Here is a 59484-nt window from a genome sequence, read left to right as displayed (position 1 = left end):
ATTGTGCATTTCGCCAGGAGTATGAGGCTCTAAACTGCATTGGAGCCTTGGTCCAAATCGGGACCAAAGAGCTGAATTCTATAATACATAGAAGCAAAATTAGGCTAATTGTCCCATCAAGTCTGCTCTGCCATTGGCTGATTTATTTTCCCTCTCATCTCCATTCCCCTGCTTTCCCCCCATAACCTTTGACGCCCTTACTAACCAAGAACCTGTCAACTTCTACTTTAAACACACCAAATGACTTGACGTCCCCAGCAGCTTGAGGCAATGACTTCCTCAAATTCGTCACCCAGTGGCCAAGCAAATTTCTCACCTCTGTCGTAAAGGGACATCTTTCTATTCTGAGGCTGTACCCTCTGGTTCTAGCCTCTCCCACTATAGGAAACATCCTCTCCACGTCCACTTTTTCTAGGCCTTTCAATGTTTTGTAGGTTTTAATGAGATTCCCGCTCATTCTTATAAACTCCAGTTAGTTCAGGCCTAGAGCCGTCAAATGTTCTTCATACCCTTTCATTCCTGGGATAATTCTTATAAACTTCCTTTGGACACTTTCCAATGCCAGCACATCCTTTCTTAGATATGGGGCCCAAAATTGGGGTCCAGAAACATCAAGGCTGCAGTTGACTGTGTACAGCATTAGGGAGCCCTGGTGAATCTGAAGTCAATGGGTGCCAAGGGGAAAGTCTCCAATGATTTGCATCATTTCTCACGTAAAGGAAGGTAGTTGTGACTGATGGAGATAAATCATCTGAGGCCAAGGGTATCACTGCAGGAGTTCATGGGAAATCTTGTGAGACGCACTTCATTAATGGCTTTCCATTGCAGGATCACTGATAATTGCACAATCTTCAATTCCATTTGTGGTTTCTCTGAAATAGTCCATGCCTGCATGTATCAAGAGCCAGGCAACTTTCAGATGAAGACCGATAACTGGCCCGTAACCTTCAGTTCTCAGGAGAGTCAGACAAGGACCATCCCGAACATAAAGTTGGGTTATAAACTTTTTGACGTTCAGTAGCATAACTATGCTGTCTCCCACCAGTGACCTGAAACTCAATTGCACCAGCTACATAATGCCATTGCTATAAAGCTAGTCCAAGCTGGGTATCTTGTAGTGACACTCTAAAGCCTTCCACCATCTACAAGCAGGTCAGGGACATGATGGAATACCTTCGACTCATCCAGGTTAGTGGAACAACAGTGAAGAATTAGACACAGTTAATGTGACACAGATAATGTGATTGGCATCCCGAACATTCATCCTCCCTGCTGTCAGGGCAAAGAGGCTAAAGCGTGTACCGTTTATGAAATGCATTCCACTTAGTTGCTCAGGCTATTCTGACAGCACCTCCCAAATCCACATCTTTTAACGCCAAGACAATGACTCCAAGACAGTTGGGTGGGGCGTTTGCACTACTGTTCAGAGAGAATATCATAGCAGCAATTAGATGGGCTATCCTAAAGGGTTCGTCCAATGAGGCAATAGAGGGTGATCTCATGTACAAACCCCATTTCCAGAAAAGTTGGGATATTTTCCAAAATGCAATAAAAACAAAAATCTGTGACATGTTAATTCAGGTGAACCTTTATTTAACTGACAAAAGTACAAAGAAAAGATTTTCAATAGTCTTACTGACCAACTTAACTGTATTTTGTAAACATACACAAATTTAGAATTTGATGGCTGCAACACACTCAACAAAAGTTGGGACAGAGTTAAAATAAGATTGAGAAGTGCACAGAATATTCAAGTAACACCGGTTTGGAAGACTCCACATTAAGCAGGCTAATTGGTAGCAGGTGAGGTATCATGACTGGGTATAAAAGTAGCGTCCATCAAAGGCTCAGTCTTTTCAAGCAAGGATGGGTCGTGGCTCACCCTTTTGTGCCAAAATTCATGAGAGAATTGTTAGTCAGTTCAAAAGGAACATTTCTCAATGCAAGATTGCAGAGAATTTAGGTCTTTCAACATCTACAGTACATAATATTGTGAAAAGATTCAGAGAATTCAGAGACATCTCAGTGCGTAAAGGGCAAGGTTGGAAACCACTGTTGAATGCGCGTGATCTTCGAGCCCTCAGGCGGCACTGCCTAAGAAACCGTCATGCTACTGTGACAATTATAGCCACCTGGGCTCAGGAGTATTTCAGAAAACCATTGTCACTCAACACAGTCCGTCGCTGCATCCAGAAATGCAACTTGAAACTGTACTACGCAAGGAGGAAGCCATACATCAACTCTATGAAGAAACGTCGGCGAGTTCTCTGGGCCCGAGCTCATCTCAGATGGACCAAAAGACCGTGGAACCGTGTGCTGTGGTCAGATGAGTCCACGTTTCGGTTAGTTTTCAGAAAAAACGGGCATCGAGTTCTCCGTGCCAAAGATGAAAACGACCATCCAGATTGTTATCAGCAAAAGGTGCAAAAGCCAGCATCTGTGATGGTATGGGGGTACATCAGTGCCCATGGCATGGGTGAGTTGCATGTATGTGAAGGTACCATTGACTCTGAGGCATATATTAGGATTTTAGAGAGACATATGTCGCCATCAAGGCGACGTCTCTTCCCGGGACGTCCATGCTTATTTCAGCAGGACAATGCCAGACCACATTCTGCACAGGCTACAACAGCGTGGCTTTGTAGACACGGTGTGCGTGTGCTTGACTGGCCTGCTGCCAGTCCAGATCTATCTCCTATTGAAAATGTATGGCGCATCATGAAGAGGAGAATCAGACAACGGAGCCACAGACTGTTGAGCAGCTGAAGTCTTATATCAAGCAAGAACGGACAAAATTTCCAATTGCAAATCTACTACAATTAGTATCCTCAGTTCCAAGATGATCAAAAAGTGCTATTAAAAGAAAAGGTGATGTAACACAATGGTAAACATGCCTCTGTCCCAACTTTTGTTGAGTGTGTTGCAGCCATCAAATTCTAAATTCGTGTATGTTTACAAAATACAATTAAGTTGGTCAGTAAAACTATTGAAAATCTTTTCTTTGTACTTTTGTCAGTTAAATAAAGGTTCATGTGAATTAACATATCACAGATTTTTGTTTTTATTGCATTTTGGAAAATATCCCAACTTTTCTGGAAATGGGGTTTGTATAAGAAAATTATGATTGTGCTATACCATGGGTCTACCAATAGCCAGCAGAGAAAGAGAAACAAATTTTGGAAAGAAATAAAACAGGGTAGTTGTATTGGGTGACAGATTAGCTGGTTGAGTGTTGTTGGAACAACAACCTCACACTCAATGTCAACCAGACCAAGGAATTGACTGTGGTCTTGAAGGGGAAGTCGGGAGAGCACACACAAGTCCTCATGAGGGATCAGAAGTGGAAAGTATCTGGAGCTTCAAGTTCCTGGGTGTTGATCATCTCAGAAAATCTAACCTGAGGAGTAGGCTCTTCAGTTACTGAGACAGAGGCTGCAACCTCTCACACTCCATATAAACAGTACTGTGCAAATGTCTTAGGCTTGTATTTATATAGCTAGGGTGCCTAAGACCTTGGCACAGTACTGTAGTAATTCTATGTAATGCACTGTACTGCTGGCAGAAAACAAAAACAGATTTCATGGCATGTAAGTGGTGATAAACCGATTCTGATATGAGTCTCTCTTGTGGACTGAGAGTGGGAAGGCGACAGGGAGAAGGGAATCATGGCAGGGAGAGGGGAGGAATTGGGAAGCACCAGAGAGACATTCTGCAATGATCAATAAACTGACTGTTTAGAATCAAATGACCTTGTATGATGTGTCAGAAGTGGGTGTGTCTGCACCCTCACCACCCCTTACTCCTGGCACCCCTCCCCCTGCCACCTGTCCCACACCACTCCTGCGGCACTCCACCCTCGCCATTCCCAACATCTTTCACTCCCGCCAGATTTACAACTTCCTCTCCACTCCACATTGACAAGTATAGTACTGTGCAAAAGTCTTAGGCACATATAGGCTAGGGTGCCCAAGACTTTTTCACAGTAATGAACATGATACATCAGCTCCTCCTGGCCACAGAAATGACAAGCAACTGACAAGGATATGTTACACAAAACTGATCTGTTCAACACTTCCCATTTCAAGTCCCCACTGTAAAGTGGGAGGACCCTCCACAAAGAGATCTCAGCTGGGGATGGGTGAGCATTTTGGGCACAATGATCACAACTAAGTTTTCAGATAATAAGGATAAGACTAGATCTCAGGAAGAAAGTGCTAAATTGGGAAAAGTTTAGTAAGACAGGAGCTGGGAAGCATACACCGGAACGCTGTTGTTGGGCGAGTCCACGTCTGATATGTGGGAGTCGTTTAAAGGTCATCTGATCAGAACTCAGGATCAACACGTTCTTGTTAGGAAGGCAAGCAAAGAAAACAGATCTGTGGGGGGAAGTGCACAGCCGATATATTGGGTCGAGACATCTTCATCTGGTCTGTGTCTCCACAAAGAAGGAGGGGGATGGCGTGGTTGAGAAATCTTAGATGAGATGTTGCAAATTTAGTAAAAGAGAACAGAAAGGAGATACATGCAAGGTTTGGGAAGCCACATCTGGACAGAGTACTTAATGAATGTATGGGAATCATGGTAGCACAACGGTTAGCCCAACGCTATTACAGCTCAGGGCTTTCTGGAGTTGAATTCCAACGCTATTCTGTAGGGAGACCCCGTGGAATGGCAACACACATCAAAGTTGCTGGTTAACGCAGCAGGCCAGGCAGCATCTCTAGGAAGAGGTACAGTTGACGTTTCCGGCCGAGACCCCTCGTCAGGACCCCATGGAACATGTGGGTTTCCTCTGGGTCCTGCTCTTTCCTCCCACAGTCCAAAGATGTAGCGGGTAGGTTAGTTGGTCATTGTAAATTGTCCTGTGATTGGGTTAGGGTTAATCGGGGTTGTGGGATGGCGTGGCTCGAAGGGTCAGAGGGGCTAACCCTCCACTCTATAAAGACATACATGCAGAGGAAGCAGAGAAGAATGAAAACAAGAATTTGGGGGGGTGGGGGGAAGGCTATAAGGGCCATTTAATGTCCTGTTAGGATTAACACAATTCCATGGCATGCTAAAGGAAAGTGGGTAATGAGGAAGTGTGTAGGACCACTCAAGGACAAAAAGAAAGAGAACTTGCACCTGAAGCCAGAGGAAGGGGCTGAGGTACAAAATGTACTTCACATCAGTATTGTCCATGGAGAAGGACGTGGAGGATAGTGACATCAGGGAGGGGTTTACTCATATTCCAGAGCATGTTGATGTCATGAAGGCGTTGGGTTTCTTGAAGAACATTAATATAGATAGTCACCGTAGACTAAAGGGATCTATGCCAGGTGACTGAAGAAGGCAAGGGAAGAGGTTACTGACAGAGGTCTTTGTACCCTCTTTAGCTATAGGTATGGTCCCTGAGGATCATAGAATCGAAGGTTGGTCCTCTGTTCATGAAAGCCAAAAGAGACAAAGGAGGAATGGGAGCCTCACATTAGAAGTAGCGAAATTATGGGAAGAGGTTCCTTAGAATAGGGTATACTTACACCGAGGAAAGCACAGACGTATTAGGGACAGTTTTCATTGCCTTCTGTAGAAGAAGTCATGTCTTACAAACGGTTGAGTTATTGAGGAGGTGACAATGATTATCAATGAGGGTAGGGCAGTGGATGTCGTATACACAGACTTTAGGAAAGCCGTTGATGTGGTCCATCATGGGAGGCTGATCCAGAAGGTTAAGGCACATGGAGTCCAAGGTAGACTGGATTCAAAACTGACAGCTACAGGAGAGAGAGAGGTGTTAGTCCAGTTAGATATCTGTTATGTATCAGTGGTGTTCCATCAGGATCAGTGATGGACCACTGTTATTTGTGATGTATATACCAATGATTTGGTTCCTTAAGGTTGGTATGGCTGGGCGTGGTAAAGGGGACAAGTGCCTCAAATACTCTTTGACAACTAAGTCCAACTGTTGGCCTTCACATGTAGCTTAGCTACTAAGCCCCGCGGAACCATTTCCACTGATAGCAGAAGGGGAAAAGGCAGGTTACTGGTGCTTTAAAACCAGTCGCTTCGGACAGATGGGGCTCATCAGCTGTGGTCGGCAGCTCATCTAGCAGAAGGAAGACTCTGATCTCAAACCTCCGCTGCCTTGCAGCTCTACCCGCACGTGGGAAAGGCTTTGGGAGTAAACCCCGAGGGAAAAATCTGGAGCTGGTATCCCTAAGGCAGTCGTATGTTGAGTTGAACAGTGACCGGACACTCCCGCAACACGGCTGGCACCAAACTGTATCGGTCTCTGCCGTTCCTTTCGCTTCATCAGCTGCGTGGAGGGGGGAGCCAGCTACATGGGCAGCTGCTCACTCTCCGTATCGAACTGCCCAGGCTAGCGTATATAGATAGGTAAGATACAACATCCGCGGTCGACCCTGACTGACAGAGGCCTCACTCACTCATATTAGATTCGATTACGAAGACACGCAGTCCTCTTTTATTGTCATTTAGTAATGCATGCATTAAGAAATGATACAATGTTTTTCCAGAATGCTATCACAGAAACACATGACAAACCAACTGAAAAACTGACAAAAACCACATAATTATAACATATAGTTACAACAGTGCAAAGCAATACCGTAATTTGATAAGAACAGACCACGGGCATGGTAAAAAGTCTCAAAGTCTCTCGAAAGTCCCATCATCTCACACAGACGGTGAACCTCCAGCAGCGCAAACTTGCCGATGCAGCATCCTGGAAGCACCCGACCACAGTCCAACTCCGAGCCTCCCACCCACCTCTTCGACACTGAGGACCATCTCTGCCGAGCGCTTGGACCCCAGCCCCGGCAACAGGCAATAGGCAAAGCCGAGGATTTGGGGCCTTCCCCTCCAGAGATTCTCGATCGCACAGTAGCAGCAGCAGCGAAGCGGGCATTTCAGAAGTTTCTCCAGATGTTCCTCCATGCTTCTCACATCTGCCTCTGTCAAATCAGGATTGTGCACGGCATCCTACTTCACAGGTATTATATCATTCAGAACGTCCGCACGCGCTGCGTCGCACCGCCATCATCTCCTCCCTCTGATTAGTGAAGCTGATTAGTGAACTTGCAGACGACACAAGGACTATGGGGGGAAAGCCAGAGCAGATTGGTTGGTCATTGTAAATTGTCCCATGATTAGGTTAGGGTTAATCGTGTTTGTCGTGGGTTGCTGAGACAACGAGGCTCGAAGGGCCAGCTCCACACTGTATCACTAAAGAAAATAAACAAAAAATAGATAGGTGTTCAAATTCTTACATTGTGTCGGCCAAAGTTTCAAAAAAATGTCTTCGAAAACAGCAACACACACACAAAATGCTGGAAGAACTCAGCAGGGGTTACTGGGGTGGCATAACTCGAAGAGCCAGCAGGCCTATCCGAGCTGGATCGTTAAAATTAAAAGTAAAAATAGATAAATGTTCTGATTCTTACATTGTGTCAGCCAAAGCTTTGAAAAAAATGTGCCTTTAAAAAAAAATAGCAGATTTTAAAAATAGCGACACACACAAAACGCTTAGAATAAAAGCATCCTTTTCTGGTTGGCTGCCAGTGACTAGTGGTGTCCGCAGGGGTCGGTGTTGGGACCAATTCTTTTTATGCTGTATATCAATGATTTAGATAATGGAATAGATGGCTTTATTGTCAGGTTTGCAGATGAATCAAAAATTGGTGGAGGCGCAGGTCGTGTTGAGGAAACGGGTAAGCTGCAGAAGGATTTAGAGAGATTAGGAGAATGGGCAAGAGAGTGGCAAATGAAATACAATGTTGGAAAATGTATGGTCGTGCTCTTTGGTAGTAGAAATAAATGTGCAGACTATTTTCCAGACGGGGAGAAAATCCAAAAATCTGAAATGCAAGGCAACTTGGGAGTCCTTGTGCAGAACACCCTGAAGGTTAACTTGCAGGTTGAGTCGGTGGTGAGGAAGGCAAATGCCATGTTAGCATTCATTTCAAGAGGTCTAGAATACAAGAGCAGGGACGTGATGCTGAGGCTTTGTAAGGACTTGGTGAGGCCTCATCTTGAGTATTGTGAACAGTTTTGGGCTCCTCATCTAAGAAAAGACGTGCTGGCATTGGAGAGGGTCCAGAGGAGGTTCACAAGGATGATTCTAGGAATGAAAGGTTATCATATGAGGAATGTTTGATAGCTCTCAGTCTGTACTCACTGGAATTTAGAAGCATGAGGGGGATCTCACTGAAACCTTTTGAATGTTGGAAGGCCTGGACAAAGTAGACGTGGAAAGGATGTTTCCCATGGTGGGAAAGTCTAGGACAAGAGGGCAGAGCCTCAGGATAGAGGAGCAGCCATTTAGAGCAGAGATGCAGAGAAATTTCTTTAGCCAGAGGGTGGTGAATTTGTGGAATTTATTACCACAGCTGGCTGTGGAGGCCAGGTTGTTGGGTGTCTTTAAGGCAGAGCTTGATAGTTCTTGATTGGACACGACATCAAAGGTCCAATGAGGAGAAGGCCAGGGAGTAGGGCTGAGGAGGGGAATAAAGGATCAGCCATAAGACATAGGAGCAGAATTATGTCATTTGGCCCATCGAGTCTGCTCCATCATTCAATCATGGCTGATCCTTGACTGAATGGCAAGCAGACTCAATGGGCCAAATGGCCCAATTCTGATGTTTCGGGCCAAGACCCTTCTCAGTCAAGACCTGCTGAGTTTCTCCCAGCATTTTGTGTGCGTTGCTTAAGATTTCCAGTGTCTGCATACTTTCTCGAGTTTAAGATTTTTAAAATAGCTGCCTCTCATTCCATGGATTCTGGAACCGTGCCATGGAACTGAAAGGTACAAATGCAATACTGTTTGGGAAAGGTGGAGGGGAAAGAAAAGAACCTGAAAGGCTGACATCAGTAGTAGATCTATTCATAAGTGATATCACAGCGATGTTCAAAGTTGAAAGTACATTTATTACCAAAGTATAAATTATAGAACCTGGAGTTCACATTGTTTCCAGCAGCAACAAAATAAGAAACCCGAAAGAGACCAGTTTGAAAACCAACACCCAATACGCAGAGGGGAAAGAAAACAAATCATGCAAACAATCCTACAAACATGAGCCGTCAGAACAACACTGAGTCCATAAACTCGAAGCCAGGAGCAGCCCGAGCAGCTGCGTAGCTTTGGTCTCTGCTCATCACAGGGCAGAGCAAATCATCGTGAATCTCGCAGACACGGGGCCACAGAACCCAGAGCAGGGCACTGCCTCGGCACCGAGGAGAGCAGAGTAAAAGTTGTGGAGCAGAATCGGCCCGACCCCCACCTTCAGTCCCCTCACCCTGCCTTGTCAGGGCATCTGGCCCGGCGTTTAAATTGCCCAAACACCAGGTCGTCCCCCACACTCGGACCCAGTCACTGCGACACGCTCTGGGCCTGGCCCCCGCACTCTGGCCCGTACTTAGCCTTTCTAAGTCAGCCGGGCACTTCGATGCACTGGCTCCGAAACAACCCTGACTCCGACTCAAACATGCCTCGACCTCGCTCCGACTCAAACATGCCTGGACCTCGCTCCGTCTCCATCTCGAACCCGCCTCGACCTCGCTCCGACTCGAACAGGCCTCGACCTCACTCTGTCTCCATCTCGAACCTGCCTCGACCTCGCTCCGACTCAAACAGGCCTCGACCTCGCTCCGACTCCATCTCGAACCTGCCTCGACCTCGCTCCGACTCGAACATGCCTCGACCTCGCTCCGTCTCCATCTCGAACCCGCCTCGACCTCGCTCCGACTCGAACAGGCCTCGACCTCGCTCCGTCTCCATCTCGAACCTGCCTCGACCTCGCTCCGACTCAAACAGGCCTCGACCTCGCTCCGACTCCATCTCGAACATGCCTCGACCTCGCTCTGACTCGAACATGCCTCGACCTCGCTCCGACTCGAACATGCCTCAACCTCGCCCCAACTCCGTCTCAAACATGCCTGGACCTCGCTCCGACTCGAACAGGCCTCGACCTCGCTCCGACTCCATCTCGAAGCCCCGACTCCGTCTCAAACATGCCTCGACCTCGCTCCAACTCTGCCTCGCACCCCCCAGGTCAGACTCGCCTTCGCTCACCTCTTCATTATTTCTGGTGATCATTTACCGTGACTTTCCACAGGAAAAAGTGTTATTAATAGCGCATTTAGTTGCATTCCTTGCGTTGAAAACCATGAGCAAGTTGTTGCTCATCCTCTGTTCTGCCATCTTACACCAGAAGTTCAGATGGACAATTTCAATGTACATTTATAAATTGGAAATTATGTTTAACAAATCTGTTAATTTTTGAGATTGTAACTAGCAGAATCGATAGTGGACAAGTGGATGGTATTTATTCGTATTTACAGAGGCCTTCAACAAGGTGCTGTTAAGAGATTATTAAACACAATTAGAACGTACGGGATTTGGGGTAGTAAGGGTGCGTCAATGTGCAGGCAGGGCAAGAATCAGGAAGGAAAAGAACGCGTTGGCCTTTAGGATAGGAGAATTGAGCCCGAGGATAAAGCTACTTTTACTGGATACACAGAGTGGTCTAGAAAGGGATGTTGTGGATAGGTCTGATCGCCCTAACTAGGGAAGGATCTACTGTATTTGTGATAGACAGAGCGCAAAGAAAGATCACCAAATTAATTCCTGGGCTGAGGCGGGGGAGGATTCTTCTGAGGAGAATGAGTTTACAAGATGCGCAGGTAAGCTTATTGAAACTTAATTGCACTACAAGAAAGGGAGTTGGTGTTTTCCCTGGGCAGGGGTGTCTAAAGCCAGCAGCCTTTTCCCTAGCTCTTACTGGAGTTATTACATTGCACCCTTGCTGCTGGCTTGAGGTTATTGCCTCGGTCCTGTTGGTAACTTAGGGAGAAGTTAATGCGAGGCGCCACCAGCTGGTGCAGACCACTCAGATGAGAAAATCTGCAAATGCTGGGGATCCAAAACAACACACACAAAACGCTGGAGGAACTCAGCAGGCCAGGCAACATCTATGGAAAAGAGTGAACAGTTGACATTTCGGGCCAAGACCCTGCATCGGAACACTGATGCAGACCACTTCCTGCTTGTGATTATTAATACCACCCTCCCAAACTTCTGATTCATCCGATTCACTGCAGGTAACTCGGGTTGCCCGCAGCAGCTCCCTCTGCTGGTAACTTGGCGGCTATTACACACTCTGCACACAATCATTGCTTTGCTAAACGGTACGTCCTTTGCAAAAGTCACCCTGAGCTTCCACTGGCCTGCCTCCCAGTCCGCACTTCCTGCCTGCAGCCATCTGCCCTGTTACAATGAGGCGCCATACAAGCTTGAGGAACATCTGAGTGGGCACTTTACAGCTTGAAGAACTTGGTATTAAATTTTCTACTTTAAACAACTCACTTTCCCTTTCTTTCTCTTGGTAATAACTGGTCATTTTTTGAACACAGAACAGTAGAGGCCCTTCGCCCCACAATGTTGTGCTGACTTTTTAAACCTACTCTACAATCGATGTAACCCTTCCCTCCTACATAGCCCACATACTCCATATTTCTTTCTCCATGTGTCTATCTAGGATTCTCTTAAATAGCCCTGATGTACCAGCCTTCATCACCACCACAGATCGTTCATGATGACAGACATCCCACCCTGCAAAAACTCATTTCGGGGAGGTAGCACCATCAATTTGCAGGAGACTCCCGGAACTTCCGGGAGAGGTGGGATGTCTGCAATAGAGTAGCTCCTTAGCAGCTAGCCAGCTAGTTTAAATAACGTTAGCTATGCTAATGAATGAATGACACCTGTTAAACTCACCTCAACATGTCTTTTACAGTCTTAACCCACCATGGGTGATAGAAAAGTCATTGTTGCAAACAGTGCAGCGAGCAACACTGTCATTATTTTTTACTCCTATTAGGCAGGGGTACACTTTAGTGTAGTCTGGGCTGACGTACGTTTTATATTTTCTTTTTTTGGAACACTCTGCCACTCTGACTTTTTTTGGAACTCTCTCGCTCTTGCTCTCGCTCTATCGCGCGCTCTCTCGCTCATGGTCGCTCTCACTCGCGCTCGCCGTCTCGCTCTCTCACGCGCTCTCTCGTGGTCGCTCTCTCTCGCGTGCTCTCTCACGCTCGGTCTCAAAAAAAATCAATTTCCAGGACATTGTATATAATTTGCGGGCATCAGGGAGCCACTATTAATTTACGGGAGACTCCCGGAACTTCCGGGAGAGGTGGTATGTCTGTGATGATATTAAATGGTTCAAGAGGCCGAGTGACCTACTCCTGTTCTTACTTTCCTGTGTTTAGTCTTACCAGTAGCACTTTACACGCAAAGAAAAAAAATCAGATCTTAACTGCCCTTGATCTCCATATTGTATGCATTTTGTTAAGCACCCGAGAAGATTTGGCTTGTTCACAAGGATTGTCTCAAACTTCTGAAAGTGTCCTGGTGGGTTGCAGCTCAGCCTAACGCAGCACCTACTCTTCTCTGGACTGCTGGAACCTGCAGAGAGTGATAAACACTGCCCAGTCTATCACAGGTCTGCAACCTTCTTCCAGCCACTGCACCAGCTTTGCACCAGGAAGGCTAACAATATTACTGAGGATGCCTGCTGGCCTGGCCATTCTCTTTTCAAAGTTCAAAGCATGTATATTATATGCAACCTTTACAGGCGGCCACGAAACAAAGAAACCCAATAGGACCCATTTTAAAAAAAGATGGTCTAATACCCAATGTGCTGGGAAAAAAAAATCATGCAAACAATAAAAGTAAGAAATTACATTCAGAACTGTGAGCCCATAGCAACAAAGCCAGGCATCACTGCAGCGATTCAGGGGCCTATCTATTGCAGGCCACAGCCTCAGTTCAGCGAGAGACAGTAAGGCTCACCAAACAGCGAGCTGAATCAGCCTGTCCCTCGCCTCTAGCCCCGACATCCTGATCTTTTCAATCTGGCCCCGTGCTTAAATCGTCCAAACCTCGAGTTAAATCCTCCATTCCTCACTCTCAGGCCCAGGCTCTGTCGTTTCAATACGCACCCAACCCTGGGCCCTGTCGTTTCAACATGCTCTCAGGCCCGGGCCTTGTCGTTCCAATACACTCTCAAACCGGGGCCCTGTCGTTTCAATATGCTCTCAGGCCCGGGCCTTGTCGTTCCAATACACTCTCAAACCGGGGCCCTGTCGTTTCAATATGCTCTCAGGCCCGGGCCTTGTCGTTCCAATACACTCTCAAACCGGGGCCCTGTCGTTTCAATATGCTCTCAGGCCCGGGCCTTGTCGTTCCAATACGCACCCAACCCTGGGCCCTGTCGTTTCAATATGCTCTCAGGCCCGGGCCCTGTCGTTCCAATACACTCTCAAACCGGGGCCCTGTCGTTTCAATATGCTCTCAGGCCCGGGCCCTGTCGTTTCAATACACTCTCAAACCGGGGCCCTGTCGTTTCAATATGCTCTCAGGCCCGGGCCCTGTCATTTCAATACGCCCTCAGGCCCAGGACCTATCGTTTCAATATGCCCTCAGGCCCAGTTCCTGTTGTTTCAATACGCCCTCAGGCCCGGGCCCCACCACCTCAATTTGGCCCATACCTGACCCTTCCAATTCGAACTGGCGCTTGAACCGATCAAGCCTCAGGCTTTTCCTTGCTCTCAGGCCCAGGCCTGGGCTCCACTGCCTCAGCTCTGGCCCACCTCAGTTCTGCTGCATCAAATCTGTTCCAGCGATGGCCAAACATGGGCTCATTCTTCTACCTTCTAGGAAAGATACAAGAGCTTCAAAACCCTCGTCCAGACTCGGGATCAGCTTTGTCCCCACTGCATGTAAATTTCTGAAACACAGCAATTTCACATTTCTTCCCATGGTGCTGACACATTCTCAAATCTTCAATTCTACCTCTTCCCTTATTGTCACTAATTCAGTTGGAAATACAAGACTTTGACCCATTCCAGGGTGTACTATTTACTCTGTGCCATTCATACCAGCAAGGAATGTCATTACACCCTGATGTTTATGACAATAATCTGAATCCTGACTCAACAAATTCCCTTTGTTCCGCCCACCTCCTCTACCACCTGTACTAAGTTGTTTCTCACTGTTACGAGTATTTTTTAAAGATAAGACCCAACGAGTCAACGTCTCCCAATCACACCCATACGACCAATTAAACTCCTAATCGGGACGTCTTTTGAAAACCGGAGCACCCGGAAGAAACCCACATTGGTTCAATCTGCAAACAGCAGGAATTCTGCAGATGCTGGAAATTCAAGCAACACACATAAAAGTTGCTGGTGAACGCAGCAGGCCAGGCAGCATCTCTAGGAAGAGGTACAGTCGACGTTTCAGGCCAGGATCCTTCGTCAGGACTAACTGAAGGAAGAGTGAGTAAGGGATTTGAAAGTTGGAGGGGGAGGGGGAGATCTGAAATGATAGGAGAAGACAGGAGGGGGAGGGATGGAGCCAAGAGCTGGACAGGTGATTGGCAAAAGGGATACGAGAGGATCATGGGACAGGAGGTCCGGGAAGAAAGACAAAGGGGGGGGGGAACCCAGAGGATGGGCAAGGGGTATATTCAGAGGGACAGAGGGAGAAAAAGGAGAGTGAGAGAAAGAATGTGTGTATATAAATAAATAACGGATGGGGTACGAGGGGGAGGTGGGGCATTAGCGGAAGTTAGAGAAGTCGATGTTCATGCCATCAGGTTGGAGGCTACCCAGACGGAATATAAGGTGTTGTTCCTCCAACCTGAGTGTGGCTTCATAATTGGTTGAATCTGCTCTGCCCTCTTTCCATATTTTGGGAGGGTGACCAAAACTGGTCGCAAATGATTCCATGTGGCCGTGACCCCGCTGCAAATAAGTTCGACATTGCATATGACAATCAGATTTGACTTTTCGTCCATCGCAGCCGCTGCTGGTGATTGGCTGTTACTTGACAACTCAGGGTCTCTCCGCTGCTCCCCCTGCTGGTGGCTTGCCGCTGGTGCAGCCCTTCGCTGGCTGATGACGCGACTCCTGTGGTTAAACTGCCATCGACTCGCGGGTGGCCGTTCTTCACCCCTCCCCGTCTGATGACGTGGCTTCTGCTCCACCGCGCCTCCGCCGGTGGGGAGGACTCGGGTGACCCGGGTTCTGGCAGCTCAGCGCCTCCCCCCTGCCCCCGGTCCCGCCCCCTGCCGGTGCCTCCGCAGAACTGCAGTGACGCATCGGCAAGTGCGGAGGAGTCCGGAAATGAGCGTCAGAATTTCCGGGGGGAGAGTCACCCTGATGAGGATGTGGAGACGGCACTGAGCATGTGTGGGGACTCGTCATAAATCAGTGTAAGTGAAGTGTATGATCAAAGTAAATGGAGGCGTGGGGGCGAGCCTCTGATCCCTGCCCGTGGGTGCGAAAGCTACCTTGCAGGCTCTCAGGCTGGTGCAGGAGGAACTGCACTGGGAAATGGGAAACGGTGGGGGAAAGATAAACAACTTGTGACTGTGTGCACGTTAAAGGTCACAGAAATACGGGAAAACACAGTCTATGGGGAACTGGAGGGAACTAGCGGCAGATTTTGTCGCAACATTGAAGAAGTTGATGGGATGAAGGTGATAAATCCCCATGTATGGACACGCTCACCTGCTGGATCTGAGTCACAGGTCGACGCGACCCAGTCACGCCCATATGACAAATTAACCTACTAACCCCAACGTCCTTTGAATGGGTGAGGAAAAAACAACGAGCACCCGGAAGAAACCCATATGTTAAACCTGCTCTGTACGCTTTCCAACTTTTTTGGCAGGGAGACCAAAACCCGGTCACAAATGATTGCATGTGGCCATGGCCCCGCTGCGATTAAGTGTGACCGTGCATATGACAATCAGATTTGACTTCTACTCCATTGCCCATGCCTGAGTGCTGTTGAGGAGGTGGGAGGGAGGCACCTCTTGACCCGCTGCGGTAGTGCTGGTGAAGGTGCGGTGGACAGTTCCAGGATGTGATAGAGGTGTGACAGACCCAGAGGTGTGACAGACCCAGAGGTGATAGGGGTTTGGCCATGTATTTCCAAGTCAGGGTGGTGTGCAGCTTAGAATAGAACCTGCAGGTGATGGTGTGCCCCATGTTCTCTTGTTGAGAGAAGTGGATTTGGGAAAGTGTTGACAAAGTGGCCGAGGCATTTTCTAATTGGTACATACTGCAGTCACTGTGCGCTGGCGGTAGAGGGAACGACAATTTCGGTCGTGGATGAGGTGCTTTGAAGCGAATAGTGTCATGCTTGTTGAGAGATGTTGCCTCCATAATCAAACAGATAAGAAGAGTGTCCCGTCAAGTGCCTTGACATGTCGCTAGGTGAATCACTCCACGGGACACCTAACCCCTGACCTGCTGGCCCGTGTGAGCTCCTCCTCAATGCTGACTCACAGGGTATTGATGGAGAGACCCAGCAGTGCAAGGCCAGTGAACGTCAAGGGTAGGTGATGAGGTCCTGTCCTGCTGGAGATGGTCATGTCAGGGGGGCGGTGGTTACGTCTTCTCTGGTTGGAGGTAATCATTGCTTCGTTTGCTGAGGGGCTTGGCCATAGTGCCGCCATCAGTAGCACACTGCTGATACGACAATGGAAGAAGGGTCATTGATAAAAAAGGGTCGGGGCACTGCTGCTGTTCCCCGGGGCTGCAATTACGTCCATTCACGTCCCCTCTGGGTGAGGTTTGATTCCAACCATTGGTTGGCCTTTGACTTGGGGCGGCGTAGTGGTTAGCACAACGCTTTACAGTACAGGCGAACGGGGTTCAATTCCCACCCACTGCCTGTAAGGGGTCTGTACGTTCTCCCCGTGACCGCGTGGGTTTCCTCCGGGTGCTCCAGTTTCCTCCCACAGTCCAAAATATATACTGGTTGGTAGGTAAATTAGTTATTGTAAATTGTCCTCGTGATTAGTCTAGGATTAAATTGGAGAATTGCCAGTGGCGTGGCATGAAGGGCAGAAATTAGCCAATTCCGTGCTGTATCTCAATCAATAAATAAATAGACTTCATTTTTGTTAGTGCAGTGTGATGCTACACTCAAGTCAGTGCTATCGCAATGTCAGAGACAGTCACTCTCACCTCACCTCTGCACTCAAGTGCGTTGTAGACAGAGGTTGTGATGAGGTCTGCAACCAGATCTTCCTCCCAAAATCCAAGCTGGGCACCGGCGAGCAAGTACCATTTGACGCCTTCCATTACTTTGAAAGCAAGTTTTGTTCAGAGATGGTTAGCCAGAAGTGGATTAGTCCTGCTTCTAGTGACTGGAACGTGCCTGCGCATCTTCCCATGATCAACCGTAACACAAACAAAATGCTGGAGGAACTCAGCAGGTCAGGCAGCATCTGTGGAAAGGATGTTTCGAGCTGAGGCTCTTCACCAGGACCAGAAAGGAAGCCGCAATAAGGTGGGGGGGGGGTGCCCAGGGGAAGGGGGAAGCCGGGTAGATGGGGGAGGGGGGAAAGTAAGAAGCTGGGAGGTGATAGGTGGAAAACGCAAAAGGCTGAAGAAGGAGGAATCTGATAGGAGAGCATAGTGGACCATTGGAGAAAGGGAAGGAGGGGAGCATCAGGGAAGATGAAAGGCAGGTGAGGAGAAGAGAAAGAGTTAAGGGGGGGCTGGAATAGAAAAAGAGAGAATGGGGAGGGGAAGAAATTACCAGAGAAATTGATATTCATCCCATCAGGTTGGAGGCTACCTGGATGGAATATGAGGTGTTTCTCCTCCACCTTCAGAGTGACCTCATCGTGGTAGTAGAGGAGGCAATGGATGACCTCATCGTGGTAGTAGAGGAGGCAATGGATGACCTGTCGGAATGGGATTGGAGATTGGGATTAAAGTGGATAGCCACTGGGAAATCCTGCTTGTTTGCAGACAGACTCCCAACGTGGGCAGAATCCCTTGTGTTTACAACTTCCCAGGTGGTTGGGTAGTTGCCTGTGTTCTGACTGTGCAGGAATTGCTCGAGTGGAGGCACAGCTCATTGACGTTTGGTACCACAGTCAGCACAGTGACTGGCTTCTTCATGGACTCCAACAAGACTGTGTGCTAAATGGAGGAAGTTTGCGGGTGAGTGAAGTATACACAGGGATGCAGCCATAATTGTGCACAAATTTCAAAATCAGTTGGCAGGCAGATGGAGCAAGATAAATATCATCTTAGCATTATTGCAAAGCGGGGGTGCAGCTTACAGATAGGGAAGTGTTGTTTCAACAGTACAGGATACTGTGAGGCCACACCTGGAATACCTTGCATGATATTAGTCCCCTTATTTAAGATGGGTGGTGGGTGAGATACATCTCTACCACAGGAGGTGTAAGGCACTCCTTCCTTCCACTAGCCTGTAGATCACCCTTGGACAAGGTGTAGCACCTGCGTAGCCCCCCGATCAGGGTAACATGAAGCTATGAGAGCAGGTGCTGGATAGTCGTATCAGCTGCTGGTGTGTATCACAAGTCCTGGTTATGTGACCACTGATGCCAGGCAGACAGTCTCTGCAGTAGACAATAGGTGCAGGAGTAGTCCATTCAGCCCTTCGAGCCAGCACCGCCATTCACTGTGATCATGGCTGATCATCCACAATCAGTATCCAGTTCCTGTCTTATCCCCATAATCTTTGATTCCGCTATCTTTAAGAGCTCTATCCATCTCTTTCTTGAAAGCATCCAGAGACTTGGCTTCCACAGCCTTCTGGGGCAGAGCATTCGATATATCCACCACTCTCTAGGTGAAAAACTGTATTGATAATGGCTGGGGTCACCGGTCTTGTAAACACACTGCCCAGATGAAGGCAAACCAGTTCTATACAAAAAAGACTCTGCCAAGAACAGTCATGGTCATGGAAACTGTGATCGCCCTCGTCACACATAATGATGGTGATGATATTTGATAAAATATGAGCAGACATTGGAGAGAGTCTAGGAGACATTCACCAGATTAATTCCGGAGCTGTCCTCTCACCAGAAATTAGATCAGTGTTCTTTGGAGATCAGGAAAATAAGGGAAGATCTTATTAAAATATTTAAGATCCTGAGGGGAACATGACATAGTAGGTGTTGAGCTTTTTCACTGGGGGGAAGGATCTTGGACATTACAGAGGGCAGTCATTTAAAACTGGAACTTCTCACAGAGGGTGGTGAATCACTGGCATTCCCCACCCCAGGGGGTTGTGGAGGTTGAATCAGTGGGGCTGTTTAGAGAAGGTGGATGCATTTTAGGAAGATCAGCAAATTGAGGGCTATGAGTAGAAATTTCCACCAAGTTTAGTAGCTAGCCCACACGTGAAGACCAGGAGCTGGACTTAGTTGTCAAAGGCTATTTGAGATGTATGTTTTTTGGGAGCATTTAATAGGCAGTGAGAGCTGATCCCTACTATCTCCCCCAGTTATGATAGCCTTAAGGCTTACTGGGGAATAATGAGTCAAGTTCACTTGAGTGTTGGCTGCATTCCTCATTGGACCAAGTAATGTCCTGGACTGGTAGTGATGATAGGTTGAGGAGAATGCTGATCCACATGAGGACATTTGTTGGGATGTACATCTCTGCTGCTGTTTCCTTTTTGTCAATAGCACCTTGTAGTTGCCCAGCTCTGAGCTTCAAGATCCGCTGTAATGCTGCACAACACAAGAAGTGTGTCTCGTGGAATTTGTCTCCACAAGGACTCTGTAGTGGTTACTTGTACCAATGGCTTCGTGAGCCTCTGTCGCATAGAGCCACAGAGCTTGACCCTGCAACTCAATTCATTCATTGCCTGCCATTAATCCGATCTGGCGGCCCTATCCTTTGGGTTTCCACCAGCCTTGTCTGTGACGGTGCTACCAACCATCGTTGGTGACCAACAAAGCTGTACCCCCCCAAAAAGGACAGCGCACATCCTGTGCCTCGTTACTATAACTGTCCAAGTTTTATTTGGAGTGGAGGAGCAGTGATCCATCAGCTGAGGGAGGAAGGGGAGAGGCAGTCAGGAGAAGGTTTGCTCCCAATGTCACAACATCCGGAATCGATGCTGAGGACTTTGAAGTACCTCCCTTCTACACACTTCTGATGGATCCATCGTACTGGTGGGGTGAGACGTACCCAGGGCTTGTGGCGGAGGAGTGTGGTAATATGATTATGAGTGTTGGACTTTTCCCTAATTTGTCTGTGGGACTTCTCTCCCACCTTGGTCACAGTCATCAGATGGTTATAGAGAGGACTTAGTAATGCTGACTGCACTGGGAGTCAATTGTCCATGCTTGCCTTTGATGCCTAGGTTAATGTAATTGGTATTGGGTTATTAATGTCACAGTGACACAGAGGTCTGTTCCTTTTCATTCCTCCTACATTTGGACGTAGTGGTACTGGTACAGCTGCGTGGCTGATTATGACTTATAAGGATCAACCACCTAATTGGATGGGTCTGGAGTCACATACGGGTCAGAGCGAGTGAGGACTTCAGAGTTCTTCCCTGCAGGACATTAGTAAACCAGATGGGTTTTCATGACAAACCTGTTTTTTTTCCCCACATGGTCATCGTTACGTTTTGTAACTTCAAAACGTTAATCTAATTCAGATAAAGATGGGATTCCGGGAATACGGGTCGAACTTCGTCATTAACTTTATGCTTTAACGTGTCACATGTCAGTGTGATGATGTATGCAATTAACATATTTTTACATATAGCCTGTCATTAGTTATTTAAATGAACAAGAATGCTTACATAAGTATAAAAGATTTCTGAAACGTTAGATATACAAGAGTCATCGTTACCATGTCTGGTTGATGTACTTTACTTTATACTTTATTGTTGACAAACAATTGATACTAAAACATACAATTATCACGGCGATATTTGATTCTGCACTTCCCACTCCCTGAATTATAAATCGATAGTAAATATTAAAAATTTAAATTATAGATCATAAATAGAAAAATGGAAAGTAAGGTAGTGCAAACAAAAACCGATAGGCAGGGGTATTGCCCAGATCCGGGTCAGGATCCGTTCAGCAGTCTTATCACAGTTGAAAAGAAGCTGTTCCCAAATCTGGCCGTACAAGTCTTCAAGCTCCTGAGCCTTCTCCCGGAGGGAAGAGGGACGAAAAGTGTGTTGGCTGGGTGGGTCATGTCCTTGATTATCCTGGCAGCACTGCTCCGACAGCGTGCGGTGTAAAGTGAGTCCGAGGATGGAAGATCGGTTTGTGTGATGTGCTGTGCCGTGTTCACGATCTTCTGCAGCTTCTTCTGGTCTTGGACAGGACAACTTCCATACCAGCTTGTGATGCACCCTAGAAGAATGCTTTCTACGGTGCATCTATAAAAGTTAGCTACTAGATAATAGATAATAGATAATCTATTATCTGCAAGTTCCAGATCGTTAACCGAACAATTCCAAATCCTGCTGCCATGGTGGGATTTGAATCTGGATCGTTAGACCAATAGCACCCAATGGCCTTGGTATTTTATATTTCCTAATCACAGAGACAGAGGCAATTTGGCCCATTGAGTTCATGCCAGCCCTCCCATCACACCCGTTCCTACACCTGTTCTCCTCTAACCTCTGTCTCACATCAACGCTGTCCATTCTCCTACCACCCACTTTCCCAAGGGTTATTGCAGTGACCTGCCAACCCACACGCCTCGTTGGGACAAATAGCCTATTTCTGCTCCTGTGTCTGAGGTTGGGTGGGACTACAACCAGAGGTCGTGGGTTAAGGGTGAAAGGTGACAAGTTTAAGCGGAACATGAAGAGAAACTTCTTCACTCAGAGGATCGTGAGAGTGTGGAATGAGTGGTGCACTGAAGCTGGATTTCAAAGTTTAAGCAAAGTTTGGATAGGTGCATGGAGGGCTGCGGTCTCCGTGCAGGTTGATGGCAGTAGGCAGTTTAAGTGGTTCAGCACAGGAGTGTGATAGATGGACCAAAAGTCCCGGTTCTGTGCTCTAATTTTCTATGACTAAGAGATTCACAGGATGTGGTCTGCTTTAGTGAGTTTTAGATACAAGGAAAGATCGGAGAGGCTGGGGTTGGTCTTACTGGATCCCAAGAGGCTGAGAGGTGATCTTAAGTGATTCACATATTTATGAGGGACTTAGGTCACAATCTTTTCCCAAAAATAGGAGACACTAAAACTAGAAGCAAAAGGTTAAAGTGAAGGGGAAGTTATTTAAAGATCTGGGGCAGATGTTTGTGGGTAAGATGGTCAGTGTATGGAGGATGCTGCCAGAGAGGGTGATAGAGGTAGGTACAATGATAAATGGCATTTGCATAGGTACGTGGGTCAGAAAAGAACGGAGGGACGTACAGTATTGAGCAAAGGTCTTAGGCACATTTATAACACGGGTGCCTAAAAAATTTTGCAAAGTACTGTATTCGTCAACCTGGAGCAGGAAGCGAGTTTGTAACTTTGGCGGGAGCAAAGGATGTCGGGAATGGCGAGGGTGGAGCGCTGCGGGAGGGGTGTGGGACAGGTGGCAGAGAAGGAATGTTGGGGGGTGGGGATTGGTGTGGGTGTAGACACACCTAGCCCTGAGACACCAGACAGGGTAATTTGGTTCCAAACAATTGGTTTATTGATCATTACAGAATGTCTCTCTGGTGCTTCCCGCTCCCTCCCCTCTCCCTTCCCCTTTTCCCAACCATGATTCCCCTCTCCCTGACCCCTTCCCACTCTTGGTCCACAAGGGAGACCCATATCAGAATCAGGTTTATCACTCACATATGTCAGGAAATTTATTTTTTGCGGTAGCAGTACAGTGCAATACATAAAATTACTACAGTACGGTGCAAAAGTCTTAGGCTCCCTAGCAACAGGAATTCTGCAGATGCTGGAAATTCAAACAACACACATCAAAGTTGCTGGTGAACGCAGCAGGCCAGGCAGCATCTCTATGAAGAGGTACAGTCGACGTTTCAGGCCGAGACCCTTCGTCAGGGCTAACTGAAGGAAGAGCTAGTAAGAGATTTGAAAGTGGGAGGGGGAGGGGGAGATCCAAAATGATAGGAGAAGACAGGAGGGGGAGGGATGGAGCCAAGAGCTGGACAGGTGATTGGCAAAGGGGATATGAGAGGATCATGAGACAGGAGGTCCAGGGAGAAAGAAAAGGGGGGGAGAACCAGAGGATGAGCAAGGGTATAGTGAGAGGGACAGAGGGAGAAAAAGGAGATTGAGAGAAAGAATGTGTGTATATAAATAACGGATGGGGTACGATGGGGAGCTGGGGCATTAGCGGAAGTTAGAGAAGTCGATGTTCATGCCATCAGGTTGGAGGCTACCCAGACGGAATATAACCTCCAACCTGAGTGTGGCTTCATCTTTACAGTAGAGGAGGCCGTGGATAGACATGTCAGAATGGGAATGGGATGTGGAATTAAAATGTGTGGCCACTGGAAGATCCTGCTTTCTCTGGTGGACAGAGCATAGGTATTCAGCAAAGCGGTCTCCCAGTCTGCGTCGGGTCTCGCCAGTATATAGAAGGCCCCCCCTTTTCTTTCTCCCTGGACCTCCTGTCCCATGATCCTCTCATATCCCTTTTGCCTATCACCTGTCCAGCTCTTGGCTCCATCCCTCCCCCTCCTGTCTTCTCCTATCATTTTGGATCTCCCCCTCTCCCTCCCACTTTCAAATCTCTTACTAACTCTTCTTTCAGTTAGTCCTGACGAAGGGTCTCGGCCTGAAACGTCGACTGCACCTCTTCCTAGAGATGCTGCCTGGCCTGCTGCGTTCACCAGCAACTTTGATGTGTGTTTCTAGGCTCCCTAGCTATACATTTGTGCCTAAGACTTTTGCACAGTGCTATAGGGACTAGTTCGGATGAACATCTTGTTCTACATGGATGAGTCACGCCTGTTTCTGTGCTGCATGACTCAATATTTGATTGTTTGTTTATTTATTACATCCAAGGTAGCAAAAATCTTTATGTTGCACCTCCATCGCAACGTACAAGCAATGAAGAGGGGAGATGTGGGGGGATATTGCCCAAACACTAAGATTGTATACATAATTATTTTGTAAGCATGTATGTAAGCTTCAAATTCCTTGGTGTCCACATTTCCGAGGATCTCACCTGGTCCCTGAACTCCTCCATCCTGATCAAAAAGGCGCAACAGCACCTTTATTTCCTGCGGAGCATGAAGAAACCTTACCTCTGTCTCAGGATACTGATGGACTTTTACCGCTGTACCTTTGAGAGCATACTCACCAACTGCATCTCAGTGTGATATGGCAATTGTCCCGTATCGGACCGCAAAGCAGTCCAGCGGGTAGTGAAAACTGCCCAGCGGATTATTAGCACCCAATTGCCCACCATTGAGAACATCTACCATAGACGCTGCCTGGGCAGGGCGAAAAGCATTATCAAGGATGCATCTCACCCTAACCATGGACCTTTTACTCTCCTCCCATCCGGTAGGCGCTACAGGAGCCTCCACTCCCGCACCAGCAGGCACAGGAAGAGCTTCTTCCCTGAGGCTGTGACCCTGCTGAACCTCTCATCACAGCGCTAAGCAGTATTGCATCAGTATTGTACTGTCTCAGTACTTTTATATTTGTGTGCTGTAGCACTTACTTTTTATTAGCAGTTATTTTGTAAATAACACTATTCTTTGCATTTCTGGTCAGATGCTAAATGCATTTCATTGGCTTTGTATCTGTACTCGGCACAGTGACAATAAAGTTGAATCTCATCTAATCTAATGTCCAGTCAGATATGCAATCAGATCAGTGTATATTGATAGATCTGATGGCCTGGTGAAAGAAGCCGCCCCGGAGCCTGTTGGTCCTGGCCTCAATCCTGTGATACCGTTTGCCAGGCGGAAGCAGCTGAAACAGTCTGTGTTGGGGTGACTGGAGACCCTAATGATCCTCCGGGCCTTTTTTACACACCTACTGCTGTAAATGTCCTGAATAGAGGAACGTTCACATCCACAGATGCACTGGGCTGTCTGCACCACTCTCTGCAGCGCCCTGCGATTGAGGGAAGTACAGTTCCCATACTAGGCGACGACACAGAAAGTCAGGATGCTCTCGATAGTGGCCCTGCAGAAAGTCCTGAGGACTTGGAGGCTCATGCCGAACTTCTTCAGCCATCTGAGGTGAAAGAGGCATTGTACTTTTTTCACCACACAGCCGGTACATATAGTCCAGTTGAGATCCTTGGTGATGTGTATACCGAGGAACTTAAAACTACTCACCCTCTCAACTACAGTCCCATTGATGTCAATAGGGGCTAGCTTGTCTCCATTCCTTCTGTAATCCATGATCATCTCCTTTGTTTTTTTTTTGACATTGAGAGAGAGATTGTTTTCTTGGCACCATGGTTTTAGAGTGTTGACTTCTCCCCTGTAGGCTGTCTCATTATTAGACATAAGGACTATCAATGTCATGTTATCTGCAAATTCGATCAGCAGATTGGAGCTGTGCATGGCAACATGGTAGTGGGTGTATTGGGAGTAGAGGAAGGGGCTCAGGACACAACCCTGGGGGGCTCCTGTGTTGAAGGGCAGAGGGGCAGAGGTGAGGAAGACCATCCTTACCACCTGCCGGCGATCCAACAGGAAGTCCAGGATCCAGCTTGGCAGGGCGGGATGCAGGCCAAGTTCTCCGAGCTTCGTGTCGAGCCTGGGAGGGAATTGTGGTGCTGAATGCTGAAACGTAGTCCAAGAACAGCGTTCTCACATAAGCATCCCTCTTCTCCAGGTGAGTGAGGACCGTGTGTAGTGCTGGGGTTACAGCATCGTCTGTCGATCGGTTGTGTCGCTAGGCGAAATGTAGGGGGTCCACTGTGTGTGGTAGCATGCTGCAGATGTAGTCCTTGACCAGCCTCTTAAAGGATTTGCTTGTGATTGAGGTGAGTGCGACAGGACGCCAGTCATTCAGACATGTTACCTTGGTTTTCTGTGGTACAGGGACAATGATGGATGTTTTGAAGCAGGAGGCCTCTACACACTAGGTGAGGAGTGATTAAAGATCTCTCTACTCTTTGTAATCTTGCAAAATTCTGTTCATTCTATCGATGATAACCCCTGCTCCCCTCCCCACTGCCCATTCATTTGTGAAAAGATTGATTGGGAGCCACTCTAGAATGAAGGAAGTTTCAAATCTGTTAGGCTGACGTCACTCAGGGGAAAACGCTAACAAAGGCGTTAGGAAGTAATCATAGGGACAGAGTTGATGTGGAGCTATGTAGTGGCGGGTGGGAGAATTGTTCAGTGTGGTGCCCTGAGAATTGCAGATAATGTACCAGTCGAGGGATCATAAGCAAAATTAGAGCCTGTGATTGTGGGTGATGTACTGGTTTGAATTGAGGATTGATTAACAGTCAGAGAAGGACGAAACAGTTCATGATCAGTTTGGGATGCTGTGATTCATGTGGGGTCCCAGTTGTTCATAGTTTTTTATAAAATAATTCAGAGGATACAGAGTCTGCTATCTCCAAGAGCAAAGCTAGGTGGCAGTATAGGCTGAGCTAGCTGGTAGTTTAGGTTGAGGGGAGGTGTCCCAGGGGAATACTGCCAGCTCAGTGAATGGGCAGATTATTTATTTGTGGAGATACAGCGTGGAATAGGCCCTTCCAGTCTAATCACATGACAATTTACAGTGACTAATTAACCTACCAACCCGTACGTCTTTGGTCTGTGGGAGGAACCCGGAGCACCCGGAGGAAACCCGCGCGGTCGCGGGGAGAGTGTTCAAACTCCTTCGGGACAGCGGCGGAATTGAACGTGGGTGACTGGTGCTGCAGAGTGTTGTGCTAACCACTACGCCCCCATGGAATATAATATGCGGTACTCTGCTTTGGTGGAAAAAAACAGAAAATATGGAGCACTTTTTAAATCATGAGAGATTGAAAGGTGTTGATGTTCATAATATAATAATAAGCTCTTTATTGATCACAAATGGGAAATTATTTTGTTTTAGCAGCAACATTTAAAAACACACATAGCAATATCTAATAATAATATAATGTTAACTAATAAAGTACAGAATAAAAATATACATGATAATAATTTACCAATGTGCAATAATAATGGACAAACTAATAAAACAGACTATTGAACTATGAAGTGTGTTCTCTGTCACACAGAGATGACCTGTATATGCTTATCACATTTGGAAGAGAGTAGAAACGTGAATGGGCCATTTGGCCTGTTGTTCCTGCTCTGCTGGTATTCCTTGCGCATGAAACATTTAAAGTTACTGTGAGTACGAGAGTGAAGATGCTCTGCTGGTGAGGTTGCGCTAGGAATATTGTGTATCTGCCTGATCTCCTTGCCTAGGGAAGTTTACACCTGCAGCAGGGGAACATGGACCAGGGTCACCATATTCATTCTGCGCTGGCTATGCTTTCCCGATGAGGGTTAACACAGAATGAGAGGTGGCAATGAGCTGTACAAAGTTCAAACAGAGCATCACAAAATCAATGAAGCAATTAGTTAACTACGATGGTGGTGAATATTGGTGGCTCGGGTTGAGGCGTTTGACGTTGTGGTGCTCGCCGAGCTTGCAGACGTTCCATCACCAGTTGAGGTGACAGAAGCAGTGCGCAGTTATTACTGCTTCTCTCTTGGAGTGCTCATATTTCTCTCGGCCCCATTCACCTGCCTCCATCCCTTTGGCTTCCCCTTCAGCTGACCATTGAATTCTACTGCCTCGCGTTTCTTTGGCTCTTAGGGGTTTGTAGATGGCGTCGATTTCGATATGTTTGCTTACGTAGTTATCAGTAGAGAACCACGCTTCTAAAAATTCTCGCGCCTGCTTCATGTTTGCCTGCGCCAGGACCTCCCTGTTGTCCCAGTTACGTTGGCCAGACAGGATGTAAACTCTTAACTCACTTGCAGGAGCACAAACTGGCGGTATGGAGGCATGATCCACGGTCGCCGATCTGGGTACGTGAAGACTGAGAGGGACTCTGCAGAGGTTCTGGCGCGGGCGAGCATGAAGTGGCGCAAGAGTATGTCGAAGTGTGGTTCTCTTCTGATAACTTCTTAAACAAATATATCAACATAGACACCACGTACGAACACCTAAAAGCCAAAGAAACGTGAGCCAATAGAATTCAAAGGTCAACTGAGGGGGCAATCAGGACAGAGGCAAGTGAATGGTGGAGGGAGGAGGCCTATATAAACACGAGCACTCCCAAAGAGAAACACCAACAACCGTGCACTAAGGATGTCTTCTCATGATGAAATGTCTGCAAGCTAGCGAGCACCACAACACCAGGTAATCGACTCCTGATTAGGCTGTCTAGAACCAGGGGTCCCACTCTCAGAATGAAGAATGGTCCTTTAATACTGGGATAAGGATAAGCCATTTCATTCATTCAGAGTAGTTAATTTTGTAATTCTCCACCCAAGTATACTTCAGTCAAGTTTACTCAAAGCTGAGCTGGGAAGCAAGGAAATTGGCTCAGGGCAGAAAAGTATTGCTGAGCTAAAAGGTTAGTTATTAAATGTTGAAGCAAGAATAACAGGCAAAGTCACCTATTCTTGTTTCTATTTCATGTGCTGTGTGTGTGTGTGTGTGTGGTTGCTGCTGAGTGAAAACTCAAGAACGTCAGTCTGTGTGTGAGAGTGAGATTCCATAAGTTCCAGGATAATGTCTCACACAAGGGTGATATTCTGATTTAGGGCATGATCAGCAAACGAACACCCAGACACTGAGGAATTCCGTATAGTTTGTTGGCCTTCGGTAGTTTCTGAATGTGGTAGTTGGACAGGGTACAGTGGGATTCTGGAAAAGTTTGTTGTTTTCAGAAATGTTTGGACTCTGAGCTGTTAATCCAGGGGCAGGCTGGAAACGGCCTGTGGTTTAGTTTTCAAGCAGAAATTGGAGAGGATTAATTTTAAAACCATGGGTACAAGGCGCTTCTATTTAGTGGAGTGATCAGGTGGGATTAGCATTAGTATCCTCCAATTTAACAGCAGTATAAATGCTCCTGGTGCTCCTATCCAGTACCTAGTGCCGTACAACCTCGGGCAGGAGCTAGTGAGTAGTCTGTGAGCACAAGTAGCTGACAAGTTGTTCACTGCTGTGAGTTGTACTCTCTCCTCAGGAGTCCCGCAGGAATGGATGGATCATATCTGGTGGTTGTGGGCAGTCTCTTTGTTTTCCAGCTCCTCTTCCACGTGATATCTCCGCGCCTCTCCACTCTGCTCAGCTGGGGCTACACCCGCTTATCTCAGGCACAGAAAACAGAATGGCACTCCAGGTACTCGATCCCTGCGTTCTGGTAAACGGTGCAAAGTTTCCTGATAGGTTACGGGGGCGGGCTCACCTCCCTGGGCAGACTGAGCTGCTCTCTGTGTTTATTAGTCTCTGCGGCCGATCGAGGCAGCGAGTGCTACCTCCAGCCGTCAGATCAACTCCCGCATTCTGCAAATGCACGGGAGGTGTGCTTGATAACGTGTCATTCCAGCATCTAACTGCTGCTTCAGTTCTACTTCACTTGTCCCCAAGTATTAACCAGGTTATGGTGTCGACCTCGGACACTACCCCATATCCAAGGGTAAAGACTAGCTAAAATCTCCACCATTTCCACTCTTCCGTCCCTCAGTAACCTGGAGTATATCCCACTGGATGTGACCAGCATCCCTACATTGAGGTCCGTCGCCCTTCCAGTACAACCTCTGCCTCTGATCCGCGTTCAGACCTGAAGTCGGCTGCTTCAGACACTGCAGAGGCGCTTACTCTGCTCCAGCTTCCACGTGTCCTGTCCAGTTGAGTATCCCCAGGGTAGACGAAGCCCGAGTCAGGCAAAGGAGAGAGATCCATCTTCGCTGGGGCATTTGCTTCACAGGTTAGTTCCAAGGTTTCCTTTACATAATCGCACTGTGATTGTCCACCCCTCCACCTGCCACAGCTTTCTAACCATAAGAATTATAGAGCAAGGAAAAGGCCTTTCGGCCCATCAAGTGTTACTAACCAGAAAAACCCCATTTACGCCAATCCTACAGTACTTCCATTTTATTCTCTCCACATTCCCGTTAACTCCCCCCTCAGAGTCTACCCCCGCCTACCTGCCAGAGGGGATTTACAGTGGCCTATCTCCCCACACGTCTCTGGAACGTGGGGGAAATCCAGGCGGTCACAGGAGAATATGCAGACTCCCCGCAGCCAGTAGCGCAGGTCAGGATTGAACCCGGGCTGCTGGGCCAGTGGGGCAACAGCCCGACCGGAGTGCGGCACCTCGGCCCGAATGAGTTGATCGCCAGTTTCTGAAGGGCTGCTTCATACCGTCATCTTGCTGATCCATCAGGCACAGGAGCAACCGCTCAGCAAGAATGACTGTACGTGTAAGTTGGATATAACGATAAATCCCTGGGTGGGTTTACTTTGCAGCTTCTAATTACAGATGCTTAACCTGTAAATAAATGAAACTGAGACACCGTTGTCTTAGTCCAGTAATCACTGGTTAACTTGCGCTGAGAAACCCACCACCAGTAAGATTCTGAGGGAATCAGTACCTTCAGCATACACATAATATTATGTCCAGACTGACCTGGGATCTCCTGGTATTGACTTGATCACGCCTTACAGCGCATTATTTTTCGTGCTTGGACCCAACTTTTTGCCGTTCCTCTGCAGGTGTGTGTCCACAATTCATGCTCTTGTCGTTGGGAGTCTCGCTCTGTACATCCTCTGGTTCGATGACGACGTCAACAGAGACCGAATCTGGTAAGAGCCCGAAAGTTCCAGCGTGAGCCTTTAAGTGAAATCTGCAGGGACCTAACTGAAAGGAAACCCCCAGCAGCTGCTACAAAGATGGCAGAAGCAAGGCCTCAGAGGGCACCCAACCCTTTGTGAGTGTGAAACAGCAGGATTTGCTGGCTCAGGATGGTGAAATGTGGAGGAAACAGTGGGCCCCCAGCCCAGGATGTACTGAGCAATGCTGTTGGCAGTTAGCCTACTAATTTCCATCAGTGCCCTTCTCTCCTTCCACCTCTGATCTCCCCCTTTGATGAATGATTCCCCCCTCATCTCCTTTGTATTGTGAGACCATGTTGCCAGTTTTGTCTGCTCTTATCAGGAACCAGCTGTTATTGTGGGTGTATTTTTTTAAACACGAGATGCAGCAGATGCTGGAAATACTGAGCAATCTGATACCCTAAGTAGTGGACGTGGAGGAAGGTGAGGACGAAGAGAGTTCTGAATCACTGAGTTCTGAAGTCAGTAGGAAGTGAGTGGACAAGACGTGGGACTTCACTGGCTTCAAGGGTTACATCGTTGCATTGGGATTACTTTAAAACCCTAGTCTCAAAGATTTTGACACAGCTGAAGTACGGACTGCTAACCCAATAGTGGTAACCGGGGGTGGTTGGGAAAGCTATTTTTGTTACTTCCAGGGTGAAGTTTCAGAATTAGTCAGACACAATAGATGCTTTTTTTTCCAAAAATGGCAATTCTGGCTCAGTCCGTTAATCTTAAGTGGGATATTGGTAGATTTTTTGATGATCAAATGTATTAGCGCGAACACAGGGTTGGCTTACTGTCTGTGCCTGCTTCTGCCCCACTGAACGCGTGTCTGTATACCTCGACCCAATTTTATCCCTCTTGGTTCAGACCCTTCCTATCTACATCCACGGTCCTCCACGTGCTCTCGATCTCCTCAACAACTTCGAGTTCCCTAGCCCTGACCACCTCATTTTCACCATGGATGTCCAGTCTCTATACACTTCTGACCCCCCCCCATCAAGAAGGCCTTAAAGCTCTCTGCTTCTTCCTCAACAACGGACCCGATCAGTTTCTGTCCATCACCGCCCTCCTCCCATCTGGCAGGACTGGTCCTCAGGCTCCACAATTTCTCTTTCAGCTCCTCCCACATTTTCCAAACTGAAGATGAATCCAAGGAACCCAGCAAACCTGCCATTCTGTTGGCTATGTGAAACAGTTCATGTTCCGTGCCTTCCTTGGTAACGCTCCCCAAATCTTTTACGCTTCATTTACAAATGCATCGTTGCTGCTTCTTGCACCCATGCAAAGCTCGTCAATTTCATCAACTTTGCCTCCAGCTTCCACTCTGCCTTTAAATCCACTTTGGTCCATTTCTACCACCTCTCTCCCCTGTCTGTCTTCATCTCTGGAGATGAATTGTCTACTAATATCTTGTATAAAGCTACTGACTCTCTCTCTCTCAGCTAACTTGACTATACTTCTTCCCGCCCTGTCACTTGCAAAAATGCTATTCCCTGTTCTCAGTTCCTTCGTCCACATCACATCTGTTCCCAGGATGAGTCTTTCCAGGGGAGCAGGCATGTCCTCCTTCCTCAAAAAGCAGGGTTTCACCATTACTAAATGCTGCCCTCACCTGCATCACCTCCATTTCCCAGATATTACCCCCTCCCCATCTTTCAGTTGCCTCAGCAGGGGTATAGCATTCCACCACATGAGCCTCCGCAGCTGCACATTATTCTCAGCGTCATCCACCATCTTCAATGGGATGCTACCACCAAATACATCTTTACCCCCCCCACTTCACTCTCTGCTTTACGCAGGGGTCACTCCCTCCATGATTCCCTTGTCCGTTCCACCCTCCCCACTAATTTCCCTCCTGGCACTTAATCCTACAGAAAGAAAAAGTGCCACAGCTGCCCATTCACTTCTCCTATGCCTCCATTCAGGGTCCCAAACTGTCCTTCCAGGTGAGGCAACACCTCACCAGCCACGTTGGGGTCGTCTACTGTATCCAGTGGTCCCAGTGCGACTCCTCTATATTGATGAGACCCAATGAAGGAACAGGGGAGCTCCTTGTCAAGCACCTTCACTCCATCTGCAAAAGACAGGATTTGTCGGTGGCTGGCTATTTTAATTCCATTCCCCATTTCCACTCTGACATATCAGTCCATGGCCTCCTCCTCCACAATGAGGCCACTGTTAGACTGGAGGAGCAACACCTCATATTCCAACTGGGTAGCCTCCAACCCAACCTGATGGCATGAGCAATGACTTCTCCAACAACACACACAAAATGCTGGTGGAATGCAGCAGGCCAGACAGCATCTACAAGAAGAAGCACAGTTGACGTTTCGGGCTGAGACCCTTTGTCAGGACTTCTCCAACATCCAGTTTTCCCCTCCCCCTCCTTCAATGCTCCGCTCTGATCCAGAATTCAGAAACAAAGTTAATTCAGAAACAAAGGTTCTGAACTTAAAGAAGGGTAACTTTGAAGGTATGAGACGTGAATTAGCTAAGATAGACTGGCAAATGACACTTAAAGGGTTGACGATGGATATGCAATGGCAAGCATTTAAAGATCGCATGGATGAGCTACAACAATTGTTCAGCCCAGTTTGGGAAAAGAATAAATCAAGGAAGGTAGTGCACCCGTGGCTGACAAGGGAAATTACGGATAGTATCAATTCCAAAGAAGAAGCATACAAATTAGCCAGAAAAAGTGGCTCACCTGAGGACTGGGAGAAATTCAGAGTCCAGCAGAGGAGGACAAAAGGCTTAATTAGGAAGGGGAAAAAAGATTATGAGAGAAAACTGGCAGGGAACATAAAAACTGACTGTAAAAGCTTTTATAGATATGTGAAAAGAAAAAGATTGGTTAAGACAAATGTAGGTCCCCTGCAGACAGAAACAAGTGAATTGATTATGGGGAGCAAGGACATGGCAGACCAATTGAATAACTACTTTGGTTCTGTCTTCAATAAGGAGGAGATAAATAATCTTCCGGAAATAGTAGGGGACAGAGGGTCCGGTGAGATGGAGGAACTGAGGGAAATACATGTTAGTAGGGAAGTGGTGTTAGGTAAATTGAAGGGATTAAAGGCAGATAAATCCCCAGGGCCAGATGGTCTGCATCCCAGAGTGCTTAAGGAGGTAGCCCAAGAAATAGTGGATGCATTAGTGATAATTTTTCAAAACTCTTTAGATTCTGGACTAGTTCCTGAGGATTGGAGGGTGGCTAATGTAACCCCACTTTTTAAAAAAGGAGGGAGAGAGAAACCGGGGAATTATAGACCAGTTAGCCTAACATCGATGGTGGGGAAAATGCTAGAGTCAGTTATCAAAGATGTGATAACAGCACATTTGGAAAGCGGTGAAATCATCGGACAAAGTCAGCATGGATTTGTGAAAGGAAAATCATGTCTGACGAATCTCATAGAGTTTTTTGAGGATGTAACTAGTAGAGTGGATAGGGGAGAACCAGTGGATGTGGTATATTTGGGTTTTCAAAAGGCTTTTGACAAGGTCCCACACAGGAGATTAGTGTGCAAACTTAAAGCACGTGGCATTGGGGGTAAGGTATTAATGTGGATAGAGAATTGGTTGGCAGACAGGAAGCAAAGAATGGGAATAAACGGGACCTTTTCAGAATGGCAGGCAGTGACTAGTGGGGTACCGCAAGGCTCAGTGCTGGGACCCCAGTTGTTTACAATATATATTAATGACTTAGATGAGGGAATTAAATGCAGCATCTCCAAGTTTGCGGATGACATGAAACTGGGTGGCAGTGTTAGCTTTGAGGAGGATGCAGGGTGACTTGGATAGGTTAGGTGAGTGGGCAAATTCATGGCAGATGCAATTTAATGTGGATAAATGTGAGCTTATCCACTTTGGTGGCAAAAACAGGAAAACAGATTATTATCTGAATGGTGGCCGATTAGGAAAAGGGGAGGTGCAACGAGACCTGGGTGTCATTATACACCAGTCATTGAAAGTGGGCATGCAGGTACAGCAGGCGGTGAAAAAGGCGAATGGTATGCTGGCATTCATAGCAAGAGCAGGGAGGTACTACTGCAGTTGTACAAGGCCTTGGTGAGACCACACTTGGAGTATTGTGTGCAGTTTTGGTCCCCAAATCTGAGGAAAGACATCCTTGCCATAGAGGGAGTACAAAGAAGATTCACCAGATTGATTCCTGGGATGGCAAGACTTTCATATGATGGAAGACTGGATCAACTAGGCTTATACCCGTTGGAATTTAGAAGATTGAGGGGGGATCTTATTGAAACGTTTAAAATCGTAAAGGGATTGCTCAGGCTAGATGCAGGAAGATTGTTCCCGATGTTGGGGAAGTCCAGAACGAGGGGTCACAGTTTGAGGATAAAGGGGAAGCCTTTTAGGACCGAGATTAGGAAAAACTTCTTCACACAGCGAGTGGTGAATCTGTGGAATTCTCTGCCACAGGAAACAGTTGAGGTCAGTTCATTGGCTCTATTTAAGAGGGAGTTAGATATGGCCCTTGTGGTCAAAGGGATCGGGGGTATGGAGGGAAGGCAGGTACAGGGTTCTGAGTTGGATGATCAGCCATGATCATACTGAATGGCGGTGCAGGCTCGAAGGGCCGAATGGCCTACTCCTGCACCTTTTTTCTATGTTTCTATCCCCCTCTTACCTCTTCTCATCATCACCTACCTATTACTTCCCTTGGTCCCCCCTCCTCCTCTTCCTTCTCCCATGGTCCACTCTCACCTCCTATCAGATTCCTTCTTCTCCAGCACTTTGCTTTTAAAACATACCACCTCCCCGCTTCTTACTTCATCCACCTACCTGGCTTCAACTATCACCTTCCATCTTGTACTCCTCCTAACCCCATCTTATTCTGGCTTCTACCCCCTCCCTTTTCAGTCCTAATGTAAGGTCTCAGCCCGAACTGTCGACTGTTTACTTATTTCTGTGGAAGCTGCCTGACCTGCCACCATCACCAGAATGTTTGTAAGTAAAGTAAAGGCATCCGTTAGTCTTGCGAGACCATGGATCTGCGCCTGGAAAGTCTTCACTCTCCAGGGCGCAGGCCTGGGCAAGGCTGTATGGAAGACCAGCCGTTGCCCATGCTGCAAGTCTCCCCTCTCCAGGCCACCAATGTTGTCCAAGGGAAGGGCATTAGGACCCATACAGCTTGGCATCAGTGTCGTCGCAGAGCAATGTGTGGTTAAGTGCCTTGCTCAAGGGCACAACAAGCTGCCTCGGCTGGGGCTCGAACTCACGACCTTCAGATCGCTAGTCGAACGCCTTAACCACTTGGCCACTTGCCCACAGAATGTTTGTACGTGTATCTTTTTGTTGTGTTTCCATGAATACATGTGATTATCTTGTGATTAAATTTAACGGACTGAGCCAGAATTGCCATTCTTGGGGAGAAAAAAATACATCTATTGTATCTAACCAATCTCGAAACTGCAGCGCAGAAGTAACAAAAATAGTTCTTCCCCAACCACCCTCTGTTACCAGTATTCGATTAGCAGTTGGTATTTCAGCTTTGAGAATAGTTTTAAATTAATCCCAAGACAATGATGTAACACTTGAAGCTATTGGAAGTTCCACATGTCTTACTTGTCCCTTCACTTCTGAATGACTCCAGACCTCAGTGATTCAGAGAGATCTCCCTCTGCTGCCTGTGACCTGGTGTCTGTGATCCAGTTTCCCAATGACACTAGTTTCTGGGTCATTGGGTCATGGTGAGTAACTGCTTTACCTTGGCTTCAGCGTTAGTCCTTGGTATAAGGGACATACAGCTGGCCTCATTCAAAGCTCCTGGTTTGCTATCCAATGAATCCTGATGCAAGCAGTATGTGTGAACATCTGCTGTGAACTTGGAGTCCAGATGTTTTGCTTATTAGAGCACACTACATTTGAAGAACATGCCCTCATCTGCTAGATTTCAGATGCGGCAGGTGCTTCACAAGAAATTATTAATTTCCCGAACCCATCATCTTTCCTCATATGGATCAATGTGCACTGGAATGTGAGCTTATACCCAAGGTTTGGACAAAATTCCTAGGTCTGCAGATTTTTACATAATCAGCCTTGGACTGCACGGCATCCTAGCTGCCTGCCAAGAAAGTTGATCTTGCAATTGTGGAATATCTTTCGGTGGTTAACACGGCTATTGCAGCAACTAGCTGCACAGTTCACACATGCTCTGCAGGTGAGATCCTAATCCCCTGTTCCCTCAAATGGATGCTAATGATTCATAGAACAGGGTTGAACCTGAACCACTAATTATTTAATGCATTCCCACTTCTTTTCCAGGAAAGCCTACCTTGAAGAAGTTCAGATCTCCCAGGCAGGACTTCAGCTTGTTTCATTTAGCTTGTTCACCTTCACTGCTTTCTGTTCTCCTTCTCATGTTTGATCAAGATGTGCTTTCCTGAGCAATTGTTGCTTTCCTCCAGCTTTATTCCCCCCCCCAACCTCCACACACATTTTGGAACCGCACCCAATTATCGCTATTCTCAGGAGGTTCAGGGTTTTCCCCAAGCTGCTGTTCTCATCCTCACTCCGTTCCTCACCTGACTCCACATTTAGTCACCTTCACCAGTACCTAGGCACTTACTCAATGAGCAGTTTATGCCCTGAAAATGGGCTCTGTTGGTCCTTTCTGTGAACTGTGCCAGTTGCTTATAATGTCATTCATGCTGACAACAGGGTAACAAGCCCAGGACCCTTTGAAAACTGAAGCTTTTGCTCTTGTGTTTTACAGGGGGGATCCCAGACTAGTCAAGGTTAACATAGCAATCGCTTCAGGCTACTTGATCAATGGTGAGCATTGCACACACTCCCAGCAAGTCTTTAGATGAATGATTTCCACACTTGAGTCTCTAAAACTTTCATTCCAGATATTTTATTTCAGCTGCTCCTCACTTTCGGATAGGTGTGCATGTCAGAAACTGAATGAAGCTCCCTCTTCGCCCCATCACACACTTTCAGGTTAGGCACGGCACAGGTTAGACATTGTTCCAACAAACACCCCCAGGACAAAGATTGCATAAGATAGAAACAGAGTAAATATCTCTCTACAGCAGAAGTTCTCAGCTTTTTTTAATGCCATGCACCCTTACCATTAACCAAGGGATCAGTGAACCCTTGCTTGAAAACCTCTGCTCTACAGCATCCCATCAAATATTCCCAAGGCAGAGGCGATACAGGTTAGATACATAATACGTTTCACCCTAGCTGTCCCATCAAGGGCAGTGCAACAGAAGTTCAATGTAGAATAAAGCTCTCTCAAAACTGTCCATTAAAGACAGCCAGGGCAGATATGGCAATGGGTCAGAAAGTTTGTAGACCATCACGTTGTCTCTCTGCGCCAACTTCAGCCACTCTTCTGAGTTGCATCTGTGCTTGAGTGTCCTTGCAGAAGGAGGACATTGAGTCCACTCACTTGCTGGAAGCCTTCCAGGACTGGTGTATCCTGGACAGTGAGCTTAGCTTTTAATGTAGTTAAATCCAGTGATATTAAGTGAGCAAAAAAATTACACAAAACTGGGGGCCTGAGGGAGAGCCAAAATGAAGAATTAAATGAATACAGAGTAAAGTTCCATCCGCACTGCCCCATCAAACGCTTGCAAGGCTTACGCAGTATAGGTTTAAAACTGAATAGGAACTCTGTTCCATCAGATTTTCCCAGATGGGAACATCATGAATCAGATAGTAGAAAGCCATCTATACTGCCCCATCAGACGTACCTGGGTGGGCTATAGGCAGATGTTAAATCACTTATTATCCTGTGATGCCACTGCACCACAATATTGGCCAATGTGTAATTAGATTGTCTAAAATCTACTTGATCTAACCTAGTCGTGGTTTTTAACCAGCATTGCTCACTTGGGTTGCTGGCTTTTTCACAGACTTCGCTCTCCTTCTTCTTCCCCTCTGACTCCTCCCCTTGTAGTTCCACACTGGTCACTAGCTGTGCCCATCTGCTCTGGTCTTTGGATTTGACCACATCGAAATCCTGCTCTGATTGGCTGCTGGCTCTGTACTCTTCATGTTCCTGCTCTCATTGGTCACTGGCTTTTCCCACTTCACACTCCTGCTCTCATTGGTCGCTCGCTTTTCTCACCTTGTATTCTTGCTCTCATTGGTGGCTTTGCCCATTTCTCTTATTGGTTGGTGGTGTTGTGCGTTTCAGTCTTGCTGTCATTGGTTGCTGCCTTCATTCCTTTGCTCTCATTGGCCGTTGGCTTTTGTGCACTTGACGCCCTTGCTCTTATTGGTCAGTGGCTTTGCCATTTCACACACTTTTCATTGGTTACTGGCTTTGTCTGGCTTACACTCTCAATCTTATTGCAGATTTAATGCTTCTCCTGTGGCACTGGAAGACACTAGGAGACAGGTATTTCATCAGCCACCACTTGGCAGCGCTCTATGCCTACCAGTATGTGCTGGTAAGTTGAGGGGCAGGCAGCTTTCCACATCAATCCTTTGTGGGTGCAGAAATAACCCCAATCCTCTGTTCCCTTTCTTCTTCCGGATCACATTTACACCTCGGTTCTCCTTCACAGGCTCGGGGTCTCCTCCCTTACTTTGCTAATTTCCGACTGATTGCAGAGCTCTCCACGCCCTTTGTAAATCAGCGGTAAGTTGCCTTTCAGTTTGTGTATCGCACGGGAAATGGGTCGCCGCCCAGGTTACGGGAGCTCTCGGCAGAGTTGCAGAAGGCGCCGAGCTGCGCCTTTTCTGATTGAAGCTTCAATTAAAGCCGAAAATAATGACCATCTCATTTTCCGGGTTTGATGTTGCGATGTTCAGCGGAAACTCGTCAAGTAAAGTGTGAGTCAGCACCCCGCTACGCTTATGGCTCACCCATGTATCTGACGTCAGTTGGCAGTGCCTTTAATTCAGTGAAACAGCCACAGTCTGTGGCAAGGGAGTGCTCGAGGTACCTGGGGTTGCAAGGAGACATCGTTATCCACGAACGGGTCAGAGCAGACCCAGCTGGAGCATGCCCTACTCACTGGACAGTGAAGGACGATGCAGTCCGCGTAAAAGGTGGCAGTCATTTCAGGGCAGCACAACGCTTTACAGTACCAGTGACCCGGGTTCAATTCCCGTCACTGCCTGTAAGGAGTTTGCACCTTCTCCCCGTGACCATGTGGGTTTCCTCCGGGTGCTCTGGTTTCCTCCCACAGCCCAAAGACGTACGTAGGTTAATTGGTTATTGTAAATTGTCCTGTGATTAGGCATGATTGTTGGGCGGCTGGGCCTAATAAATAAATAAATATGTCCAACGGTGAGCAGAGATGGTGCCTCCTGGTCGTAGAGTACCCATGTTGAAGAGTCTGGTGCACTTGCCGTTGCCCCCGGTGGCCAGTGTGGTGTAGACCCTGAGTTGCAGAGGACGTGATGGTGGCTGAGATAAGGACCTACACTGCCCCTGGTGGAGAGAGGAGGAGGAGGAGGAGTGTGCAAATAAATGCACTGTGTTTCACTGCAGATGGTTTTTTGAGGTTCTGGGCTTCCCCCGGAGCGCCAGGCTCGTGCTGCTGAATGGCGTGGCCATGTCCATCAGCTTCTTCCTCGTGCGCATCGCTGTGATTCCGTCCTACTACCAGCAAGTGGCTTCCAGCTTCGGTACAGACGCCTTCCACCGCCTTGGGCTGGGCCCGCAGTGCGCTTGGATCGTATCCAGCCTCGCTCTGGATATTCTCAACACAATCTGGATGTACAAAATTGCCAGAGGCTGTTGGAAGATTCTGTTCCTGTCCCACAAGCACCGGAAAACTGAACTCAGTAAGAACTCCTAGACACGTGGCCTGGCCTAAAGGACAAGACTGACCTGTTTACACGTTAATCTTTCAATTAATCAGTCAGCAATGTCAAAAACCTAGTTCAAAAATGTCAACCATATAGTAAATCCATTGAATTTGTTAATGTTGGTGTTCCAAAGCATAGGCACAGACTAGAGATGGGATTGATTCTCTGATTATTCCCATATTTTAATTTGATAAGCCTCAGAAATTTAAATTGGTTCTCTGCCTTAGCCTGTAACTGAGCCCTGAGCATGAGAAATGCCTCTGTACCAGTGGGTCCAGTCCTGTAGGCCTCGTCCCCTGGCTCAGCCCTCCAGGCTCTGCGCGTCCAGTTCATGCACTCCAAGACCAGCCAGGACCCAGCTCTCGTGCTGGCCCCATCAGTGAATTGAAACATCTGCAGCCCAGACAATGCTGCATTGGACACCTGCCTTATCCACCTGTCTCAGACCATATTGGCTGAGCTGTGCTCCAGAATAGAATCTGGATTTTTATCTGATTGATTTGCGTCACAATTTAGGGCAAACTTGTACTTCTTTGTTTTGTGAATGCCAACAAGAAAATGAATCTCAAAGTATATGGTGACATATAGGTACTTTGTTGGTAATATAATTTTACTTTGAACTTTGAAACCTCAGTCCCCTTCCCCTTCCCCTTTTTTATAGATTAAATTGCCTACCTGATGGCAAGATAGGATCATTGAGCCTTCGAGCACAATCCCTCTCCGTCCAATGTTATAGAACTTCTCAGGTTCGTGAGGATTTTTCTTGCCTCACTAACAGAGAGACGATTTCTGGCCCTATAATGGTGAATCATGTCAAGAGACCTCATCCCCTTAACCACCAGCCTTGAGCCATGCATGCACACTCGTGGTGTCGCAACAGTGACCCACATCACTCTATTAACACTTGCAGATTTTCCAAATTCAGCTTAGCTGGTGAAGTGTAAGTGGCTTATTGGGTCAGTCACACAGTCAAAGGTACTACTTTACCTATTCATGTAGCTATCAACTGCTGATGTAAAATAATTTTACCAGAGCGCCAACATGGGCTAGTAATTTATAAATCATGTCAATTGAATTTCAATGAATTTTCAAACAAGTATGTAGCACAGTAGGTAAGGAAATGCCTGTGTATTTATATGGATTTCTGGATCAACGTCCAATCAGGCTTTGTGAAAGAAGCTGTTCAGAAGCACATGGAATGTGATTAGGATAAAAAGATGCAAGTAGGGATGGTGGAATATGGATTGGTATCTTGCAGGGAACAGGCTCCAGGACAACACCAGGTTAGAAGGCACACAGCACGGAACAGAGCGTAGCAAAATGTTGTTCAAGTTGCCGGTTGAGCAAAGCAGTGGCAGTTAGAGTTCAGGCTGGGGAGGTGTGAGACTGTCCAGTGCAGGCCCGGGATGGGTTAGTATACTTTTCACCTGTGAAGGCAAGGAACTGAGAGAGGTTTAGAGACCCAAGTACAGAAATAACTGAAAAAAACTGCTGGACAGGAACAGAGAATAATTTAAACACTAAAGGAGTCTTTAACTCCAGAGGACTCGTATACAAAGGACGGAGGCCTCCAGTCACGTCTTTGGATCTGTCAAGTAACCAGTATTGTATGGAATTGGAACCAGGGACACAAGTTCAAATTTATTGTCATTCAACCATACACAAGTATACAGCTAAACGAAACAACGGTCCCCTGGAGCCAGGGTGCAAAACACAGTCACGCACAGCACACACAGTCACAAAATAATATTAGCACAAGTCAAGTGAGTGGCATGGCAGGAGGACATAAAGTGCGAGCTGCATGTTTATATACCGTTGGCGGCACTGGCCACAGGGAGTAATGGGAAAGGAGAACAAGTGACTTTGTAATGGGTAAGAAAATCACCCTCTTGAGTTTTACCTTCCTTCACGTTGAAAACCACCTCCCTCATTCTGGTTTATACACTTGCTTTGTGTGGTTCAGTTGCTGCGCATCTTCATGAGTCGAGTACTTCCTCAATCACCTCATTCCCCTCAAAACAATCTAGAAGCTTCCCCACAATGCTTCCTGATGAAGTTTCCAAACATCTTCTGAAATCGCTCATGTACCATCTCCCGACATCTTTGTCACTGCATTGCCTGTCCAGCCAGCAGCTTGCGTTCTCTAGAACACTGTTGGAAAGACCACAGCCATTCGACATCTCTGACCAATCCTCTGCTCACCTCACCCTTTCACACATAAACCAACTCGTCCCTGGGTCAACCAAGTCCTTCCTGATCTTAATGCTGACCGTTTCGCATTGACACCACAGCCCAGTACAGATAATTCTATCATCACCCCCTCTCCTTTTACTACTAAAGCCATTGTGTGTCTCATCACATGCAGTCAACCAGGAAACTTTCCTCCAACTTCAGCTGGTTTCACACATCCCCTCCCACAGTGAGGCTCTGCCACAGCTTTGCTGCTGCAGAATAAATTCCATCGCCAGCCTTGCCTTCAAGCAAAGAGCTTTGGCAACGCACAACTTAAAGTCATCTTTTAGCCAATTTCTGGTAAATATGTTGACAGGTTTGCCCCTTTGCATTTGTGTAAATTGTGCAAATTGGCTGCTACAAGACTGCACTAAGCAGCAGTTAATAATCCGCAAATCTGAGGACATACTGGGGATGCCATAAGTAAGCCTTAAGTCATGAGCTGTATTTTATGTGCAATAACGGCCAGCAGCACCGACCTACCAGTGCTTAAAGGGTGAGCATAGCAGGAGTGTCTCTGTGTTTGTATCGTAACATTGCGGCCAGAACAGGTGCTAATTCTGAAGCAGGTGTCGCTGGCAATAGTCGGGGTGAGACAGACACATTACCTGGAAACATTCCGTTTCCCATTGTTGCACAGGTCAAGGTCACGGTCCTGAAAGCCGTACAAACCGAGGAGACACTATTGACTTCTGTACAGTGGAGTCTTCTCCTGGGGTCATATTTCATTTACCTTCTCTAGACCATAGTTGGTTCATTTATTAAAGCTTTGTAGATCATTATCTCAAAAATTCCTCTTCAACAAAACAAATGTTGACCTTTGAAATGTCACAAGATGTTTCCTTGAGGTAAGTGATAAACATTAGCCCATCAAACACCTGGAATCTTTGTTTTCCTCTTGCATTCTGTCTTACGTGTGCCTTATTGCTTTAGCTAATTCAGCGCAGATGCTTTGAGTTTGTACTGTGCCCCACTGAAAGGTTGCCTTCGCTGTTCCAGTGACTGCCACTGTCCAGATGAAACCAAGTGAGCCGGATTAAAGCATCTCATTCCCATTCCCGTTCTCGACTGAAGTGCCGATCCATGGCCTTCTGTTGTGCCAAGATCAGGCCACCCTCGGGGTAAAGAAGCAACACTTAATATTCTGTCTGGGTAGCTTCCAAACTGATGGCATGGACATCAATTTCTCCTTCCAGTGAACAAATTTCCCTCACTTCCGCCTGGGTCTCCTCTTCCTTCCCTTGCTCCTATTCTCCACTCTCCTCCCCTTTCTTCCAGCCCCTGACCTTTCCCACCCACCCGGTTTGACCTATCACCTTCCAACTGGCCTCCTTCCCTTCCCCCCACCTTCTTAGTCTGGCATCTTCACCCGCCCTTCTCAGTCCTGAAAAAAGGGTCTCGGCCCAAAACATGGACTGTCCACTCTTTCCAATAGATGCTACCTGACCTGCTGAGTTCCTCCAGCATTCTGTGTGTGTTACTGTGGATTTCCAGCATCTGCAGACCTTCTTGGGTTTAGATTAGAACTATCCTCTGTGTGGGTATGGATTTTTTTTTGAGTTAGGGTGTTCACAAAGAAAATAGAAAGGCACAAAAGGACTACAGGGATCTAAGTGCAGTTCACATCTTCTCTTTGCAACTGTGTGGATTTCCTCCAAGTGCTCTGGTTTCCTCCCGCTTCTCAAGCAAGTACAGATAAGTGGCTTAATTGGCCAGTATAAATTATCCTGTGTGTGAGTAAGTGGTAGAATCGTGTGGGGGGGGGCGGGGGTGTGGAAGAGAGAGTTGAGGCGAGTGGAGGGAGAATGGATAAAAGGGAACGGGTTTGTTCTGACAAGCTAGTATTGATTTAATGGCTGTAATGGCCTCCTATCATTATAAAATATGGATTAGGTTTGATTGATTCATTTACTGTACAAAGAGCCTTGATGGGCTGAATGGCTGTCTACATTTTAGTAATTCCATGATTTCTGCTAGATTTCCAATGCTGCTGCCTCCAGTGTGAGAGGATTTGCACACTGATAATCAACCTGGGGTCATAGTTGTGGTTATATAAAATGTTTTGGATAATGGGCCTGGCAGATGGGAAGCACTGTAACCTTTTGTACTGAGATCCTGTGACTTGATTGAATAAACGTATTTGAAATCGCGTCTCGCTAAGCCTGTTGCTGTTTCAGAAGCTTTGGGATGGACCAGTGAGGGATTCCCGAGGATCAATGGGAATGCCTTGTATGTCCGGCAGCTTCGTGTAACGTGCACGTTAGGATGAACAAGATTGCGTGGTAGTGGGACGTGACCACAGAAGCTGGGCTGGCGTGGCCTGGAGCAGCTAACCTGAACTCGAGCAGTGATACGTACATGCCAGGATCCATACGGATATAAACAGGCTATTGTTCTGAATAGTTTTCACCAATTTGTCTCATTGGGGTTGGAAGCTCAGCAACTGACATGAACCACTTACAGCTGTAAGGAATTATAAACAGAAGCAGAATTTCTCCCGCTTTAGGAAACATGTCAGAGAAAATGCCACGGGGAGCAAAAATCGTTTAAACACTTACCAAATAGGGTAGCAGATATACCCTGCTGTGGTCTATGGGATACCCTGCCCATTACTCTATAGGCCTCTCTGGCCAGACTAATTCTTACAAAGGTAGGAACACCAAGCAGGGGAAGATTATGGTGCATCTTGATAGAGAAAATAGACCAACAACTGTATAATCTGAATTTTTGCACTGCTTCCACCAGATTTCCATCCTCCCTCCAGTCCACACCCTCCTGTATTCTGAGTGAGTGGTATGACTCTTGCTGGGGTGTAAGGATGTAGACCTGGTCCTTCAAATTAGCAGAGGTAGATCACTTAGCCCTTCAGGCTAACTCCCCAATTTAATAGATCATAGCGATTGGATTCTAACTGTAGTCTTCTTTACCCAACTTAACATTTTATCTCCTTGAATATCAAGAACCAGTCTCCCTTTGCCTTAAAAATATTCAGACACTTTGCACAGTAGCGTAGTGGTTAGCACAACACTTTACGGTACAAGTGACCCGGGTTCAATTCCCACCGCCTCCTGGACATTCTCCCCGTGACTGCGTGGGTTTCCTCCGGATGATTCTGTTTCCTCCCACGTTCCAAAGACATACGGGGTTAATTAGTCATTGTAAATTGTCCTGGGATTAGGCTAGGATTAAATTGGGGGGTTACTGGGCAGCATGGCTCGAAGGGACTATTCCACACTGTATGTCGATACTAAAAAAAAGTTTCTGGAAGTGACAGGAGAGACCAGGGATAGCAAGAGGAGACCAGGCAAGGGAAACTGGCAGCATCAAGTTGTCAGACGGGGCTGACTTCCCCACGCCCAACAGCTTTACCAATGTGTTGACATCCAAGTTGTCATTTTAAAGCCAGACACTAAATCTCTGGCCTCCCATGACTTCGATATAAAAGCGTTGTTGACCTGGTCATGCTGCTTCTCAAATGTTAATTTCTTCAGGATTTCTGCAGTGCATCTCTGAGGAATATGACGGAATGCAGTGATTGTCCAACTCTCCTCCTTAAATAGGCATGTGGCCGTGATTCAAGCAACACGGCTACTGTAGGATTGCAGGCTCCCCAGGCTCAATGACAGCAGCTCTAGAGAATTAGTGACATCACTGGTAAACCCTCGACTAAAAAAGGAGCCATAGGGCTGAGGTTCAGTGATGATCCACGATAGCCCACGATGGTGCATCAGCACACAGTCTCTCAGGAATGGGGATGATTGGCTTCCACCTCAGTGATAAGGGGTAGAAGATGTCTGCTAATCTCTCAAGATCACACCACAATGTAACCTCACATGCCCTACTTCAGACTGCTGATCTCTTCTTCCCACTTGACTGTAAACAGCAACCCCCACCATCCACGGGCTTTCATCCCCGCACTCTCACCTCTGTTCTGCAAGCGTGCACGCCACTCATTATTTTATTGCTGGCGTTTGTCAATAAGCTGGAACCCACAAAGGTGGGCTCACTCAGCTTCCGTGCCCACGTGCGAGACATCAGAAATGTGTCGGTTGCAAGTGTGTGGGCTAAAACAGATTTCTGCAAAAGGAAGGCAGATGAATTTGCCTCATGCAGAAGCTCACTCCTGGCTGAGGTGTGATCTGTCTTCAGTGAGAGCTTTAGCAGCTGATGTCTGATACCCATATAAAGTCTGAAATCTTCTGAAGTATGTGTTTATACAACTGCTGTTGGCAGGAATTGAGGGTAAAGTCTGATCACTCCCGGATTTGTTCTTTCTGGTCTCTGAGCTTCAGCTCTGAGGTACAAGGACTTATAAGGCTCTGTTGTGTTAAGAGAGACTCTGTAAAAAGATCCTGATGATTTACAGGCTGAACCTCACCAGTGCCATAATTTCAGTTAGTTGTAAATTCTGCACAGATCACTGTGGCCGGCTTAACCCTTGAACAACCAGAACCCTATGTCACATTCATTAGCACTTCACGTCCTGCCTCTAGATTTGAGGAGCACACACATTGAATTTCCAGCAACTACAGATTTCCTCGTGTCTGCGTTTCTAGATTTGAGGCATGGGTTCATTTTCATTGTTTTCTGATGTCTCAGAGACTAATACTTTTCATGTATTATTATGCCATACTTCAGGACTGAAAAGTGGCAGAATAATATTGTTTGACTCCCTCGTCCATTTGTTCCTTCTCCTTCCTGATTCTTAACCCTGCAAGCGGGGCAGACACTACACCTGCCCCTCCACCTCCTGCCTCACTACCACTCAGGGGCCCCCAACAATCCTTCCAGGTGAGGCAACACTTCACCCTCAAGCCTGTCGGGGATCACCTCCCGTATCTGGAACTTCCGCTGCAGCCATCTCGACATGGGTGAGATCTTATGTAGATTGGGAGGGGGACACCTTTGTCGAGCCCCTTCTCTCCCTCCACCACAACCGCTGGAATTTCCTGGTGGCCATCCATTTTAATTCCATTCCCCATTCTCATTTCAACATGTCCATCCACGGCCTCCTCTACTGCCACCATGAGACCACTCTCAAATTGGAGGTGCAACACTTCATATTCTGTCTGGTAAGCCTCCAACCTGATGGCATGAACATAATTTTCTCAAACATTCCTTCCCCCGCCCCCCACCATTCTCTGTTTTCCATTCCCCCATTCTGGCTTCCCTATTACCCCCTTCTCACCTGCCTATCACCTTCCTCTGCTGCCCACTCTCCTCCCTTTTCTCCCAAGGTCCACTCTCCTCTCCTATCAAATTCCTTATTCTTCAGCCTTTTACTTTTCCACAAATAACCTCCCAGCTTCTCACTTAATCGCCCCTCCCCACCCCCGTTCTTCCTCACCTGGCTTCATCTATCACCTGCCAGCTTTTACTTCCCACCTCCCCTACTTTCTTATCGTGGCTTCTTCACTCTTCCTTTCCAGTCCTGCGAAGGGTCTCGGCCCAAAACATCGACTGTTTATGCTGCCTGGACTGCTGAGTTGCGTTTTGTGTGTGTTGCTCTGGATTTCCAGGATCTGCAGAATTCTCTTGTGTTTCTGAATCTTAACAGGTTTGAAATACAGTGTTGGGAGGTGTACGGTCGTGCACTTTGGTAGAAGAAATAGAAGCGTAGATTGTTTTCTAAATGGAGAGAAAATTCTAAAATCTGAGGTGCAAAGGGACTTGGGAGTCCTTGTGCAGGATTCTCTAAAGGTTAATTTGTAGGTTAGATAGATAGAAACTTTCTTGATCCCAAAGGGAATTATAGTGTCACAGGTTGAGTTGGTGGTGAGGAAGACAAATGCAATGTTAGCATTCATTTCAAGAGGACTAGAATATAAAAGCAAGGATGTAACGTTGAGTCTTTATAAGGCAGTGGTGAGGCCTCAGTTGGAGAATTGTAAGCAGTTTTGGCCTCCTTATCTAAGAAAGGATGTGCTGACATTGGAGAGGGTTCAAGGGATGTTCACAAAAATGATTCTGGGATTGAAAGATTTATATGAGCAGCGTTTGATGGCCCTGGGCCAGTACCCATTGGGATTCAGAAGAATTAAGGGTGGCCTCATTAAAACTTATTGAATATTGAAAGGCTTCAAGACTGGATGTGGAGAGGATGATTCCTATTGTGGGGGAGTCGTAAGACTAGAGGACACAGCCTCAGAATAGAGGGACATCCATTTAGAACAAAGATGAGGAGTAACTTCTTTAGCCAAAGAGTGGTGAATCAGAGGAATTTGTTGCCACAGGCTGGTGTGAAGGCTGTCATTGGGCATATTTAAGGCAGAGGTTGATAGATTCTTGATTAGTCAGGGCACAAAGGGATATGGGGAGCAGGCAAGAAACTGGGGCTGAGGGGGAAATTGGATCAACCAATGGATGACAATGGTGGAACAGACTCAATGGGCCAAATGGCCTAATTCTGCTCCTATACCTGATGGTCTTATAGTCTTATTTTGTAGTGAAATACCTGATCATTCCGAGCTAAGATGCCAGATGATTATTCTATCAGTCACTGTCCCTCGGAAAAATGAATTAGAGGTTATTTCACTTGAGCTTTGAAGACAGGAAAATAAATTGCATTTTTCTGGCACCTCAGGATACTGCAAAACTGCTTACAGCCAATGAGTTAGGTGTAGTCAATGTTAAGACCTAGGAAATGTGGCAACTATTTTGTGCACAAGATCCGAGACAACAATAACCTGAATCAGAGGCGTAAACTACTGCTAAGTATTGACAATAATACCAAGAATTCTGCTGTTCTTCAAAATAACACCTGCAGATGAGAACATGTGCAAAGCGGTAGTCCCTGAGGACTACACTGGTGCCTCAGCTCAAGTCCCTCTGCTTGAATTACTCAGTTCAATGGCGAGGCTGCTACCTAGCAAGGCAAGATTCACACCCAAAAAAGTACTGCTTCTTCCTTGTAGCAGAAACTGCCACACCCACTTCCTGTAACTATTTCTCAGGCACTTCTATACTGCTTTTATGAAACCGGTTACAGCAACACTTAAATTGCAGTTGAATTTATTCGAACGTACATGTTTGGATTATTCCTTCTAAGTGGTTGTAGCTTACAATCCATCTCTCGAGATCACTAGATCTCTCATCAGCTTCATTAGCCATCATCCTAAATAAACAAAAAAAAATCACCCAACTTCCATCCCATCTTTTAAAAAATATCAGTCTATTAAAAAAAAACAAACACAGTCCTTCCAGAAACAGCACAATGTTCCTAATAAATTCACCAGCCAACACGGGAGCTACTACGTATGACTAATTGGAAATCCAGATGCAGCTACAGATGTGATTCCAATGAGAAGGCATGCAAGTCATGGGACTGGTCTGCTTAAAATACCAGATTTGCAGTGATCATCTACAAGGGGTGATTGATAAGTTTGTGGCCTAAGGTAGAAGGAGTCAATTTTAGAAAACCTAGCACATTTAGTTTTCAACATAGTCCCCTCCTACATTTACACACTTAGTCCAGCGGTCGTAAAAGGAGATGAGTTATACGGCTCTCATTACATGCACGTGCAGTTCAACTCTTTGAGTGATCATGCAGAACATTTGAAGTTAATAACTCATCGGGGTAATTGATAAGTTCGTGGCCTAAAGTAGAAGATAAGTTATTAACTTCAGACATTCTGCATGATCACTCAAAGCGTTGAACTGCATGTGCATGTAACGAGAGCTGTATAATTCATCTTCTACCTTAGGCCATGAACTTATCAATTACCCCCTGCTGTGGACACTTTCTAAGATCCGTATGCTCCACGACCGCTGGACTAAATGTGTAAATGTAGGAGGGGACTATGTTGAAAAATAAATGTGCTAGGTTTTCTAAAATTGACTCCTTCTACCTTAGGCCACGAACTTATCAATCACCCCTGCTGTGGACAATTTCTGGAGGTCCAAGATCCGTATGCTCCACGACCGCTGGACTAAGTGTGTAAATATAGGAGGGCAAACACAAGGAATTCTGCAGATGCTGGAAATTCAAGCAACACACGTCAAAGTTGCTGGTGAACACAGCAGGCCAGGCAGCATGTCTAGGAAGAGGTACAGTCGACATTTTGGACCGAGACCCTTCGTCAGGACTAACTGAAGGAAGAGCTAGTAAGAGATTTGAAAGTGGGAGCGGGAGGGGGAGATCTGAAATGATAGGAGAAGACAGGAGGGGGAGGGATGGAGCCAAGAGCTGGACAGGTGATTGGCAAAAGGGATATGAGAGGATCATGGGACAGGAGGCCTAGGGAGAAGGAAAAGGGGGAGGGGGGGAAAACCCAGAGGATGGTCAAGGGATATAGTCAGAGGGACAGAGGGAGAAAAAGGAGAGAGAGAGAAAGAATGTGTGTATATAAATAAATAACAGATGGGGTACGAGGGGGAGGTGGGGCATTAGTGGAAGTTAGAGAAGTCAATGTTCATGCCATCAGGTTGGAGGCTACCCAGACGGAATATAAGGTGTTGTTCCTCCAACCTGAGTGTGGCTTCATCTTTACAGTAGGAGGGGATGTAATGTAGGAGGGGACTGTGTTGAAAAATAAATGTGCTAGGTTTTCTGAAATTAACTCCTGCTACCTTAGGCCACGAACTTATCAATCATCCCTCATTTTTCAAGGTCAGTTTTACACTGGGATTTCCTAACGGCCTGTCTAAGTCGAACCCTATGTCCGCATCGTGAGATGTGGAAATGGGAAAAGATGGCAGACAACAGGGCTCTGGTGAAGCTGTACAGGCCAGACACCGGCACAGTGGATGCGATGGACTGCAGAAGCATTGACGAACTCCAACCGTACCATCGACTTCAGAAGGACGACAGAGGCAGAGGTCGTAGGTGGCCTGCGCTCCACTAAAGGCCCAAGTAAGGAAGTATTTCCTAATGGATCAATAAAATTCCAGTAACGTCCTCAGAGAAACGTTAGAGCAGAGCAGTACAGCACCCGACAAGCCATCTAGCCCACAATATTGTGCCGTCATTGATGCCAGTTTAGATTAAATGCCTTCTTCCGGTAGATCATCAATTTCCCTCCATTCCCTTTATGTTCAGGTGTCTACCTAAAAGCCTCTTAAACTCCCGTACACGAGGAATTCTGCAGGTGCTGGAAATTCGAGCAACACATTTAAAAGTTGCTGGTGAACGCAGCAGGCCAGGCAGCATCTATAGGAAGAGGTACAGTCAACGTTTCAGGCCGAGACCCTTCGTCAGGACTAACTGAAGGAAGAGCTAGTAAGAGATTTGAAAGTTGGAGGGGGAGGGGGAGATCCAAAATGATAGGAGGAGACAGGAGGGGGAGGGATGGAGCCAAGAGCTGGACAGTTGATTGGCAAAAGGGATATGAGAGGATCATGGGACAGGAGGCCTAGGAAGAAGGAAAAGGGGGAGGGGGGTGGGAAAAAAACCCAGAGGATGGGCAAGGGATATAGTCAGAGGGACAGAGGGAGAAAAAGGAGAGTGAGAGAAAGAATGTGCGTATATAAATAAATAACAGATGGAGTACGAGGGGGAGGTGGGACATTAGCAGAAGTTAGAGAAGTCGATGTTCATGCCATCAGGTTGGAGGCTAGCCAGACAGAATATAAGGTGTTGTTCCTCCAACCTGAGTGTGGCTTCATCTTTACAGTAGAGGAGGCCGTGGATAGACATATCAGAATGGGAATGGGATGACTATACCCCTTGCCCATCCTCTGGGTTTTCCCCCCCTCCCCCTTTTCCTTCTCCCTGGGCCTCCTGTCCCATGATCCTCTCATATCCCTTTTGCCAATCACCTATCCAGCTCTTGGCTCCATCCCTCCCCCTCCTGTCTTCTCCTATCATTTTGGATCCCTCCCTCCCCCTCACACTTCCAAATCTCTTACTAGCTCTTCTTTCAGTTAGTTCTGACAAAGGGTCTCGGCCCAAAACGTCGACTGTACCTCTTCCTAGAGATGCTGCCTGGTAAACTCCAGTAAACAGTTTGCTTCCACTACTAACCATTTCCTACTGCGACTATTTCAAAGCTCAAAGTAAATTTATGATCAAAGTACATATACGTTCCCATATACAACCCTGAGATTCATTTCCTTGCGGGCATACTCAATAAATCAATAACAATTACGGAATCAATGAAAGACCTCACCAGCTGGGCGTACAATCAATATGCAAAAGACAACAAACTGTGCAAGTTCACAAAGAAAAGAAATAATACTATGCTGAATTTTAAAAAATAAAATTGAAAGACTATGGAACATGAACAGGGTATGCATTGTTGCAATAGTAATATCTACAAGTGGTATCATCTGAAAGTTACTACATGTTAACTTTAGGCCGACACAGCAATGTTTATGTAAATCTTCAGAAAGCCACGATACTAAACACCACTACAACAACCACTAGTCCAAAAGTCCCTAATAACTGAATAATCTGTGTGCTTGGCTATGTCCGTACTTTAGGTTTTACCAGTTTAAGCTGAGAAAAAAAATACGTAAGCAATAAATATCAAGAATATGAGATGAGATGTCCTAGAAAATGAGTCCATTGGTTGTTGGAGCAGTTCAGTGATGGGACAAGTGAAACTGAATGAAGTTCTCTCCTCTGGTTCAAGAACCCAATGGTTGAGGGGTGGTAACTGTTCCTGAACCTGGTGGTGTGAGTCCTAACGTTCCAGTAACTTCTTCCTGATGGCAGCAGCGAGAAGAGAGCGTGACCTGGGTGGTGGGGGTCCCTGATGATAGATGCTGCTTCCTTGGGACAGACACTCCATGTAGATGTGGGGAGGGCTTTACCTGCGATGACCTGGGCTGTATCCAATACTTCTGCAGGATTTTCCGTTCATGTTTCAATACCAGGTTGTGATGCAGCAAGGCAGTGTATTCTCCACCACACATCTATAGAAGTCTGTGAAAGTTTTAGGTGTCCTGCCAAATTTTTGCAAACCCCTTAGTAGAGGCGTCCTCTTGTTTTCTTTGTAATTGCTCTTACGTGCTGGGCCTGACACAGGTCCTCTAAAATGATAACACCGAGGGATTCAAAGTTGCTGACCCTCTCCACTTCCGATCCCCCCATGAGGACTGGCTCACAGACCTCTGGTTTCCTCCTCCTGAAGTTCCAAGAACTTAGGCAAAGCTCTTAGACAAAGTCCCACATGGTCATCTATATGGTCCTAATGTTGGGCAGGTGGGTTTAGTGGAGAGGGGCAAGGCTTGGCTGAGCTTTATGATCAATGACTATCTGTTCAGAACAGAGGAAGCTTCTGGGACCCAACAGAAAGCAGCAAGCTGGATATAAAATTAGCTGCAACGTAGAAAGCAAAGAGTAATAGTCCTCTGAAGAGCTGTTCACTGTGGGGTTCTACAGGGCTCAGTCCTCAGTCTCATGCCTTTTGAGTTGTTCATTAGAGATACATATTTATAGGTAGCTGCCAAGATTGATAGAAGTACCTCACCACTTTTTGCAGATGTATCATTGGAGCCACCTTACCTGACTACATCATGGCTTTGCTTTGCCCAAGACGGCAAGAAACTGCAGTGAGCGAGAACACAGCTCAGCTCATCGTGAAAACCAGCCTCCTCTCCATAGACTCTGTCTACACTCCTCACCTTCTCAGGAAAGCAACCAGCATTCTCTCCCTCTCCCTCCTCCCCATTGCATTGGCTGAAACATGTACCACCAGGCCCAAGGACAGCTTCTATCCCACTGTTATAAGGAGTACTGAATGGTCGCCTAACAGAAGAACATGAGGACTTGACCTCACAGTCTATCTCATGTCCCTGCAGCTTCTGTCTGCCTGCACATTCTCTGTAACTATAACAGCTATCTACTTATCTGTCTATTAATCAATTCATTGATTGAGATAAAGCATAGAACAGGTCCTACCAATCCTTTGAGCCGTGCTGCCCAGCAACCCCAATTTAACCCTAGTCAAATCACGGGACAATTGACAAAGACCAATTAACCTAACAACCGGAAGGTCTTTGGATTGTGGGAGGAAACTAGAGTACCCGGAGGAAACCCATGCAGTCACAGAGAGCGATGGGAATTGAACCCTGTCACTGGTACTGTAAAGCGTTGTGCTAACCGCTATGTCATCACGCTGCTCGTCTTTGCTCTGTTGTTGCTTTTCCCTTGCACCACCACAACATACTGCTATGATAATTTATCCTTATTGATGGCGGGCAAAACAAAGTTTTTCAGATGTAACAGTGCTTGGCTGTGATCAGACGTGTTAACTGCATGAAGATATGAATGGATGGGTTGGCAAAAAAAGTGACAAGTGAAATTCAGTGCCGAGAAGTGTGAAGTAATGTGTACTGGGAGAGGAAAAGCCAAGCACTGAAACAGAGTGTAGAGGTGCAGAGTCATAAGATAGAAGGAAATGTAAGTAAAGTTAGTTTCACAGTGCCTATAAAAAGTATTATCACCCCCCACGGAAGTTTTCATGTTTTATTGTTTTACAACATTGAATCACAGTGGGTTTAACTTGGCTTTTTTTGACACTGATCAACAGAAAAATACTTTTTCATGTCAAGGTGAAAACAGATCTCTACAAAGTGATCTAAATTAATTACAGATATAAAACACTAAATAATTGATTGTGTAAGTATGGAAACACCAATGCCTTTGAATGGAAAATCCTACAAGAGGTAGTGGATTCAGCCCAGTACCTCACTGATGAAGTTCTCCCAAGCATTGAGCACATCCATATAAAACGCTGGCGTAGGGAAGCATCGTCAAAGATCCTGTCCATTCAGGCCATGCGCTTTTCTCACTACTGCCATCAGGTAGAAGGTACAGGTGCCTCAGAACTCGCAACACTGGTTCAAGAAAAGTTATTACCCCTTCAACAAAATAGATAACTACACTCACTCGCCCATCCACTGAGACGTTCCCACAACCAGTGATCTCACTTTGAAGACTCTTTATCTCATTATCTCATGTTCTCATTATTTATTGCTATTTATTTATATTTGCATTTGCACTTTGTTGTCTTCTGCAGTCTGGTTGATCTTTCATTGATCCTGTTATAGTTACTATTCTATAGATTTGCTGAGGATGCCCTCAGGAAAATAAATCTCAGGGTTGTATATGGTGACATACAGTGCCTATAAAAAGTATTCACCCTTTGCCTTGAAAGTTTTCCTGTTTTATTGTTTTACAACGTTGTATGACAGTGGATTTAATTTGGCTTTTTTGACACTGATCAACAGAAAAAGGCTCTTTTGTGTCAAAGTGAAAACAGATCTCTACTAGGTGATCTAAATTAATTACAAATATAAATCTCAAAATAATTGATTGCATAAGTATTCACCACCACCCGCCCCACTCCTTTGATATGACACACCAAATCACCCCTGGTGCAGCCAATTGGTTTTAGTAGTCACATAATTAGTTAAATTGAAATTCAAAAGTTAGTGAAATGTCATTACTAGGCTATGAATATAAGCAGACTGATAGGTTTCTTTCTCCAAAAGGAATTCATCCATAGAATATTTTTAACAGTGGTCTAATAGATTCATGATAAGCATTACAGATAACCAGCTTCATCATTCCAAATGATTTAAGTAACTGTCTTAAAGCATACTGTATCGTTAAGTCATGTATGACTAGCAAACCTGCGCTTTTTTGGCTGAGGGGAACTGTAACCAAGGTGTGAGAAGTAGGAAATGTTGTAAAGTGAATAGGAAGACAATAATATCACAGCAAAGAGTTAAGTAACTGGGATTTCAGAGAGTTGGTAGAAAAAATAATGGTTATATTCCTTCTCCAGGTTATGACAGGGTTCCACAACCCAAAGTTGGAAACGAGCAGGAAGATCATAGAAACAGCTGTGACGGGGAGAAAGCAGGCCTCGGAGGAACACTCACTGACCCTGGGAGTGAGTAGGTCAGCACAGGCAACGGCATTTATCCCACCAATCTCCCAACCGATTGTCCCTATCTGTACTGGATACCCATAACTGTTCATAACTGGGGAGGACCTGTAGATCAAAAATTTCAGTGGTTCAATTTAATGTCAGAGAATGTATACAGTATGCAACCTGAAGTCTTTGCAGTTTGCAGACATCCATGAAGCAGAAAAGAAACAAAGAATGAATAACAGAAAACCTCAGAACCCCAAAGCCCCCACCTCCCGCCCACACACAAGCAGCATCAGAAACATCGGTAACTACAGTCCATCCCAACACTTCGGTATCTCAGGCGGGCTCTCTCTCACTAGTGAGGGAGAGAAATAGATCGCCCCTGCAACAACAGCGAGAATGGGAGATCAGCAGCTCGCCAGTTCCATGTTACAATCTTCCGCCTCGCTCCTCCGAGTCCCCCGGCTCGAAGGCCGACAGGCTCTCACTCACCATCAAAAACAGAGAGGGAGCGGAGTTGGGGGACCAGAAGCTGTGGCCTGAAAGGCTGGTGAAGGTAGAATCCCTCATCACTCTTAAAAAGCACTTGGTTGAGCTCTTGAAATGCTGTAACTTACAGTATTGACTGCAAGAAGATGCATATTAAATTAGCAGAATCTAATGCAGAAAATTCTGAGGCAGTTTATTGTAGCAGAAAGGATGATGACAGATAATATCAACCTTTTGGCACGATCATAAAGCCAGCACCAGACCAAAGGACATAAACCTTCAAAAGAGGCAAGGTCTATTGAGTCAGTGGTTAGTACAGCACTTGGGATCCTGGGTAGCAAAAGTACAGTTGGGCCAAAGTTGTGTAATGCAATTACTTCTGGTCACCACAATTAAGGAAGAATAAAAAGCCACTAGAAAAAAATTACGGAAATATTTTCTAGATTAAAAGCAATTTATTACTCTTTTACTTTTGTTCAAAGGTTACAAACTTTAGCAACTTTTCAATACTTCTCCAGATCTTCCTGCCTCTTCAGTTTTCTCTGATCCTATCCTCCATCCCAGTTTCACCTTGTCCAGCTATGAATAATAAGCATCTCGCCTTCAATTCCAAGTCCATTTCTTTGGTTACCCTCATCACAGTCTGAACTGTGGGTACTTTCTCTCAACCTCCCTCCCCACCCCCACCCTCCCGGATCCTTCCCTCTGAACTCTTCACCTCCATAAATCAATTCCTTACTAACATTGACACAGTTTTCTCACTCTGACCTAACCCATCCGAACTTGAGGCACTCCAGTTACTATAGGCAAACCCCAAACAGCTAGCAGGGGCTGTGCTGTTGTTGTGTGACTTCTAAGAGGGTGAACGCCAGTTTTCTGAAGACCTGTGCTACCTCACCGATGAGCATCAGGACAATCGCTGACTTCATTTCTTCTGTACATCTTCCCTCCACGGATTCCAGTCCTATAGCCTCAGCAACCACATGCGTGCTGCCTTTACTTCTTCCCTGAGATCCATAAGAAGGACTGCTCGGGTAAACTCTTCATTTCAACCTGTTTTTGCCCCACAGAACCCTGATGAAGAGGGTCTCAGCCCGAAATGACAACTGTTTATTCCTTTCCATAGACTCTGCCTGACCTGCTAAATTGCACCAGCCTTTTGTATGTGTTACCCTGGATTTCCAGCATCTGCAGAAGCTCTTGTGTTTAGGACCTACTTTTTCTCACCCAGGCTCCAATCTTTCTCTCATTCTCAAGTCCTTTTCCATTTACATCCAGGACACCCCTGAAACCACACACAGTCACCATTCCTCACCAGGTTAACTTTCACAATATTATCCAATCTCTGCACACACCCGCCCCACACCAGAATAGTCTGGGGGTGCTTCTCTTCCACTAGGGACAGAAGCCCAGGCTGGATGTCTGATCAGCACCTGCCTTCATCTGCTGAACTTCTCTCACCTACTCCCTCCAAATCAATGGTGTATACTAGAAGTTCCCAACTTAAAGACCCCTTGCTTAATGGTATTGGTCTCCGGCTTAATAAAGTTTGGGAACCCCTGCTGTAGACAGAGGAGCCCACCTGGGTCAATGTTTTTCTTGTCCCTTTGTCAGGTACGTGGAACAGTCCTCACTTCAGCCTTACTCAGATCCCGTCTGCACTTCTTTTTCCAGTATTCTGTTGATTGTACTGGTACTGGTTGTTGTGTTTGTATGGAACTCAAATGCTTTAATGACAACTTCCACCTTCCTTTCACGTACACATTATCAATCATTAACTCTCCTTGACGTCCCCGACTTCTGTGTCTTAATCTCAGAGGTGGGTGTGGTAAACCATATATATATATATATATATATATATATATATGTTGTAACTAGGTCACCTGTCTGGACACGCCCCTCTGCTGACTGGTCCTGTGGCTCCTCCCACAGACCCTGAATAAAGGCGATTGTGCCATTGCTCCTCCTCTCAGTCCACGGGCAGATACTCAGCATGGTGGAGGTCACATTTTACTGCTAATAAAAGCCTTTCAGTATTTACTCTACTTCCAGTCTTTTGGAGTTATTGATGGTGCCTAAGTGGGCTAGTGATCAATGTCTATTTCAAGCACCCCGCTACTTTAACTGCATCTCCTCCTGCCATGCTTCCGGTAAAGACTTCTTTCCATTTTCCTAGTTTCTGCGACTCTGACGATGACATCTCCCACACGTCCTCCTGGCACGTCTTTCTTCTTCGACTGTGGCTTCTCATCCATTTCAGTTCACAGGCTCCCAACCAGATCTATTTCATTTCCCACTCTCCTGCTCTCATTTCTTCTCTTAGCTCACAGAGCATGGACATACTCATTTTGACCTCACCTTCCATTTCCTCCTTGTTCGTTGGATCATCCTGTATAACTTCCACCAACCTTCTTTACCTCTGCTCCCCTTTCAGAACAATAATCATTCTTTTTGTGACTCCCTGGTTCACTTTTCCATCTGCACTCTCTTCCTCAGTACCCACTCCCCTCTCAAAGCGTTTTC

The 59484-nt window shown here is 46.5% G+C and overlaps 1 protein-coding gene across 3 annotated transcripts; it reads left to right on the top strand.

Annotated features, from left to right (window-relative positions):
- Positions 1 to 15165: 15165 nt before the first annotated feature.
- LOC140191145 (TLC domain-containing protein 4-B-like) lies at positions 15166 to 57590 on the top strand. Of its 3 annotated transcripts, none has more exons than XM_072248269.1 (8): positions 15166 to 15275; positions 28986 to 29141; positions 30518 to 30607; positions 37362 to 37420; positions 38954 to 39048; positions 39166 to 39239; positions 51258 to 51500; positions 56383 to 57590. In XM_072248269.1, exons 2-7 carry the CDS (start codon positions 28999 to 29001, stop codon positions 51490 to 51492), a joined length of 696 nt encoding a protein of 231 aa, XP_072104370.1. In that variant the 5' UTR covers positions 15166 to 15275; positions 28986 to 28998; the 3' UTR covers positions 51493 to 51500; positions 56383 to 57590. The 3 variants fall into 3 exon arrangements, with proteins under 3 accessions (XP_072104370.1, XP_072104371.1, XP_072104369.1); XM_072248270.1 differs by lacking the exon at positions 56383 to 57590 and adding an exon at positions 54073 to 54525; XM_072248268.1 differs by lacking the exons at positions 51258 to 51500; positions 56383 to 57590 and adding an exon at positions 40098 to 44791.
- Positions 57591 to 59484: the final 1894 nt, after the last annotated feature.

This window comes from Mobula birostris, chromosome 32 (genome assembly GCF_030028105.1).
Source record: "Mobula birostris isolate sMobBir1 chromosome 32, sMobBir1.hap1, whole genome shotgun sequence".
Taxonomy (NCBI): domain Eukaryota; kingdom Metazoa; phylum Chordata; class Chondrichthyes; order Myliobatiformes; family Myliobatidae; genus Mobula; species Mobula birostris.
The sequence above is the reverse complement of the archived record's forward strand: the minus strand, read 5'-3'. Positions and strand labels throughout refer to the sequence as shown.

Coding starts and splice junctions, on each gene's coding strand:
- LOC140191145 (XM_072248268.1), top strand. CDS start 28,999: ATGGATGGATCATATCTGGTGGTTGTGGGCAGTCTCTTTGTTTTCCAG. Junction 37,421..38,953: donor TTCAGGCTACTTGATCAATG/GTGAGCATTGCA, acceptor ATCTTATTGCAG/ATTTAATGCTTCTCCTGTGG. Junction 39,049..39,165: donor ATGCCTACCAGTATGTGCTG/GTAAGTTGAGGG, acceptor TCTCCTTCACAG/GCTCGGGGTCTCCTCCCTTA.